Genomic DNA, 72,089 nt, shown 5'->3' with positions numbered 1-72,089 from the left:
GGCCATGTAGCTGGGGGTTTGTTTTAAAAAAAGTTGGATGAAATTTGGCACTAAAATTACTCAAGTTTTGCAAAGGAGTGTAGGCATCATTTCTCAAAATGGCGATGGGCTTCAGGACTACTTTTAGGGGTGATCAAAAATTGCTTTAGTTTTGCAATGAGTGTAGGCATCATTTTTCAAAATGGCGATGGGCTTCAGGACTTCTTTTAGGGGTGATCATCTTTGGATGGAAATAACGTCAACTTTAGTACCCCCAACAAAAAGTGAACAGAAAATGAAAGATGGTGAAACGAGCGTTCATTTGATGTGTCTTTCAAACACCGTGGAGAGTAATTGTGACTTTTTCCTGTTTTTTGGAAGTGACATATTTTATCACTGTTTCTATGGTAGTTTGTTAACTGGTCTGCAACCTTAGATTCGTCAGTAGAATAGAATCTGTAGTTATAAGGGAACCAGACTATTTCTCCAGCATCGAAGAAGGATGGCAATACTCCCCGTAATGCCGCATCGAAATAGAGAAGTGAGATCTAGAAAAAGTGTTTACGGACGGGTTTCATTTTATCGGCGGGGACCACTCACCGAACAAATTATTTGAAACTAAAGTCTTTGTTCAAAGAAGAAATGGTTTAAGTAAAAATAAAAAAATAAAAATTTAAACTGGCAACTTTTAATATAACAGAAAAGCGATTATGTCGACAGTTTAGTAACTGACGATTTTTTAATTGTTTATGGAATATTAATGTTCACGGCGTAAATTGAATAAAGTCACAATATGCGGTTATGAGACAGCCGGCGTCCCGATTTACTTGGCTATTTATACGGCCGCAGTAGCACATAGGAGGTGGAATCAGCCAACCAGTTTGTTTGCCCATTTCAGGAGCGGAAACACAATCCTTTCCCAATAGCGCAATTTGGGAAATAAATTGTCACCTCCCAACAAGAAGATCAGCCCACCCCGGCCAAAAAAACATGATTGGACAGGGGCGGATCCAGGAATTTTTGCAGGGGGGGGGGGGAGTCATCAGCAAATCATTGCTGAAATGCAGACAGGTTTTTTGTCCGGACACTTGGCCTCCGTAAAATCAATGGGGTGGGGGGGGGGGGGGGGCTCGTACCGTGGGGCGCTGTTGATTATTAACACTTTATTACAGAATAGTGTACAAATACCCCTCAACCAAGCTGGCTCTGTCCGTGTTTTGTGCACAGGCGGCGATTATTACCAGTATAATTTGTTTGGGTGTCAGAGCAGAGGGGTGGGGGACCGATTATTTTTAATGAATTTTATGTATTTTTTCTTTGACAGAGCTGGGGCTCCCAAACCCCCCCCCCCTCCCCGGATCCGCGCCTGTAGGAATATCATGAATGCCTACTTAATAGTAGGCAGATAGGTGATAGGACTGTGCCCTTAATAGCATGGCATTTGGCACATAGTCGAAGTATGTCACGAGAAAGATATTTGGCTATGGTGTCATTGCAGATTTGTTCATTAGGTACAATAACAAGCAATGGCAGCCGTTTTGAAAATTGCTTGACTTAATTCTACCTATATTTTTTCAAAGGACAAATCTACGGTGGCCCTAGAGCCAAATATCTGTCTTCATACATACTCTGCCTGTGTGCCAAATTCCTTGCTTGTATCCTCAAAGGCACAATTCCCCAAAATATTTTCCCTATCTGCCCCATTAGTGTGGTGGCGATCGATAGAGGACTAGTTTTAGCTGCGGAAAGCAGTTCAAGAAATAATCGTGTCTCTCCGTTGGTTAGTAACAAACTTAAGCAAATGCCTTTTTTGGCAATCAACCACCTTGTCTCTTAGGCCCTCGCAACAACACGTGCTTCATGTCTCCACTGACCAGCTATACCAATCGTGGAAAATTGGGTCACGAGGTCACTCATTTAGCATTGGGGCTAGCACTGTACTTCACACAAATTGGGTGTTCCACATGCTATAAAACGCTCCATGCACCAACTGACGTTCAACAAAATTATGGGAATCCTTTTCAAGTGATAGTCACGACCACGTGAGTATATGTGCATAATAAGAACAGACTTTTACATCATGTACAACAGGGTACAGTTGGGCCGCAGCTTCCCAGATCATTTCGAGCTTGTTTGCTGCGCGCTTAAGTTTACTTTTGAGAGCCAAAGTCCATCCACACGAGTCACCTGAGCTTGTTGAAATTTATGTAAACAATTGTGTAGATTAAAAAAGCCCTATATATCAGTCCCAGGGTTCACGGACCACCAGTTTAGCACCAGTTGGGCCCTAATCCGCCCCTTTTGACGGAAGACCACAGCAGAGACTTGGAAATGGCGAAAGAAATATGGCCAAGTGTTTGGAGAAATCTTCTCCTTTTTGGGATGATCGTTGGTCTGGCACCTCATCACACCAATGGACATATATGCATAATATCCCCTCACCAGCGGGGACCGCTCGATGTCTCGCACGTAAGTAATAGGTTTTAATAATTTAGCATTCAGTTTCAAACAAGTAGGTACGAGTTCGATCCATAGGCCCTACTTCATTTTTTTCCTTATGAATAATGTAGGCCCTAAGTGAGGAGGGAATTATATTTTTTACAACATGGTGGGGTTATGTTGTCACGCCAGTATAAGAATAAGAATTCATGTAGGGCCTAACTGACCAAACAAAAGAAGTGATGCCGAGCTAGATCCTGCAGGGGAAAAATCGCAGCCCGTATTCACCCTTTATTGGCAGGGGGGGGGGGGAGTTGTTGCAGAAAAGGGTTGGCTGAAATAGTGCTTTAGAGGGCGTGCATATGGCGTCAGCAGGCCAGTTCCCAATAAGCAATAAGCATGCACAACGCGTGTACCTATCATGGAAAATCAATTGACGGTCACGTGACGGCACTTCTTCAACAAACGTCATTTTAGTGACTCTGGACGTGTCGAATACCTTTGTTGAAGGAAAGCCGCCATAATTATTAGACTTTTGAGAAAGGTTCGTGGAACCTCGGTGCGATGCAAAACGTAAATGGTATGCTAGTACACAGCGCCCTCAACGTGGAGAGGTTCAATTGAATTCATTCGCTCGTACCCCCCGCCCTGCAAACAGGACGCCGGGAAGGGCTGATGAATTTAAGCTCTGATTGGATAGATTTTGCATCGGCCGTTAAGACTGAGTCACTATAACTCTTTTATTCCAATTCATAAATGCTTTTTTTTCGTTGAAAAGTGTAATTATGCAGGAAAATCTGTAAAACTTATGGAGGCTCCGTTTTGAATTAACGAAGGGTCAAATTGCATTATGCGACGCTTACAATTTGTCCACATGGTCCGCAATAAAAAAATCAAAATAAAAAAAAAATCACATCCGGTATGAAATGTGCACATTTCAATGGTAAAGTTTTCGTATTTCATTTGCGCGCATTGGCTAACTGCGGTCTTAAACTGCAGCCAGATGCTTTATACATAGGTCATGATAAATTACCCAGAATGCTATCCCCACTTTCTTCACAAGATTCTGTGAAGCTCATCAGCCCTTCCCAGCGCCCTGTTTGCAAGGCGGGGGGTACGAGCGAATTGAATTAATTGACAATGGGTGCGTTCGAGTAGCTCACCCAGATCAACTCGGGTAAATTGCAGACGGGTTAGCCTAGCCTTGGTCAAGGCGCTAGTTGTTCGGCCGTAACGCGGTAAACGATATCTTCGCTAGCGCTATGCATGCAGCCATATGTCTATGCATGCAGTGCATTAAAAATACAGCGCGAACAGCGACCTCACGCGGCCACTATTTTTATGCAAATCAGTTGGACCCAATCTAGCGCCTTGGTTCAATCGTGTATGTGAGGTTTTGAGGGTGGTGCTCATTATGTTAATATCCTTAGCTGACCTTAAATGTCGTTTTCTTATTGGTCGATCGTTGCGTGGAAACTTGCATAGTGAAACGTGGCACCGCATAATCCATACACGTACACGTTGTGTGTCTCTGCACACGGCACCAATGCACAAAAACTGTGGTTCCTGGCACGTCCGCAAAAGGCGAATAGCTGCAAATAATTTGATGACGTCCGGATTTACCAAGGTGTGATTGGACACTCCACATATATTAGCCCCGCCTCCACTTATCTATATTCGCATACGAGGTCGTGCGCTAGAAATCCAGCGCAAAATAAAGAAAAACATAAGCTTTTGCCGACGATTGAACCAAGGCGCTAGATTGGGTCCAACTGATTTGCATAGAAATGGTGGCCGCGTGAGGTCGCTATTCGCGCTGTATTTTTAATGCACCGCATGCATAGCGCTAGCGAGGATATCGTTTACCGCACTACGGCCGGGATGAATAACAACTAGCGCCTTGACCAAGGCTAGGGTTAGCCACGACAGCCGGACTAATCGAACGCTCAACCGCGGGTCATCACGATCCATGTCCGTAACCTTGGCCGTAGCCACTTTCAAACCGCCCATTTTGGACTGGGTCTTCGTTTGAGATTGACTGATTATCAGTTAATTGCAGACTCAAAAAGTTGGGCTGGAATTATAGCCTCTAAAGTCGCACAGAACATAAGTAATCAATACCTTTAGACTTCAAGTAAAGTTGATTTTTGGGTCCACTTGACATTTCCGCTGTCCGGCCGCCATTTTGTCCGTTTCTAGGGATGAACATCGCATGCGTGTGACGTATTTCCATCAATGACTCTACCCACGAGCAGGGTCTGTGGTAGCTGACCCAGGAGCCCCGAGAATGCCGTCAAAGATAATTGAACGGCCGGCACGGGCTGACCCGTGTCGACCCGCGGTGATCTAAACGAATGAACCCTAATGTGTGCTTCTGTGAATCACAGACGAACAGTACTTTTCTATTTAGAGGGCACTGTGTGCAAGCTCTCCGTTGGCACACGCAGGTGAACACTTTGCTTGCATTACATTTACAGTCTGGTAGTCACACCTGTACCCGACATGGCGCCCCTTGTGGGGGACAACCTCCGCAAGAACCGCAGGCCACGTACGCCGGAGGCAGCAGCATCTTTGTAACTTTCCAGCAAAATTACAATCACTATGAAGTGGGATATCCTGGTGAGCAGTACACTTTCAAAGCTTTTTCCCATAAGTTGTGGAAAAAAAAACGGCTTCACTTATTCCCAACGCTTTTATATCAATGGGCACTGCAGTAGACCATTATCATGTTGCGGCCATCATGATTTTTTTCCCATTCAAATCAACGTAACCACAGCGAGGCTGGAAGGAAAAATAGTCTGGTTCCTCTTAATTGCACACCAAAAACAACCACATTATCATTCAGTACTGTTATTTGAAAGAGGGAACATGACTAAAATGGTGGCAGCATGATAAAGGCAGGCTATTCCATTCACAAGATCGTTGTTCAGGAAACGAAGAACGCCAAGAGACTATGGGGTGGTCATGTTCTTAGTGGGCGCAGAACCGTGAATACAATTTCCGAAAATGTCATGTTTTGGGTTGTTTACTAATACTATTTTAAGGTCCAGTTGAAATGAAACTAACCTATAATGTTTTACCTTTCTCGAGAAGACGAAAAACGGCCCGGTTGTTTACATCCACGCGACGTACACACCTATTTCCTGGCGTTTCCTTCAATGTACTAAACACTTTGTGTGTCACATAAAATACGCAATACACAAATGTGGTTTCTTACACAAATGTGTTCGCCTTTTGCGGACGTGTAACAAACTGCATACGTACGTTCATATAATAGACACACACGAATGTGTACATGTACATGTATATCGTACATTGCTGAAAACGAATTCGTACTCCGTCGTGTCTGATGTAAACTGATGTGTTTTCTCGGGGACGATAACACATATAGGTTGGTTTCCGTTCAACCAGATGTTTGAACTAGGTAAACAATCCAAAATATGAATTTTTTCGGGGATTTCATGGGACCTCTCCCTTTTAATACTCGATCATTGGCCTTTCAGGTTACATGGACGTTGCGCTTGCCAACAACAGTAATCCCTACGCGCACTTTGACATCATGGGGGTCTTCGGCGACGTGAATGAGCATGCGCAGGACAACCAACAAAACTACAGCTTGCCTGTCGTGAGTGAACCTGCAAATCATTCATCATAAAATATTAAGTATTCAAACAACAACTAGAAAGCGCTCAGAGAGCGCCAAGGGTAAATAATTCCCCGCCATATTGTCAGTACACCATAGAAACTCGATTTGTACTTGTACCAAGGACAACCCCCAAAATAATTATCATGTAAATCCGTCCATAACTTGTTGAGTTATGTTGTTAACAAACAAACCAACTATCCAAGAAACAAACTAACCAAATCCGATGAAAACATAGCTTCCTGACACGACGATTTGTTGAGCTGCTGACCGCAGCTTAAAGTCGGGGTGTAATTCTCAAATAAACGTCAACCCGTTTTGAGATTTGATGGACACAATTGGAGGGCGCTCTGCCGATAACATGTATACCCTTTTGATATTTATCCAAATTTGCTCCGCCGTTTTGGGGGACCTCCTCCACTTATTGCTCAATCAAAGTTTCATACATGTACATGTACTGTTATTTTCTATGAAGTGAGTCAGTAGAAATAAATAATTGAACTGAACTGAACTGAACAAATATGTTTGCCAAAACAAAATACGGCAATTATTTTCATGCATTATATAGGTTCTCCCCGATATTGATTGTTCACACTGCGTGTTACGCGTCCGATACGTGGCTCACAAGCCTGGTGAAAAGATATTCTATCAATGCTCGGACATTATGATCAAGTCATCACGTACTATGGGGGACATCCAACAAGAACGGGACCAGAGGCACCGAGTGCAGGCCGCTCGACCGCCGAGGGATCGCGGTGTTCTTCGGCAGATGCCCAGCGGCGCTCAACCGGTGAAGCCCGACGGTGATGCGGCCATGCTCTACGGCTTTGCCTGGAACGAGGCGAAATCGGGCAGCGCCTTTGTAATGGTGGACACCGTGTCTGGGGCAAAGCAGAGCATATCCCCGATGTACTTCAGTCTTGGCTCAGGGATCCAGTACGGAACTCCGTCACCAACGTAAGTCTGTCTGTTACAGCACACTGAGAAATGTACACAATCAAAAGTCGGTGTATAGTCTGGTTCCTTGTCCCCATTGTCCTTCGGACTTCAAATACAGGGACAGGTAGCTAGCACTGAATCCTGAAACATTAGGAGGCTTTCCTCCTAATGTATGCAAATTATATGGATGACGTGCATAGGTCTGAATTTCGCCTGCCAATATGCATATAAAATCGCAGCGGTAATGTTTGCGCGCAACCAGCCTATTGCAAAATGGCAATAGGCCACGAATGTGCAGTTTCGGAGGTGATGAGCTTCGATTTTTGCTGAATTCGAAAGTGTCTCTGCAGCGAAAAGCAATAAAGAGAGGGATATTACTCTTCGGTATTTAAAACCTATGCAGTGGCAACGCTTCACATTGCCTTCATGGAAACACGTTTGGCGATTTCGCGTACGTTCTGTGGTGAGACAAAAGTTTTTTGATAACAATGTGTTCAAGTATCGTCCATGCTCAAAGCTGAATATCGATTTAAAAATAACCATGTTGCGCGCGCGCAGAGATGATCCAATCAGTGGATTTAAATGGGAGCTAGCGGCCGGTCCCCATATATTTAGGGGGTGGAAACAGTCTCTAAGGTGGGTGTGGTTTAGGCCAAATCCAGAACGTTCCATTGAAAAGCGGAGGAGCTCAACGAGGTCTACTTTGCTGATCAAAAGAAACCATAAACGTTGATTAAAGTCTTATACTTGCAGTGGAATTCCAAACTTGAATTAAAGGCACTACATGTCTACACCCCCACTAAAAACGGGGAGGGAAGTAAGCAGTCGTTGCGCAATGTCTTGGTCATTTTTCGTCAATTATCAGCTTCCGGAAAAAAGTTCCCATGATTAATTCCTCAAATTTGCTAACAATTGGGATAACCTTAAAGGTAGAGTCCATCATTTGCAGCCATCCGAAAAGTAACTGGCGTAATTATTGTTGAAAAACTAACTTGGTTGAAAGATAGTAAGGAGACTAAACTCCCTGTGAAATTATTCTTTCTGGGAAGCTGTCATTTTGAAGTAATCAACGAAAGAAGGCATTTCCAACGGTGATTCTTAAGAAGCACCGTAGGAAAATTTAAATTAGTAGTTCGTTTTGTTATTCAGCGCAGCGCGCACAAGTATTGGAACGACGCACACGCACGCGCGGTTGTTATAATTCGTCGGATCAGTGCGCGACGTCGCGTATAGTTGCAATTCAAAACAATTCAAAACATGATTCAGCAACTTTTGATTTGAAATTGAGATCTTAGAATGCTGTTTTTCTCGGAATGTACAGCTGAAGCTTAGCTGAAACTTCATCAGGTTAGTTGCTCAGTATCCTTCATTAGATTTTGAACTCTTTTGTTGCTTCAAACGAACAAAATGCACAAATTACAAATGATGGACTCTACCTTTAAACCAATTATAGGGTAAAGTGTAACATCGAGCAATTTTTCCCGCCACCGGATCCATGAGGTATCATGATAATGGTAATCTGTAAAGACATTGTTTAAACATTCTTAAACTACAATATCCAAAGTCGGTAGTTGGGGTTAAGAGGGGAGGGCAGTTGCAAAGTGGGGGAGCCATTTAGGGCACGCCCCCTTCCCCTATGGGAAAGAAATGAGCTGTGTAATTGTTAACCCAGTGAGTGCCACCATAGAAAATGCCCGCCCCCTTGTGTTACCTGTAAATAATTATTGTCCCCAAGTTACGACCCGTGGTGATAACTTTAACCCACTCAAACTCCTCCTGGCACCGCCAATGTTTAACAACAGTTTTTCTTCGTTGTACAGGGCTCAGTCTAACAAGTACGTCATGGACCAGATAGCCTGTTTCGACCGGGAGATGCCTTACCTGAACCTACTAGAACACCGCAATGGGGGTCTGGACGCCGCTTCGAATAAGATACTGTGGATTGACATGGTAACCAAGGAAATTGCGGGCGAATACGAGCTGGACACCCCGAAGCATCTTCCTATAGTCAGTCTGGTGCCCTATCTCAAGCAGGTGTACCTGACCGTTCAGATAGAAGAGACGTCTCCACAATCAGGTGCGTGCAACTTACAACCTGAACTGGTATTGGGTCATTCATCAACGGTCCATCACAATTAAAGACATCTAGAATAATTTGCTTTTCATGTATTTTGTTCGTTTCCAGTAACAACACCAGTCGCAAACGAGTGGCCAAAACCTAACGTTTTGAAGTTTCAGCTCAACTTTACACTTTTAGAGAAAACAGCAAAAAAGCATGTACAACTTTTGGATCACGAAACACAATATTGTCAGTGGCGTTCTTTATTTCCAAAAATCCGTCAATTGACTGATTTTTGCAAATCACCTGCATCTCATGATTCCTTGTAAATGACAGCAAGCCAGACGGATTTAATTTCACGAGGCGTTTAGTGCCAGTACAATCGTTTAAGCCAAATATCCTATATAGCGCCGTAAGATCTTTGCTTTAAGCTAAGTACACGTTGGCTTCGAAACGTTTTATATTCATTCAGTAGGTTATTTTGTGATAAATGCAAAATATCCTACATGTATATACATTTTCATAGGTCATCCCTTTGCAGTAGCAAGTCAGTCACCATATTCTTTGATTGCAACTCTGTGTATAGCCTAGGGACTAAAACTCCTAGGCTTAATTTTACTGAGCTACTGAACGGAAACTAATTGGTTGTCTAGTACTTTATCCCGCTGTATTCAAAATTCAGATGTGAAATTCTTTGTATCTAGTACTTTATTTCGTTTTATTCACTATCAGGGATCTTCTTCTTCGTGTATGGTACTTTGGATTACATGGGTCACTTCCAGCAGATCGTCAACACCAGTAGTAGCCCAAATACGGTGTTCGTGAACTACCAATGGGCGACGCTGAACTACCAGACCAAGACGCACTACATGCTGATCGGCAATGAGAACTCACCGGACAAACTCGCAGCGAAGATCTTCACACTGCAGGTGACAACAAAGTGAGTACGGTGGCTTATAGAAGTGATCCCAAGTCCGAAAATGTTGGTGTCTCAATACTGTGTATGAAAGTCCCAAAACTTCAGGTATTGAGAACATGCAATACTAGGAAATAGACTGGCACCTGAAACAACCAGTCCAACACTGCTTCGGTACTGCATCAACATGATCAATCAAATGTGCCAAAAGAAACATGTGGCATGAGTCGGGAACTACTCTATATTTATATACTGTACATGTATTTCTGCATAGTCAGGCATCAGACTAATGACACTTAATGAAGGGGTCAGTCTTTTCAAATAGTTGGACAGTGGTTTGACATGTGCCAGTCTAGTCTTTAGCCTTATTTTGAAACTACTTTACTTCCCTTCATGTGCAAAATATTGACGAAATGTCTCCTTTAAATTGAATTGAGTCTGCAACCTTGGCTGGTGAAATACTAAGGACCTTTTCCTTGCCCAATGGAATTTTTGGAGTCATTTGATGGCTAAAGAGTGAGTAAAGTTGGCCTGATTTAGTCATGCTCATCTCAATATCTAACACAGGGGGTATCTTGCATCCACCCCTTATTACCTTTTGGCGTCGGGTTTCATTTTCCTATTGGTTTGTCTAGGACTAAATTCCTATGGGAACGAGTAGATGGTGACAATGTTTTCAACGTGTTTTTTTCCCTTTTTTTCATATGATAGACAAGTGTCTGTTACGGACTTGGATGTGAGTCAATACACAATCACCGCTATACAAGTCTACGAGAAGACAGGTAAGAACTTGTCGTATTCCCTCCGATTTGAGTCGGCATTTTGAGTTTACCTTTAGGAAAGGAGAGTTATGCTTAAAAAAAATGATACTATGAACATCTTCATCCCTAAAATTCGTTAAAGAGCCATTTTCCCTTGATATTATAGTTAACTAAATTTTCACGGATTTTTCAACATGTTAAGCCAGATTAGGAGTCCGTGAAAACACCCTTAAGAAGGTCATTTGTTTACCCATGGAGATAGACCCGGTGTACCGTTATGTATAACCAATGATAATCCACAGTGGCCAGGGTCATTAAAAACCGTGAAAATACCCTAACAGGATTATTCCTATATAAAACCCGTATAAAAATGTACGTGAAACATCTCTTAAAGATTCTTTTCACGGAGAAATGGACCTTTAATGAATTTTAAGGGATGAAGATGTTCATAGTCGCCAACGGAGAAACGTCTTATTTTGAGAATGTTCTGGTCCAAACGATTTATTTGAACAATCAACGTGGAAATTTGATTGAATTATGTGTCCGCATCTCACAAAATCCTTAAAAAAGGGGGGGGGGGGGAAATATCTCTATACAAAATAGAGACATCTCAATTTTTCGATTAGATTTGATCTTTCATGCTATTTAATGTTAACCTTATACCTCATGTTTCTGTGATTGAATTTCAAGACGAACTGTTTGCTATGTCACCGGGTTTGTTCGGGAACCCCTTCCCAGCCTGGACTCTGGTCACGGTTGATCCTAAAACCGGTGCCATCAAGCAGAAATACCCAGTTGCACCTGCAGGTAAGTGATGTAATCTCAGATCAAGAGGGGGTTTGATGATAATTTCCCAAGCTGACGCCGGCCCTGAGCCAAGTCATCGGTAGCAGTGTAATAGTGACGATCTCGTGCTATAGCTCCCTCTGCTGGCGGTTTTGTGTTATGAAATGGCGTGCATGAGGGGAAAATATCTAAAATGCCTCTTGAATTAAGACTAGGTATGATGCAGTGACTGACATAATCGCCAAGCGACATGATGCATCTCAATACATGTATACGCCCTTTTGTCAGAGGAAACCAAATTAAACATACACAATTTTGCACGAGATACGCCCTGCTATCTTTGAAACGGATGTGGCCGGACTAGTGAGGGTTCGTAAAATGGAAACAGCGCCCCCTATTAACCCAAGAATGACTTTATCTCAAAAAGGCCAAAATTGAAGTTACACCCTTTTGCCGTGGGAGGGCTGTGTTGTGAAGGCTAGGCCAATACTTGTGTCCAAAAAAAGAACACTCCATTCCAATGTGGTCTTAGGCCTATATCATAGAATTGGATGTCCCTGCAATAAAATTATGAATCTGTATTGAGCGAACAAGATGCCTTGAAAATCTTCTGAAGCCAAACCTGACACGAAGCCACGTTTTTGAAAACCAGGTTTTTACCCCAGACACCTACAAAAACAAACGCTGATGTAAAGCACAGGCATGCACCAGACTTTTCCTCATTTGTATACGTATGCAAAATGATCCAATACATGGTGAGAGAGCGCAGGTAGGGTGGGAAATAACTGATCGACATCCTGGGAACGAGGTTGACTGCCTATAAGTGCTTTTGGAGAAAAAAAAACCTGTTAACTTTATCAGGAAAAAACTAAATAGAGCTACATCAATATAAATATTTTTACTTGTTTTTGCAGGAGTTTTCGGACAATACTATGGTGGCAATGTTATCAGCATTGATCAAGAGTCTGGCATCTTGTACTACGTACTGCACGTTGCTAACTCCCAAAATGACGTCATTGCGTCAATCTCCTTGGAGACTGGTAAAGTGACCTTCTCCCGACTCACTGACCTGCGCAACATCCACAACTTGGCTTTCTACAACAACTTAAAGTAAACCACTAAATGTCTGAAATTAAATCGAAGGAAACTGTGACTTATTATTCCCAGTTTAATAAAATCAAATCCAAATTCAAGTGAGGCAACGATTTATTTTACAATGGCCATGGCTTAAAGCTGTGATGCAAACATCATCGAAGTTAAACAAAATATAATTGTAACATGATAGGTCTTTCTCAAATTACGTCACTTCCTACGGATTACCACGTGCCGGTGTACCGTGAATACCCGACTCCATGAAACATGGACTCATTGGTAGTATTAATAATGCGTAAGTAAGATTATGCTATGTTCAGGATCATATATGGGAGAGTGACCTGTCACGTGCGAGGGATTAACCATTAATAGGGAAAAGCTAGAGTCAGATTTTCATGGTAGTATGATTTTCATATGACAGTTAAGAACAGTTTGCACACTGCGCGCCCACAGTCGTGAATTTCTTTACGCTCGAGGACAATGCTTTGTGTTTCCCTTTGTCCTTGTAATAACACTCTCCCATTGACTGAACACATAACCGTACGATGAAGGACCGTTTTCAACAAAGACCCAACGCTCGAGGACTGAACGGATCTTTTGTTCTCCCTTTGTGTGTCTGTCCTCGATCGTGAAGCCATATAAGAGCTCACGCACTGATGGTGTTGAACACGCAGTTGTCAGTTTCCTTCGAAGATGGCGTCATATGAAGGCGATCTATAAAGCTGATTGTAATTAGGTTCAATATCAAAATCTTATCAATTAAAGATATCACTCCGCTCTTTTCGTAATTGATACAATGAACAAAATCTACTGTAAGGTATCATAGAACATGACAATTAAAGACACTGTGAATTAATTATGATAAAGTGCTTTGCTTAAGAACGGTCGAATCGTGAAACTAGATTAACTTTATATTCAATCAAACGCGTATGTACTTACAAACTGATTAATATTACAGTATTACATGTACTTCCATTCACCTTAAAGAGAATACTTAACATTAAAAAAATATTATGAACTGTAATTAGGTGTCTGTTCTGTTATATATTGTTGAAATCATTTTATTCCGTTTTGGTAATACATGTACATGTATTAAATAGACAGATTCAGGAAAGCCACGCCCACTGTGCACTTGGGCAACAACGCGTGCGCCCATTCAATGTAACACTGCATATTCCAGCCACGCGCATCATACGCACGTACACGTGTGTCGGACTGTTATGCACGCATGCCAGACACTAATCTAGGCTGTGATTGGTCAACGCATATGGGGGCGGGACTTAGTTGATCGGTCTGTTCCAAAACAGAACTCCCCTAAAATTAGTGCTGAAACCCTTACTGGAGAAAAAAAAATCTGAAACTTTATCCATTTTATCCCAAATCTAAAAGATAGCACTTGATGTGTGCGCATTACAGACAACATCACAGGCAACTTCCAGGCCTATACATTACAATCGGCACAGCGTTTGGAAGTCACTGCTGTATCTGTTTATGCAAAACAGCAGCATCGAGTCGTGTGATTACAAGAAATTTATTATAAAACATGAAGTGTCATAAAAAATAACGAATGTAATTATGAAGATGAACATATGGTTTATAATGCATATGATTTTCTAGATGTAGCCCTATTTGAGTGGTCTTGCAATATTATCCAAAATTGGAACGGATGGGTTGAAATGAGTGTCCGATTTCCTCTGATAAATTAGGCCTACACTGATAATAATAACAGTAATTAACATTACCATAGATTGGACATTTGGGAGACATCCCCATATTCTTGTGCACAAAATTTTTCAAATTTAAATGTGCCCTTACCCAATATTCTCTTGTCCTTTTCCCACGAATTTCGGTGTGTTTACTAATTAGATCACGAGCAACAAATATAACCTAATTGCGACACCAAAATTGTGCCTCTAAAGGGGGGCTGTGACATTAGGGAGACATGAAAATGTCTCCCTAATGACCGATGTCTCCCATCGTGCGAAGAAATTACGATAACAAGTCTCGGGAATGGTATCTTGGGATAGGGTTGTGCACAAAATTTGTCCAACTTTAATGACCCCTAACCCCAATTTCTTTTATCCTACCCCACGAATTCTGGAATATTTACGTTTTGGACTATGAGCAATCGATCTACATGTAGCCTATTTGCGACAATCAAATTTTGCCTTTAAATAGGAGCTGTGACATTAGGGAGACATTGAAATGTCTCCTTAGTGTCCGGTGTCTTATGACGAAAAATGTGTCCTTATTAAGATACATTAACAAGAATTTTTCTGATAAGTGCGTACTTATTTGACAGGCTATTTTCCCTTCATACGTCACGTGAAATTTCGAAGAAACTGTTGAAAGTTGCGGCCCACAAAAAGACTGAACGGCAACCACAGTTTGATAACATTATTGAGATGGCACCATATCGCATAAATTTGCATAAATTTGCATGCTTAATTGCTTAGATATATCAGACGTTGGAACGGAGACAGAGGGCTCCGTTGGACGACGGGTAATATTCAGACTATCGAAAGCCATCAGCTACACATACCTTTTAGTGTTATCACAATGTGGACATAGCTGCACAATACTATTTACTTAATATCCCCTTCCCCTTTTTGAAAAAAGAAAATACTCGGGACCTTGCTCCTTTCCCCGCCGCAAATTTAGTTCTAGATCCGGCCTTGAGCTCAGTCTTCTAGATAAAGAGATTTGTCAGGTTTTTCCTATTGATCCTACATGGCTTCAACGTTGGATCCCAATTGGCGTTTCGGAATGCAGTACAGGACTTGTTGCCCCCGCGGTTTTTCGTTACCACGGCGGGTTTTTACCGTGTACACGAGCACTGGTTGGCCGCACTCAGCCGGCACCGACACGGCCAAGAAATCGTTATCAATGCACGCGTTGACTATCAGTCGTTGGTGTAACTCCACTTCCGTGGTGGCGTTGATAACCGTGCAATGACGAAACGAGTCACTGAGATCATCTGTGTGACAAGAACGCAAAGGATGTTTTTCGAAGTGAGGTTGGCATTTTAAGAAGTTGAGTTGTGATGAAAATAGCCATGCCGATGAATGCAAAGATTTGAAGCTAAGTAGTCATTGCGAGTCGATTTGAAAGAGAGCACATGCTGCATGGTCAGAACTTCGAATTTCAGGGCTTGAATGAATTATTTCTTGACAAGTTTGGAAATTAGCCACACAGCCGACACGTACAAGAGTCAATTTTCTTGCAGTTTCCAGCACAAATTTTGGGGAGTCACAATTTTAACTCTCAAAAAAGCAATCTTTTGATTGCTATTGCTAAATCTTCCTGTCGCCAGCTCGACCGTAACATAATGGAAAAATGTGATTCTGCTATGCACTTCTGCGAAATCGCCTATTATTACACGAAATACAGTAAACATTTTATACTCACATGCAGATAAAATGTCCTTAAACAAAACAAAAATAATCACATTTCTTTAACAAAAATTAGAAATTGCACCCGTATCTATCCTGCCTTGCAATGCTCTAAAGTAGTTTACCACCCTCAAATTGAAGCTTTTTCAAAACTAATCAGCTATGTTTTTTTCGAACCTGTCATCGTTTTCTGTCAAATTGCCAATGTTACTGAATTGTGCCAGAAATCTGCTAAAAACAATTCTGTCAAACTCATTTTCCCCCAAAACAAATCTGTCAAATTTAGCCGAAATAAAAAAGTCACCCTGATTGCCACGCAGTGTATTCTGCGGACGTGAGAGAAACAATATTGTCGCAGTGCTTTACAACATTATATTCTGCGGACGTGACAAAAACAACATTGTGCGCGCTGTGTGTATTATGTGACACACGAACGTCGGAACGTCATGCATGCCGCATGGACAGTACATTGAATGGAGGCGGCTGGAAGTGAACGCTATGCCACATGTCCGCCGCGTCTGATGTAAACAACAGGGCTTTTTCGGCTACTTTTCTCGGGAACGGTAAGAAATTAAGTAAACAATCCAAAACATAAAATTTTCAGGGATTTCAGGCCGTCAGTTAAAAAAAAATTTATTTTCTGACTGGCTTTTGGTACTTCAATTGGTGGCTGGCTGTACAAAATCCGTCCATCAATGAAATTAGAGGTTACCAGCGCCACGATGTGCACCAACGAAATACCACGTGGGACAATTTCATGCCCAACCTCTTACCTTGGATAAAGTACACCTCCCAATTCTGCTCCCCGCTGGTCACGGCAATGTGGAAACGAGGATTGTGGTACTTGGAGAGCTCGAATTCGTCTGGAAATAAACACCACCATCAGGCAAGGTAGGCGTTGTGATTTTAAAATGGCACTTGACATTTTGGAGGAAACATATGAGGTCAATATGATAGGTAGAGCTGCCAACCTCGTCCCCAGGATGTCGAGCAGTACGCGCCCACCACTACCTGCTCTCTCACCCTGGTATTGGACATTTGCATGTGTAATATTTTTGAACAGCAATTGAGGAATAGTCTGGTGCCTGCATGTACGTTACATTGACGTTTGTTTTTGTATGCGATGTCTGGGGTAAAAACAGCATCAATTCGTCGCATCGCGACTAGTTACGAAAACATGAAAATGAGCGGCTTTACATTTATTACGCGAATTATCGCGCAATTTTTTTAAAATCACATTTCTTCACACATACCGCGCGACATCACGTATGTGTAAATAGGCCTTGTAAACTGTTAAATGGGATGATGCCAGACTTTATGCATTCCAATCCTCACTTTCAATTTGTTTTAAATGTGGCTTAAAATATTAGGGTATGTTCAATACTAATCAATCTAAGTAATCATATTTTTAGGAGGGGCGGGAAACAGTCTACGAAAATTAACACTTACACAAATATGGCCGCCCGTACTTGTGGGCAGAGAAACAGCTCATACAACTGGTGTCAGCGTCGTTGCATGTCAAATTAATAACAAAAAATCCCTAAAAACAGAAACACAGAATGGGAGAGTAGTATATTTTTCTTTCATAATAATGATTTGTGCTGTAGGCCCCCTATTCTTCCTTGTCCAAATGATTGATTCTTACATTTTTTGTGTTTGTTCGAGAATGTTTCTTTCAATAAAGGATATTAAAAAAACCACACACATGTGTGTATTTGCCTGCAATCGGGGACCCCCTAGTGTCCCTCTTTTGTTTGTACTTTGACTTTTTAGGAAAACATCCCATATGTTTCGAACACGATCGCCTAATTTAAGATCTTTGAGAATTGGGACCCTATTGTTTGACGTCACCTATTGAATGCAGAAACAAAACTTATATACTCCTAGTCCCGAATTTCTATACGTTCGAGGACAATGCTTTGTGATTCCCTTTGTCCTTGTAGTATAACACTCTCCCATAGACTAAGCGCATAACCGTATACGATCGAGGACCGTTTCCAACAAAAGCCCAACTGACTGAAAAAAATCCTTTGCTCTCCCCTTGTGTGGCTATCGTCAATCGTAAAGTCATACAAGAGCACACCGTCCCACTTTGATTCACACTATAGTATTTAGACCAATGCGGGCCAGCTCTATCACTATTATACGGAGGCCCCCTTCAATGGCGAAAGTCCAGATAATTCTCACAGTGTAGCTTTGTCCAAGAGCTTGCATAATGGTTTCTCCATTAAAAGGGGCCTCGTTAATGTGCAGTGATAACGCGCCCGATGTTATTATAATGAAACCTTTGTGGATACATTTCTTGTTTTACCATGTCGGCCTTGTCGATGCCTTCGATCCCACTTTCCACATCACAATCTACTGCGGTGTACAGCATGAAACACAACATCGCTGTCCACAACATCTTGAAGTCGGTAAGTGATGTTCAAACAAAGTATATAGCATGCAGTGGCTAAAAACACCGTACTGCGCCGGCTGCCGTTGATGATACATGTATATGCTTTCACTTTTATAGGCCTATGTGTTCAAGTCAATGTAACGTAACCACTTGACGTAAAATATGCATCCGCGTATTTAATAGACTGCATTTTGAATTGTTAAGAAGGTGATCACATTAATTCGTATTCAGAAATTGGGCAATAAAGGCATATTTAATTTAATACAAAGATGGTTCATTAAAACAATCCATAGTTCTAGACAGTAAGACGACCTACATACAGCTGACTATACAAACGTTAAACAAAATATGTACAATCAATTTTCTTGAAAATTACATGTGTGTATACATTTTCAAGGTTTACAACAATAGAAAAGATTACGCAAACCCTATGTTGGGGTTCAGGGCCCGCTTAAGGCCCCCCCCCAAAAAAAATTGGATTCTAGATGCTCTGTGGTGCGATCTGAGGCAATTTATGACAACCTTAACCAAATTATTTTGAGGAAAAGATGTGTACGCAGTACCCTCCTTCATGGCTACGTCACTTAAAAAAAAAGGTTCGTTCGTTTGCGGGACCATGGCCCCTGTTGGCCCCCCGGATCCGCCCTTGATACGATTATTTCGGCATTATTTTAGACTGGTTCCCAGTTCCGCCATTGTCTTTCGGACTAATTCGAATGTAGGGACAGGTTGCTAGCAATGAATCATGTACATGTATACAGTAGAATGTACATGTATACAAATTATATGCTGCACTAGCCTAGGTCTGATTCGGTGATTCCCGCAACCTGAATACAACAATGCCAGCGGCGGCCGGCGGAACGGGTTTGAAACTGGGGGGGGGGGGGGGGGGGGATCACCAAAAAGGGGCACTTGCAAACCCGTGCTGAAATGTCGACACGTTTTTTTCACCGGACACTTGGCCTCCGTAAAATCAAATAGTGATTATAATTATGCTAAATATGCATTCTGTGCCCATTTTCAGGCCGTATCTATACCATTATTGGGATATGGTTAGTTCTAAGAAATAGTAAGATACTTTAAGGGCATTTGGGTTGTATCTTGAGGGGGCACTTTACTGTTCGAGGGGGCACATTTATGGCCGCAAAAGGGGCACTTGGGAAAATCTGGGGGGGGGGCAAATGCCCCCAAGCCCCCAAGCCCCCCCCCCCGGTTCCGCCGCCCCTGAACAATGCAACAATGATGTTAGCGCGGAACCAGCCTATTGCAAAATGGCAACAACGGCTACCAGTAATGTGAAATTTGTGTGTTGAAATGAGCTTCGATTTTCGCTGAATTACATATCTCATCTGGCAACTGTCAGTAAAGAATTGTATTTTCCAATTGAATAGAAGGAAGTACTCGGATAGGAATACTCTTTTTTATGCAGATGATGAAGTATTTTTCTTCAGTAGAGATGTGAAGCTACAAAGCATGCAGGCGTGGACGGTATTTCTGTCCCTTGGTAAAATTGTCCGGGGACAGAATGACGTACCTAGGTAAAAGTGTCCTCCCCGGCGTGTTATTTCTGTGTAATTCTGTCCCCTCCGGGTTTTTGTCCCCCTATTTTTACCACGCAGAAGGCCAGTTCCCTATGTTGTTTTGATGAATTCACTCCACACTGACAGGGTATATATATTTTTGACTTTTCTGCCCTTCATCATAAGATATCCAAATGAAAATATTAAACTTGGTCTCTTTCTTAGATTTGGAAACAATCGCGCTATGTTTCTTGCGCACGAATGGAAGCAATGCGTGTTCTGCAGCTGAGTTTGTTCATGCACGCGTATTCCTGGCGCGGCGATGGCCGCATTGATAAAACGTCTACTTTGTTTGGCCAATGTTCCCAACATCATAGCGCGTAACGAAATTTCCTATTGGATGACAATCCGTCTTGTAGCACAACTTTTCGGACTCCGTATAGGCTACACGACGAAGAACCGTGCTCCCCATGTGTATTAAACATGTCGTTTTGTTACAGCTAGGAATGACTAGCGCAATAGGAAACATTTCCGTTCGAGCTTGCGAATGAGGAAACAAAGGAGGACTACTTTTCAGCATTTTAAAACTTATGCAGTTGAAATGCTTGAAAGTAAATTGCCTACGTGGAGGCTCTCGTGACAGCGACTTTACCTACTGGTAAGACTCAGTTTATTGTGTTCAACTGTCATCCACGTGCAATGCATGTAATAATCATTTTTTTAAAAATGAACAATCATACTGCGCACGCGCAGAGGAAATCCAATCAATGACCTTAATGGGAACTAGCTGCCGGTGTCCATATATGTTTTTTTTGGGGGGGGGACCAGTCTAGGCATTACTGTAATATTTATTAGGCCATATTTTGTAAGTGAATGAGCACCAATGAATGGGTTAAATCTGTCACAAAGCAGACCACATGCGTTGCGTAAAAGACCTTCTGTTAATCATTCTACCTCCATGACTGAATAGACTTTTCGAATCAATTGAATATAATTTAACGAACTCTTGGACGTATCTCCTTTATTGTGCTTCCATTGTCTTGGTCAATGAATAAACTTGAACTGGCATCTTGGATCTTATATCCTGTAAATGTATTTATATGTGGCTCTTATGCAAGCTTGAGTTACCATATATCCAGCATCGGGTATCCATCTCTTATTGTCCATTTTCGTCCCTTGTCATGATGTATACAAGTATTTTGCTGTAAATCAATAAGATCCTTTCACAATGCGTCAACTAACAGCTGTCTGCACAACCCGCGATCAGCCTGAGTACTCGGGGTCTTACGGCAGCTAGCACGAACGCGCGGGAAAACCTAAATATAAGCTGCCTTCGGAATATGAAATCATAAACACAAAAGCGCGACATTGTTTACGCGGGCGGTTATACAAGAATTCATGGCGACCCTAGGAAGATTGCTAGCCCCACGCAGAGATTTTGGTTCGTTCGGAAACATACTGAATCGACCCGTACTATCATCGACTGGTGTTTGTTGTGTTTTTTATTTCGCAAATGGCTCGACTTCTGCAGTACGCGGCACGCACTGGCTCTAATCAGCCGATCAGTCTATTTTCATCGCGCGGATGACGTAGGGGAATTATCGGATGACGTCACTGCCACCCCACGGATGTCATTCGCAGTGTTGTCGGCCGGCTGTTTATCTCCGCGGGTTCCTGTTGTTGTTGACCCGGCGCAAATTATGCCGTTTGTTTCTCGTTCTCGTGTAGTTGGGTGATGAGTACCGCACGCGATCCAGCGCGCAGGGCTGGGATAATTCCCCGGCTGACCAGCCGAAATACTGGGTGTTGGCTTTGCGTCATTCGTCCGCCCGATGCCCGTGCATGACGACAGAAGGAGGAAAAAACTGACTGATGGAATCACGCCGCGATCAAAACAAGCAGATTTGCCACAAATGGCTGAAGCCTAATGCTTCCATAATCTGTCATTTGCAGTATCCGTAACATCATTAATCACTTAGTGGGTTCAAGGTATGGACTTGATTCCAGTCGGTTCAAGAGTGTGTGCTCTGGGATCCTAACAAAGTGCGGGCAGTTTTGCAAGAACGGTGGAAATTGCACTTGTATGTAAATAAAAACTTAATTACACTTGCATGGTATTCCACAAGTTGGGTTGAACAAATAAGTAGGTACGTGGTATATTATGGGATGTGAACACTCTCAACAGATTAAAATATTATTATCTGGTTCATTTTCAGATATTTTTTTCCGATTAAATGTTATTATTTTTCTTCGGAGCAACTCAGTCTGATATACAAGCTTTGGATGATTTTTTTTTTTATATAAAGAAAAGTCCGAGACGCATTTAGATGCCTGGACGCATGCGCGCAACGTTCAAATTCCGTAAAAATAGCTACAGCTAGCTTTGAAGTACACGATTGCAGTTAATTGTATTCGTGATTAAGAAGCGTATTGGCAACTTACAGCGGCGTAACTGGGGGGGGGGGGGGGGGGGCACACCCCCATAAAAAGTTGGCCCCCCAGTCGCCCCCCCCCCCCCCCCCGGAAATCTGGCATCCGGAAAAAAACCACAGCCGTATGAGTTACCATGATTAGCCGGACGAACATAAAATCCTTTTTCCTGCGATTTTGTGCGTATTTTTATGCCTAAATCCTTTTTCGCGAGTGGCTGTTTATTTTAACGTCCGTGGAAAGCAAGTAGCTGTATTTATTGTCTAACATTAACCATGATATAGGTTTTGAACAGTGCCCCACTGCGGAAGATGGTGTCCAGTCCCCCCCCCCCCCTCCTCCCCCCCCCCCTCCCCACTGTTTGATTTTACGGAGGTCGCCGGTAACAAACCTGTCTACCTTTCAGCAATTTTTGGGCGCTCCCCCCCCCCCACGCCCCCATAGAATGAGAACCCACTCTACGCCGCTGGCAACTCATGGTTGGCGGCAAATATTCGGTAAATTCGTGAGCCAATATATAGCAATCATGGCCACATTGTGACGTATTCATATTTATTGAAACAAAAAACTAACTTTACTAACGGCGCATGTCATTTAGCCTATTCAAACTGAATTGACAGCTGACCAAAAAAAACCCTATAGATTTCCAGCAATGCAAGTTTGGTGTGGTCTCCAAATTCATGACGTCAATGTTTAATTATGCATGGGGCAGACAAGCAAACATTAAGATTAACAACTCCTTTTATACTTGACGCAAGTGTACCCACGCAACTTTATACTTGTTGTGCACGTTTTCCTATACTCTATTGGGATTTTTTACCCGCTTGCCACAAAATGCCACGGAGTTCAAGACAACAGTGGCCAGAGTAATTAGTGAGCTGCGCAAGTTAACGAGCCAAACTCGCCGCAAAGTGCATCTATGCGTGATGATTTCAGACACGTACAGCCGCAAGCCAAAGACGCAAGGGTTTAATCTTAGCACAAAATGATAGGGAATCTGTCATTGACACTCCCAGCATATTTCTTTTAGCAAGTTCGGGCACGAACTACAGTGAATTGCATAGTTCAACTGACTTTGCTCGAACGAAGATGGTTGGACTACTGTTGTCGACTATTTGGAACCGAACCAAATTAGGTTGACCCCTACGTCATTGATCAACCTGACAATCGATTAACAGTGGCGTAAAGCCAAGGGGGTAGGGCCTGGGGGCACGTGCCCCCCCCCCCCCCCCAAAAAAAACACACACACAGAGACACACACCCACGTTTGTTTACGGTGTAAATCGAGGATTTTCTTTTGTTCCTCTTCCCTTTTCCTTTGTTTGTACTCGAACTTTTTCGCACAGTTCTCTCGTACGCGTTTTCCAACCGAGGAGTCCTCGATTTGGTTTTTGCATGACCTCGATTCACCAATGATGTTACACGTGTGTGTCCTCGATTCACACCATAAACAAACGCACGCACATTCCCAGTGCCCCCCCCCCTTAAGGTGCCCCTCCCCCCCAAAAAAAAAACCCTGAAATTTCCCGCTTGCCAAGGAAGTATCTTTTTAAAAGTATTTGTTTGAGATAGTAAAACGGAGAGGAATCCAGATGACTATTTTTGACTTCCCTGAACCACACAGCGTTGATTATTTGTTCAGACTATACGATCTTGCATTGATCCTGGCGACACGCTACCCACAATGCTTTGCGTAGTTTCCAACCAGAACAGGAGTTGTATCAGTAACCACAGAAGGTATTTTCCCGGTCTGATCGAGCCTTAATAATTGGCTATGGTAACGGAATCTGCGATCTCCATTGTTTTCATGCAATGAAAAAGAAGCTGAAACTATATTCGCACAGTCATCTGCTGCAACAGAAAACCTCTTTAGTCATTTATTATTTGCACTTCATCGGAAAAGACCCTTTGAGTATTGTTCGCGTACAAAGCCTATAGTTTCCATATCAAGCTGATGCAGACTGCACAGACAGCGCAAACAGTGCGCGGAACCGACCGTCGGCAAAGTGGGTTCAACTTGCCGATCGGAAATCGCCTGTGTCTCCATTAAACAACTTTCGAGCATTTCAACTCAACTGGAGTGCATATAGGTTGTAAATACTCCTCTCTTCATTTATATTTGCCAGAGACACTTTCGAATTCAGCAAAAATCGAACCAGAAACGGCACATTCGTGGTCTATTGCCATTCTGCAATATTGGCTGGTTGCGCGCGAACACTACCGTTATGATTTTGAATCCATATCAGGAGGCGGGAATCAGACCTACACGTCATGCATATAATTTGTATATATTAGGAGGAAAGCTTCCTAACGTATGCAGGATTCATTGCTAGCAACCTGTCCCCACATTTGGTATCCGTAAGCATTTAATGTAGCGCCCTCTATTTCGTTTTTTTTAGCATGGTGATATGGCTAATATTTTTTTTTTCAACATTTATTATTATCATAACCTTGCCTTAGTTTACTGGGGCATAAGTAATTATGTTTTGTTTCTTTTCTGTTGTATTTGTTTTCCTTTTTCCTTATTATAATCCTCAGAATAATTTATGATGTCGAGGAGAATAGTTTAATATTGGACCCGATGGGAAAAAGTGATTTGTAACTGTCGAGTGAAAAGCTGACGTAAAAACATGGACGTTTTTCCACCTCCATGAATGAACGAAAACTTGCTACAGAAAATAGACAAAAACGGTCATCAATATTTCAGGAAACAAGAGTTGACTTGGTCCTCACACTCAAAACACAAAATCTTACAGTAAAAGCAATTTTTTCAGCCTTGACTCAACTAATTAAAATCTCATTTGTATTTCAGTGCCTGTGTGTAATCTGTTTTTCTCACTCAGCTCAATTGCTTCTAATGGCATTCCATATATGGACAGCTGTAAAAAAAACACTATGGTGTGTTTTTATACATGTATATGACTTCTGAAAGCATGGATCAATTTCAGTAATTCTTTTTTCTTCTTCAGATGAATGGATGAACGTGCTCTTTTAAGAAATATTGGTGTATCAAATTTAATTGTTTGCTTTTTCAGGGAAAAAAAATCATTAATCCAGGTCACATTCTTTTTGAATCACCTAACGATGGCATAAATCCTTCACAGAATTGATATTGGCGCTTTCCTTCTATTTCTATTTAATTCTCTAACTTTTCCGGTCTACAATAAGGACAATTTCCTTTTCAAATTGTAGGTAGTAATTCTCTTCCTTTAAAGTAACGCTCATGATGAGCGAAAGGAAATGAAATACAATCGTCTAATTGGTGACCTTATTAAGGAAGGTTACAGTACCCAGCTTTACTGCATTGAAGTGGGTAGTCGTGGGCTGATTTCACCTGACAATGAAAAGCGTTTCAGTCCAGCAAAAGGCAAATTCAAAACTTAAAAGGAAGACCCTGCAGATTTCCCTCCTTTCTAGCTATACAATCTGGAATGCCCGACATCACGGCGTCTGGGCAAATTGCCAGGATTACCGTTTTAGCCGAATTTCGGCTAAATTTGACAGATTTTTTTCCGGGAAAAAGAAAACGAGCTTGACAGAAAACTTAGCAGAATGGATTTTTTTTAAAAGCAGATTTCTAGCAGAATTCTGTAAAATTGGTGATCTGACAGAAAAATATGGTAGATTTGCATAATATAGCTGACTAGTTTTGAAAAAGCTTAAATTTGAGCTTAAATTTGAGGTACCCTGACGTGTATTAGTACAAAGTAGGCCCAAAGTACTTTAGGTCATTGCAAGCCAGGCTAGACACGTGCAAGTTTTTTTTTAATTTTTTTTAATTTATTTTTTTCAAAGGAAATTTTTATGATTTTTGCTTTTGTTTAAGAAAATTTTATAACATGCATGTGAGTATAAGTATTTATAATGTATTTCGTCTAGTAATAGGTGATTTAGCAGATTTTGTTAAATCTAGTAGATTTTTGAAGTGCATCTAGCAGAATTTTGCCATTATCTTACGGTTACCCTGAAAATTGCCCCTATCTGTAAACCTAGATTAAGGTCCCTCTGTGAAGTGTCATTTCCTTACTCGTTTTTTTTTTCAAAGTTCACAAATTTTCTTCTGATTGCATTTTACCATTTTGCCATATTCACAATTTTTTCTACTGAACTGTCTGAGTTTGCTCTTGGCATTTTCATGAATTGTGCCATTTTATCGACAAAGTTTGTTTGTGACATTCATTTTGTAGTACTTTTGTATATTGTATATTACAAGTACATGTATGTTGTTTTTGTCTTTATCGTTGTGCGTCTATATACCTTGCATGTGTTTTGGCTTCCAAAACCGTGTCCTGGGTTTTGCGTGTACATTTTCTAATAAAATGAGGAATAATTTTATAATAGCATAGATCGTCGTGGATTTGGACAAGTTGTTTGGTCATATAAAAACTATTACTGAGAACTTAGATTTTACAACAAGAATAACGAAGGCCCTAGAGATTCGGCTTTTGAAGACCCTACCACAATCCAATAATAATGACTTTGGTTTAATAATAAATATGGTTTATTGCTTTACTTGTGGATTAGGAAACAAATTATGAAAGGGGTGGATGTTATTGAAATTAGAAACCTGTTCGAAATGATTATGTCGGAAGCTGCGGGCCAACGAATTCGTGTTCGTGCATGAGTGACGTGATGGTGCCATGTAATTTCTGGAAGGAATAATGTTTTAAGTACAAACATTAGGTTTTTAACCCTAGTGACCCCATGATGGCCTTTGACGGTCAGTGGAGACCCATTAAAGTTACCCAAAAATGGCAAGCGCCTCAGGGACGAGTCCTTTGACAGGGCCCGAGGAACGCGTTTATTATAGCCATGCAAGGCCGCACTGAACGTTAGTTACTAACTAACGGAGAAACACGACGATTTCTTGAGCTGCTGTCCGCAGCTAAACAATGATAAAAGGGGAATTGAAAGACGACAAAAAGCAAGACAGGCACGTGATGACACAAGGGCGCAAACCGTACATCAAAAGTGACCTTTTGTTGCGGTAACGAGGCGGTCTTGCGAAATAGGGAAAGGCCAAATGAAACGTGGTTAACTTCAAGTACATTTACGGTTTCGATCAGCTTCACCAGTTTGCATCCTTCTCACGCCTCACCGCACCCATCCTTATAACATCGCATCATCGTTGGAATCCCTCATTCTCCTGACTACGGGCAGAGCATACTGTTCGAGACGTTGAGTCCCTCCGGCTCTTTTCAGAACCACACATACTCACAAAAGAGATTTATTCACATGGTGCTACCGCAAACTTATCTTGTGTTTTAAGTACATTTGGAAGGGGAAAAGTTAGGGTTGAGTACACGGTCGTACAACTACGGGGATGATGATGATGAGAAAAATGTCCGCACGTTGAAAATTCCACCAGCGGGACGGAGGGAAGGTAGTCCGAGTATCACCCATTATCCACGGAGCCAATCCTGTAAAACGTCTGACATCTCCTGACATGCAAATTTACTGAAGCCGCGCCACCAGCCAATCGGAGTCGACTTTACTAAATCGTGACGTCATTTGATTCCCAAATCAGGACTAAATGGTTTGATTGATCAATTCGAATGCAGTGCTTTGTAATACAACAACAACCGGCCCCATATCGCGTAACATGATACAGAGCGCGTGACACGTTTTTTGAGTCCATTGTCTATGTGACGCACAACGGGTGAATGACCGAAGACTCGCTATAGAAAGCGCCCGCTGATTGGTCAAAATCTAGGAGGTCAAGGGGCGGGGTCTTGCCTAATTAATCAGCAAATCTGTTCACGCAAAATAGACCACAACATTCGCCGTGGTCTATTACGTAGACTAGAGGGAAGGCGGGTCGCAAATATTTCTTCTGCAGGCTAGTAAAGTAATTTAACTTAATACGCATTCGTGGAACATATCACGTGGTTGAATAAAATTTCATGTGATTTGAAATAGATTTCCCTATTTTTATGATATAAATTTCCCTATTTTTATGAATTTTTTTCAATATTAAATCTCAACATAAGTAAGTCGTTTTGAGCATCACATTAAAGAAACAAGACGAGGCTTTCCGTTACCTTTTGTTTCATCTCATTTGCTTTTGTCAATCCAGAGATATTAACTCCAGTTTACTGCGGAACACAAAAATCGAGTTTGTTTCTTTTGCCAAGTTGCAATCTTTTGTGAGCTTCAAGACAGCATGGCACAGTACTCGAAACAACTCTGCCCATGCATAAAAGTAGCACAAAATCGATTTTGGTGTATCGCACTAAATTGATTATATCTCTGAATTGACAAAAGCAAATAAGATCAAACAAACACTATTGGAAAGCCCAGTCTTTGTTCTTTAATATTATGCCAAGTAAGAAGGACTTATTTTGAAATTTCATATTTAACCAATTTTTTTTCTGATTGTACCATTTTTTTGAGACAGGCTGTATTACCACTGACAATACCTTGCATCACACAATTTAGCTATTTGCCGAATAGATTATAAACTGTGCATGCCTCCGCGTGATTGTCAATGTTACCCAATCCAACAAAATGAGGCTCAAATTGCCTGAGCTTAACTAGAGTCATGGACTTTTAACAGAATCTTACACAATGGAAATCGATAGGAACAGTCACCATTTTACCCACATACTGTCTGCATACAGTAAAGTGTCAAAGCGAATGATTCATTAAAAGAAAAGCGTGTTCTTTCCAATGCAAATGAAAAGTAAATGAGATATGCCGTTAAGACTCATTTTGTAGTATCAGGTCACATGAATTGTATAGCCATGTATGATGTATGACTAGGCTATCTGCTGTCAGAAAAAAATCAATGATTTACGTAATCTAAACACAACAGTATCGTCGGTGTAAAGGGATACTTTGATTTAATAAGCTAAATCTCAGCTGATTGTCGGCACCGGCAATTCGTCAATGGGGAGAAGAAACCTCTTTTTCAGTGGGTAAAATACCAGCTGAATAAAGTCACTGAATTTTCAATTTGTTATAATGATTGTGAAAATTCAAGTTCACTCGTATTTATGTAAACCTTAATTTTAAACACGTGCTGAGATGAGGCCCATGAGTGGCTTTTTGTTAACAATGCACGGTAAATAGAAGCTGAAAGCTAAAGGGAAAACATGCCTGCACAATGAAACAAATACTGTTAAAAACCCAAATGTTTAAATAATTTGAACAAAAAAAATAATTCAGAAGGATTGAAACATTGACAGGCCATGCATGACAATAATTCGCAACACGTTACGTTAGTGCAGTGTTTTAATCACATGTTTATGTATATATTTTTTTAAATTTTCTATCATATGTTAAGTTTTATATTTTCTATCATAGGTTAATTACATTTTTGCTGTGATTTTTTTCCCAGTTCAGCGCTAGGAGTGTTATGTCAACATCGGCAGACAAAATAATTATTATGCTTTGTCATGACAGGCATACATTACGTATACCCAGTAACACGCGTGAATGCTGGTGAATTAGCGATACGAGTCGGCGGTGCCATATGATATTTAAACTCTTATGAAATGATGTCGTTTCCTCAATGATGCCTTACACGTGACCTGTCACTTTAATAATGTTCACTCAAAAAACACATGCGCAATACAACCAAGAGTCTGTATTTCATAGGGTCCAAAAATTCACACAACACCAGGCACTCGTAAAAAAAAAAAAAATTGCGTACCTCGGACCAGCGATTTGCGTCACGGCCTGGGTGGTTACCATGGCAACTAATAGGGAGTCTCGAGGCGCTGCCGCGCCCCCCTCGAAGCCTGGAATGACGTCACAAATTGACGTCCGCGAAAAAACTCCCGCGACGTTTTGCGTGTGCATGTGTGATAGCAATGGTATGCGTACGGACGTGTGTCATAGTATAGTGTACGTTGATGTATGGGATAAATGATAGAAACACCATTGTACGTAATCGTATGGGGGATGCCACTGCACTGGTGATGTGGGGTGATTTGGAGGTGGTTTTGATCGTTACCGATCCCCCAGCAAAAGGCCTCTTTTGGCAGGACGAAGACTCCCCTGAACGGTGAGGGATTTTGTGGGAGCCGGCTCTCTAGGAAGACCACGATTTGACGCACAGGAAAAAGCACCACACGACACCGGCTTTTTGTTGTTGTGAGCGTACATCCACGAGAATCCCGGCCGTGGAAATGACTCAGGAGCCGGTAGTGGTTCGCTCGTGTTGCACCGGTCCACCGCAGACAGCTCGACAGCTGGCCTTTAATTGATGGCGCGTCCGGCAGCCACTGACAAAACCCAGCTTTTCGTCATTTTGCACGGAAGGAATCGCTGACGTGGAAACTGCGCTAGGAATGGGGAAAATGTCAGTTATATCCCCTCATCACATCAGTCACGGACATGACGGTTTGTGTCGAAAAGGATTGTAATTTGTAATGTGATCGCCCATTCATTCATTCAACATAGCATCGCTCGGTATGGTTCTGATCAAACAACTGAACAACACTGGGTCATTATCGTCAAATCTTATTTATTTTTCTAAATCTCATATCAGATACCCCCTGCAGAGTTTCAAAACAACTGGTGCTTTATTCTCATTTGGATGTTTTACATTTTAAGGGGAGGATTCTCCATACTCAAGTGCTGTTGTTTATGCATTTTCTACACTAGTCTCAAAATCAACTTTTGGTTTTGAGATCCCATGTTGGTTGGATCGAAACAGAGGGATTAACGCTTCATCCTAACGGCGAGACAAGAGACGGAAAATGGTCGTTATGGCAACGGAGACACAGGGCAAGCCTCGTCGGGTCCACATCCGGGTCGGATTCTACGACATCGACAAGACCATCGGAAAAGGCAACTTTGCCGTGGTCAAGTTGGCCAAACATCGCATCACGAAATCTCAGGTGAGCTGTGCTGATCGAATCCCGTCAATACCTGCGCACTAGCGTCCATAGAACTTTTCATGGATGACGCCATCTTTGTGGTCAGATGGTAATTTCGGGGGGGGGGGGGGGGGGGAGGATAATATTATTGAATTACTGGACCAAGTCTGCTAAAAATCCATCAATCACACTGCTTCCAATGCATGCTTTGCTTTTAGCCTCCAGGTCCAAGTCCATCATACTCCATCAAATCAGGCCTGCAGGACCAAGTCCCCCAAAATCCACCAAAATGGGGGATGGATTTTGATGGAGTTGGGGAGGCCTGGAGGTTAGAAGTTTCGTTTACATGTACAGTGTATGTTGCAGTGCATTGTGGGACAGTTTGTGCTGCTGAAAATCCGAACTTGGATAGCATGCAAACTATCCCATAATGCAATGCAGCAAATTCCTTTACCTGCACAGACACTCAGATCCGTCCAAATATGGATACTGCCAGCACCTGACACCATAGAGAACGCGTACACTCCATACGTCAAAACTCTCGGTCGGGCCTTCACCCGCTTTCAGTGTTATCAGAAATGACCAGCTTTAAGGTCAAAAGGTTACATAAAAGTGTCTAGTTTAAAAATAAAGTAAAACCTGGTCAAAACGCCCTGAGTATTAGTGGTGGATAATTTCTATAATTAACGCTTTCAGACCTCAGTTCCTAAAAAAAATTAATTTGTTCAGTGACTTGCCATTTGGTCCAGTGATACTTTGACCTTTGTAAGTTTACCAGAAATAGTTCTCTGAGTTTAGCATTCGGGCACTTCTTTGCTTTTGGACGCCATAGCAAAAATTGTTTCTTCAATTTATAGGCCTGCATCCTAAAGTTACATTCATGCATCTTTGAAGTAAAAAAACACCAAGAAATGCAAAATATATTTTATGTATTTATCCTGCAAAGGTGGCTGCAATGCAAAGGATAAAAAGATTTAGAGAAAGATTAATGTTTCCCTTCAGTGACTAATCAGCCATCAGAAAGTGATCATTATGTCCTAAAAAGTTTAATTTAGCAGGGAAAATATTGAAGTAGGCCTATTTACTGAGAAAACACTTAGAAATTTTCAGACCAGTCTCATGGGGTTTGTGCACAGGATTTAAATTTTTGATGGCCAGATATATGGGAATCTTTCCAGATTGAGGCTTAATTAAATAAAATCCATTTCTGTTAAAAAAATGTTGACTTCCACAAACCCGGTCCCAATTTCCTGGCTCTGTTAACCACAGAATTCCGTGCTAATACATGTAAGATCACCATTTTGTGCTAAACCTAAGGCCAAAAAATAAGTTGGTCTCTGGTCAGCGCGCGCGTCGATTTTAAGCATGCGCGTCGATCTTTTTTTTCTCCAAAATGTTCCGCGGTAGCTCCAACAGCGCCCTCTATTTCCGCACCTCCTAAATTTTTTTTACCAAAGGGCACCAAGGAATGGGAAATTGCACCAAGTCAAATGATCGAAAGCACCAAGGCAAATTATGGAGGACACCAATGTACATGAGGACACCAAAAAAGCAAAATAGTACCCCACCTTGTCTGTACAATCCAAGCTTGACGAAAAAAGAAAAAAAAGCAAAATAAAAAAAAAAAGCCGCGTGGCCGCGTCAATTCCGGAACTTTGGTCTGACCAGAGACCGAATATATATATTTTTTTGGCCTAACCGCACTAGCAGAAAAAATTCTGTGCTAACCCTGTAAGCACAGAATCCTATGGGATGTAGGCTACACATGCGCAGAAGCCAAAATTCCTCGCTTACCAGTGAAATGAGCTTACCGTAAGCATGGACTTTTCTGCACAATAAGCAGGGATTTTTCGCTAACGGTAAGCAGAGCCATGAAATTGGGCCCTGGGCCCAATTTCATAGCACTGCTTAACAGTAAGCAGAAAAGTTGTGCTTACTACCGGTATATAGCACAAAATCATGCTGCTGCTTAAGCACTATTTCATGCTAACGGTTGCGCGCGCATGGAGATTTCTATTGTTACGTCACTGATTTAAGCAAAGTTTCTTCTGGGGTTAAGCGTGCTTTTGCTGTGCTAACTGCTTAACGGTCCCTATGAAATAGATGGACGCTCGGTAAGCACAAAGTCGGCTGTTAAGCAGCGCTATGAAATTGGGCCCTGGTCATTCAGACAAAACAAGCTTAGTAGAGCTGGTCCCAGAGTACACAAAGTCTATTCAGTAATTCAGAAACGCTTGAGGTGCAGTGGTAATGTGGTGGTAACGAAAAATCCACTTTTGCTGTGCGCATGGCGACTTGACTTATTGCCTGTAATGACAAATCTGGCGGCAGCCTTTTCTGCAGCGGCACCAGGCTGGAGCGAGTCGCGCTCAGGCAGTATAAACACACTCTGTGCTCCTTCGACCAAGAAATACCAAAATGGGCTTTTTGCGCCTCGTCTTTTAATAGTGTGTTGTTATAAAAGTTAGAAAATTAGACGTTGAGGCAAGTTAAGGCAGATTAAGGCACTGTAGTTTAGAAAGTTCTGCATTGTACATGATTAGGCCTAATTCATGTAAAAACATGTCCCTATTACGTAGCTCTCTTATTAATTTTTACTATTCCCACCCTTGATCTACAACTGTATGCTGTATACGACAGAAGAAGAAGATTATTCCTACATGTACAATGCAGAACTTTCTAAAACAGTGCTTTTTTTTCCCTGAACGTTATAATTTTGATGATTAGGCCTACTGTTTGAGATCATTGAATATTCTTGCTTTTCTCAACTCTTCGCCTGCCGCTGCACAAGTTTACAACACCACACTGTTTAATTGAATCTGGCTCAACAGTGTCATGAGTGGAATTCAGCCATGTGCCATTCTGTAGTCCGAATCTCAGTCCCAAGAATTTACCGCCACAAAAGACCGGTTTCTGTACATTAAACCCTCCTCTTCCCTAGAAGGGTGATCGCAAGAGGCTGCCAGCCACCAGGAATTCCAACAATCTGACTAGTTTCCTCCTTTGTTTTTGGCACTCACATCCTAAAGCTTCTGACGTGTTGCCCAGGAAGTACCGGCATCTGATTTAAACTAGGGCAGTGCGTGTGACCTTGTGGAAACCGTGTACATGTACAATGTAGTTCACTGACATATTGGCTGGGCTGGTATGCAGCCAGGGTATGCGTCACACCAAATTGTGTCATCAAGGTCCTTGATTTTTATAAGGGGAAGGAGGTGCCCAGGGGCGTTAAAGGTGCAAGACACAAACTTTACACTGGAACAGATTTTGTGACGAAAATGTGCACTCTCCTGAAAATGTATGAAAACTATAGGCATCCCGTTTTCGGTCAAATTGTTTGTAAAGCGAACTTCATAAATTGAAAATGTTCCGTGCTTTTCCTGACAATCGAGGGCGCTGTTGCTCAGTGATGTCATTTCTAATTGAAGTCTAAGCAAAACTGCCCAAAGCGTCGATTGTGCTTGACATTAAAAATGTCTACGGGACTTCATTTATATTGTTTTGTTACTTTTTTTCCCAAAAAGCTGAATTCTGTTACATGTACGTTGTAATTCTGAAAACCAGTGGCCCTATTAGGCCAAATAAAACAAATTACCGGTTGATCGTCATCATCGTCCAAGTTTTTTTCAAAAAGAGGAGGACAAGGGGCTTATTATTTCTTTTTCAAGATGGCCGCCATGGATTTCAATTAAAAAGGGCCACCAACCTTCTAAGTTCAAAACAACCTCCAATTTTTATTAGCTATCCTACTACTACTAGTCAGTGAAGTCAAAATATTTATGTTAAACAGTGTTCTATGTATTTTGCCCAATTTATGCATGTTTTTAATATACATGAAACTAGCTTTTTGAGGTGAGAAAAAAAGAATTTAGTAAAAAAAGCTTGCGGCTTCAAAAAGGATGCGGACGGGGACGATCAACTGGAATTTGTTTTTACTTTGTCTTACATGTACCTGCCCTACTTGGAAAAGGACTGTATGTTCTTGACTACAACACAAACCAACGGTGACTTCAATCCCAACCTCCACCAACCCCCACTCAGCTCCACCAATCCCCACCCAGCCCCCCCCCCCCCCCAGCCCCCCTCCTCGGTCACCACCGATGAAGTCACACTTATACTGCCCTTCATTCCCTGGATCAACAGCAAATACTGAGTCACCCGCATGGAGTGCACAGCTCCCCATTTCCCTTCTGTGTACGTCGTACATGTACACACGTATGACATCACCGCACTTAAGCAGTGCGGCTGTTTACGCACATTGATTACTTCCAAGCTGGCGTACTCGACTATGAATCACGGGGCCGAAAACATATGGCATACCGATGACGTGATACCGTACGTGGATGTGCGTGTGCAATGTGTTTGCTGTGGCTGGGCTAAAGAATAACTTGCAAGGCCCAGAGAGCTAAATTGAGCAGTGCTGAAACATAAAATTTGTAGATTTTTTTTATGGATAAATTCTTGAAATTGGTTCCAACTGTATTATTTTTTACCCATGGATACATACATGTACGTGCATGGACTTTTTGACTTTGTGAAAACTGACATCACCAGTTCTATTCTACTCTTAAATAATGCATTTATTGGCCTTACTTTTTGATGACGTTGGTCAAAATTTGTGCACAGTGTGAAATGCAGTTGGCTTGTTTGTTTGTTTTGGGTTTTTTTTTATGAAAGAGCCGATAACTTAAAAGTTAAAGGTAGAGTACATGTGCATGTATATCATCTGCAACTGTCCTAAAAGTAAAAGACAAAATTATCTTTGAAAGGCTTACGTGTATTTGGATTGAGGATAGTAATGGCAATAAACTCCCTCTGAAATTGTTCTTTCTAGCATGCTGTCATTTTGAAAAAAAAACAACTATATAACAGAAGGCCTTTTCCAAAGATGTGTCTAGTGAGCATTTTTGGAAATTTCTGTTAGCAGCTTGTTTGTTATTCAGTGAATCCGTGTATGGGTGCGCGCAAGCATTGACACAGCACACACGCGCGTGCTCGCTTTCATTTGTCAGTTCAGTGCGTGACATCCCGTAGCTGCAATCGGCTAAATGAGAACGGGTCCCGGATGCTGATTTCAGGCGCGATTCAAAACATGACACTGCAACTTTTGAATTGAAACTGAGAGAATATTGGTTGCTCAGAATATACAGCAAACTTCATCAGGTTGGTTGTTTAGTACATGTCTTTTTATTTTTAGCACTTTTGTTGCTTCAAACGAAAAACAATGCACAAATGACAAATACATTTTGTACATTTAAGTACCGTACCCTACCTTTAAATTTGTCAATAATGTCACTATTGAAATGCCATGCTACATGTGTGCACACATGTACGTAAAGTCACTGTTGCATATAATGTGCACTTGTTATTCACAAGCCAGTCTCGTATCCATTCCTGTTTACTGACTACATGCAGATCAATTTACAAACAGGAAATTGGAAACATAATTAATACTAATAGTCTCAGGTAAATACATTAACATGAAAATAAATTGGACGTCAGTATTGAAAAGGTTGTCGACCTCCAGAGAACATCTGCTTCGTTGTTTTGGTTATATTGGAAGCTAAAGGCATTTTAAAATTTAAAAAAAGTAGAAATACTTCTTGCGTGAAATAAATAAGAAAAGATGTTTTGTGTGCTGCTTTTTTTCATGTCCCATCAACAGGTTCGCTTGTTCAATTTTTCGAAAGGCCTTGATGAGGGCAGCATTTTTAAATGCAACAAAACGCTGGTTCTGGTTCCGTGGTTTTGACTTTTATTTGTATTGGCTACTTTTATTCAGTAACACTATTGAGTTCTTGGAAACCCAATTCTGGTTATAGGCATACATTATTGTCAGAAATATTGAAGTTAAATAGCCTGAATGAACTGACAACTGGTTTTTGTTTTGTTTTGTCATACATTTTCCCCACACTTTGGGGCACTAAAGGAGACTAAAGTTTCTGAAGAATTAGGTTTTATTCATTTGTCGCCACATAAAATTGTAAGCAAGGTAGAATCTTTCTTTTCGGAACTTGCGAATAGAAATACAGAAAGCAATAAAACAAAATTTAAAGCTAATGACAAGTCTGCTCTGATGAATAATTAAACATTTGCGATTAAACATACCCTAATCTTTTAAGCCAACATTAAAAAAAAAAATTGAAAGTAAGGCTTGGAGAGCATAATTAGTCTGCCACCATCCAATTCAACAGTTTACAATTTATACAATATGTTCAGGTAACACGATAAAAAATAGTTTCCTTGTGGATAAGGTCATCTATAAAAAACTGAATCACTTGATTTGAGTTTGAGTTTAAGTCGCAAGTCACTCGATTTGAGTCTTACATGTAGTTTGAGTCTCAAGTCACTTGATTTGAGTCTTAGTTTAAGTGTCATCTATATCACTTACAGTAACACAAACAGTTAAAATCAGTGAAATCTTGATAAGTCAAACCTCGATGGAACAGGTTCAAAATTTGACTTAAGCAGAGTTTTGAGTTAAGCAGGGTTGTATGGTACATGTTGTTAAATACTACTGAAGGCAATGGATTCTTTGTTTGACTTTTAAACAGTTGTTTTGAGTTATCAGAGTTTGACTTATAATCAAGATTTCACTGTGTGTTTTCGAGGTCAAAAATCGTCTCAATTGAAAACATGTTATTTGTGAAATTTGTTGGCAGTACATGTACATGTACCAGTAGGCCTACATGTTTTTTGTGTGTTCATTTTGTGTTTGTTTTGTATTGACGTCACTTGTCAAGAATTGTTTACCATATTTTTGTGTAAAGGTAAAACTCCCCTGGACAGGCCTTGGGAACCATACACAAAATCATATAAAATGTAGGCCTATAAATCAGGATGTATTTTTATCCCTTTATTTTAATGCAGTATTCTGTTCAATTTGTTAAAGGTTTATTTCAAATCTTCAGTATTGACAGTTTTAAGGTTTTGAGGGCCTTTATAATTACATGTAGATTGTATTCTAATCGACTGGCACTTCATAGAGTTTCAGTCATCCAACTTTGCTCTTGACCATTGCACTTTGTTTAGTATCAGCTTTTGTGTTGTTATTTACATTTAACAAGTACTTGTGGCCGATAAAGCAGGGATTGCATCAGAATATTGGAGATTATTCGGAAATAAAAATAGAACACACGTAACATTGTTTGACAACAACTTGCACCCTCAAAATTGCCTACATGTACATGTACATGTACCGGTAGGTGCAGTATTTCAAACGTGAGGCGGCCCACCTCGCTACTTTCAGTGACCACCTCGCTCAATTTTTTTGCCAATATCACCACCTCGCTGTGAAGATTTGCAATAAAGGAAATTCTAATTGAAAATTTTTCATTCTGTGTAATTTATGAGCATTTTCCTTGACCTCTATGTATCAAGAACTCGTGTGTAAATGGAAATTATGGAATCATATCTCAAATATTTGTAAGGGCAGCATCCTTTTGAGTTTGCAAACTGCATCAATTTTGTTTCAATCATCAATTTGAATTTTTACCTCCCCGCTCATTTCATTAGCCAGGGGAAACACTGTGTAGGTGGTCAGGTACCAACTAGTTTCTCCCCTCCCAACCCCAATGCATGAAAGCTTAAAGCCTTTACAAAATTAAACGTGGGTTTTCAGTTCTCGGCCTGAATCATGCAGGATGAAAAACAATATACGACCAATCAATAATCTTAAAGTACACGGGGCAACGCGGCAGAAGAAATTCCGAGAATTCCCGCACTTAGCACACCTGGCTAAGGACCTTGTGATTGATTTGTGCGTCCTTGCGCATTGCGGCATCATCCCAGCTCTGTCAGGCAAGACTCTGACTGATCGGAGGGACCTGTATTCTGTATTGCGCGCTTGTCTCCTTGTTCGATAGTATCTTGTGACCTCTGAGTATAAAGTGTGTTTAAGTGTTGTGACCAGTCATAAATGTAGGGCATTTGGGGGGGGGGGGGGGGAGGGGGAGGGGGTTGACATCTAGGGTGTTGAATATGTACACGTATGTTGAATCTTATGCTTGAAGTGTTGTAGCCTATAATAAATGTAGAGCATTTAGGGGGAGGGGGTGGGGATGGCTTAGGGACTCTAGCTCCCCCACCCCCATCGCTTTGGCCCCTTTCGCACTCTCCAACCCCGCCCCCACACTAACAAACAGCGCCAACTAGTGTCAGATGTTATCCAATCGTGTCTACATAGAACATGCTCCAGGCAACTCGCACACAAGCATTACATTGCACATGTACATGGTACTTGTTGTGTACATGTCCATGTACATTTTTGCTGGTCCCAGAGGGCAAGCGTAGTGTCATCTTTGTCAAACACAGACCAGGAAACAGAGCTGGGCAGTGCTATTGTATAGAGTTACCCCATAACGCTAAAGAATCTGCTGAATTCATCCGTCCCACTGTGCAGTCCAGATGCCTGAAAAGACTTCCAGTGAATAGCCATTCTGATTCAACTGAATACAGTTTTGTGCACGCTAGGACCAGCTTTACTAGGCTTGCCCAGTCTTGTTTAAATATCGAATTCGCTGTACAGTCCAGTTTGGAGTATTAACACTCCTGCTGTTTGAACAGTCACAGACAGTAAAAAAAAATCAATCCCCTCCCCTGCCGTACATTTTACACAGGCTAGTCACCAACAGTCAGATCATATTTCAAGCGAGCGCTGTGACTAGTCAAATTCCGTCAACAGACAAAAGCAGGCAAGTGGTGGGCACAGCTGGCTTATCAATCATATACACTCGAAGCATAGTGTATCAAGTTACATAAACAGTCACAGCCAGTCAATCCTGCTTTATGTAGGCTGGGAGCTCTTAACTGTGAGAAACAGTCACTTGATTGATTTTGACTGAAAGGACAACTTTGCACGGAATTAATCATCATTAGCTGAGAACAGTTGGAATAATTTAAGACTTACTCTGTTTTGTTTTTCCTACAGGTTGCAATCAAAATAATAGACAAGTCGCGATTAGACGAGGCAAACCTACAGAAGGTGTATCGGGAGGTGGCCATTATGAAAATGCTGCATAACCCACACATTATCAAACTCTATCAGGTGAGGGACTGATAGGCTAGTCTAATTAGCCTTATTTTTTTTTGCAATTTCAATCCTAAACTATTTTACATGTAAGTACATGTGGACATTTTTCATTTCAACCAATTACTACCAGTGGGTTGCACGTGTAAATTGGACACGAAATGGTGTCCCCAATACGCAATTATGCGTAGTCTATTTTCACACTAAATATTGGATGTGTTATCCTGGGTGAGACAAAAAATACATTTTGAAATAAAACATGCATGATTTATCACAAAAATAGCAGAAAATTAATTTGGTGTCCCCTTTACACGTGAAACCGTGAATGGGTTTTGCCATGGCATTTTGGCATTTCTGGAGTAATGTCTGATTTTGGTTACAATTAATGATAAAAGTAGTTATACTGAAGATTATTGATGAATCCCCTAGCTGTCAATCAATTTTTCCATTTTGGGTCAAAATGTCGCAAGTTGGTACCCTAATTTACGGAAATAGCTGTGTTGCTCAAATTCCACGTTTACATTTTAAAATCTTACAAACATGTACTTGCAAAACACTGTGCTCTTAAAAAGTTGATTTTTTTGCCTCCTAACAAATTTTCAATATGTTTTTTTAGTTTTAATGAAAAAAAAAATGTTATTCTAATTTTGGGCATCTGTAACAATATGAAAAATGGCTTTCATTTTGTGCACCAATGAAACCGCAGTTTCAGAGCCGAAGTATTGCAGCCAATGATTCAAATTGTGTGAGGAAATAATTCAATAGCTAAACATCGGTGGATGTTTTCGTTAGATCTCATTCATAAACTGAATAACTTCCATATTGCTAGGAAAATAGCAGTTTAAAAAAAAAATCTTTTTTGGGGGAGAAACTCAAAAATAGCACGGATTTATTATATTTAAAATTGAAGTCCATGATGTAAAGTAACCTGTTTCAATATATTCGGGATGTTTAAATAGGCCTATTGGGTTTTTTTTACCCAGAAAATATCATCTTTGCATTAAAATGTAGTCTAAAACACAGGAAAGGCTGGTTTCTTCATCTGTGATTTTCACAAATTTTTGCTTTCTGATTTCTTGGAATTTCGTGGAATTTTGTTTACCGTGTTGTTTTTATTTCTTTGTTTACAACAGGTCATGGAAACAAAGAGTATGTTGTACCTTGTTTCTGAGTACGCCAGTAACGGCGAAATGTTTGGTGAGTACATTTCATTGAAACTTGTCAGAAACATTGTCTTATTTTGCACAGGTTTGTAGTAATACAAAATGTCTATATACATGTACATTGTATTGTGTACAGGGAGGTCAAACAAAAAAGTAGAACAAAGAACTTTTTTTTTGTTGAGGAAACTAAATCATGTTTTTGGGCACAAAATTTGCCATTAGATGATAGAGTGTTTCTTTACCCTTGACAGGATTTTTGTTCTGTGTGATATGAACCTTTTGTTTAAAAGTTTGGCAAAGCTTATACAGACTGTCAAAATTTGTTTTGGCCATTTTCTTCACCTTCTTGGTATGTGAATGCCTTTTGTTAGATACCAAGTGGCCCAACTTGGAATTCAAGTCATTTCATTTAATGAGCTGTATCTCTGGACTGGGGTGTCCAAATGAGACGGGATAAAGACCATTATGTAGAGTATTTACCAGGGTTCGACCTTAATTATTTTTTTTGTTCACTAGCCAGCCGGGCTACTGAAACAAACTCTTAACTAGCCCGCGGGCATTTTCACTAGCCCGCATTTTTTTTCTTATCTCAAACACAAAATGGCGTATTTTCAGGCTAAATTCTGCGGCAATTTTGTCAGGGTTTTTTATTAACAGACTATCTAATAATTTAACCCTTTAAAACAGTTGATAAAATTAGACACAAATTGCTGGGGTTTTCTTTCTGAATTTAATGATTTATTTCTTCCTGTACGTTCATCTTTGCCGTATCCCAATAATTTTTCACTTGCCAGCCGGGCTAGTTAAGGAGTAGTTTGACTAGCCTGCCGCTGTTTTGACTAGCATTTGGCTAGCGGGCCACCGCTTATTTCGAACCCTGGTGTTTACTACACATTCAGACTTAATAGATAAGTTTTGCAAAAAAAACCCTAGTATTTGTAATATTTATGGATTGACTGGTAATCGTTTTGAAAACATTCTGTACACGTGTACACATTATGAAAGGAAGTGTTGTGTCTGTGACAGAGCCAATTAATCATGCTATCTGATTAATGATTCAGAGAACTTGTCCAGAACTCCTAGTCTGTAATCTCCTTGACCATAGTGATGGGTGTAAAAGATTTGAAAAGAAATTATACATTTTCAAGTTTTATTCACTGAGCTCTTAAACCTCTGTCACAGACATTATACACAGTGCAGGAATTCGCCGCGTGAAGAAAATTTGTTTGTTAAACGAATATGTTTAAATCAAGCGAAAAATCGTTTTCATTTTAAATCGTGTTCATTAAACAAGAGATGAATTCAATCATTTCATTGGCAAAACAATCAATTTGGAATAATATTTGAACGATTTGCTACGTGAAGAATTTAAATTTTGTATGCATGTACAAATGTACATGGGCTGATCAGAATACTTGTACAGATTTTGTTCTCGGACGTCATTGTACATATAAATGACCCAAGCAAACAGATTGAGAGAGTCTGGCAGCCAACGCTTCTTCACACAAATAATAACGCGGTGGTCAGGTTGCGGACCCCTCTGTGGCACGCCGCGAACCAGCCCTAGAATACTTCAAATGTCTATGGCAGATGAAATACTAGCACTTTTGCGTCATCGACTTGCAAGGTTGCGAAGCCAGGCGGACTATCCCGTTCCGTGACTCTACACTATAGTTCTGGCAAGAATGTTAAACATTTTTTTTAGGGGGCCAGATATGGTGAGGCTTTCTATCAGCGTTGTCCATGTTCTGGGGGGGGGGGGGGGAGGGGGGGGGGGCGGGAGAGGGGGGTGCAGCCAAAAAGCCAGGATGTACAATACACAAGGGCATCGCAGCATGACTGGCATCTGCAGAATAATTTGACAGGAATCTCAAAAATGGATTTTTCAGGGTTGGCCTGTTCAATGCATTAAACGAAAGTGCAGCTGAGTTTTATTTATGTTACGAGTTCTTCATCAAAGAAAAACATGCGTCCTGCCTAAATGGATATACCAAGGAATTATCTGTTAAAGACATGTGTAGACAGCTAGAACATCATTTCAATTAACTATGCAGAATGTATGTGACATGGACATGTATTTAAAGAAAACATTGTTCATTTGCAGAATACTTCACGTACCGTAGTATTTGCCTTACCGTGAACATCTGTAAATGTAGTTATGTACTTGTTGTACATGGAATGTAAAATAATTAGAGGATATTTTCTTATGCATTTGTAATAAAAACATTGGTAGTCATTTTGTTACACACTGACAAACAAGCCAATTTGGCTTAACATACATTTGCACATGTTTGCTCTATCTTTGTGTGATCGCAGGACCACATGAAAGGTTCAGTGCTGTCAAATAGTGGATTTTTGCAATGAAGATATCGTGACCATCCATAGTGTACTTGTACATGTACATCTGTACAATGTACTGAATGATTGATAGACATAATTGGACATGCAGATAAAAAAAAATGAACGCGGAACATGCAGCTACATGTATATAGGAAGATTTCCGAAATACAAATTTCAAATTGTTTGAAAAAAAAATGGAGCCAAAAATTGTCAAAAATCAAGGGGTCCAATTTTTCAATCTACAAAATCTTTCTCAAACACAGAACAAGCAACTAGTACTAAACTCACCTGTCAAAATAATTTGAAAAAAATAAATGAAATGGAAAAATTGAAAAATCCCTTCAATTAAAACATTCCGGAGATGACTTGAACCTTTTGGCTTGAGTCCAGATGTGTCAGTTCCGATTGCTATAGTACCGGTACATTGACACACTGCAGTCATGTGTGTACATAATGTACAAGATAAATCCCAATGCCTGATGTACCGGTAACTTGATGATCGCCATAACAGAATACTCCTCTAGACCTTCCAGAATACTTTTTTTCTTCTCGTTTGGCTACATGTTTTAAACCTTTTCAGACAACGCCTGAATAAATTGCTGTCATTGGATTGATGGGTCATTGATTATGGAGGGGGAAGCACCATCTGAAAAAGTCTTCATTTTCATTTAACGACGTTGTCTTTGATTAACTTGAGATTTTAAACCCGAATAACCAACAAAAATTGATTAACAGAATAATCAAGAGTGGCCGTCCATTTTTGTTTTTAGGTTTGTTTGTTTGTTTAAATGCTTTCCTTTGTTCTCATGGCAACAGATTATCTTGCCAACCATGGCCGCATGACGGAGAAAGAAGCAAGGAAGAAATTCTGGCAGATCATCAACGCTGTGCAGTACTGTCACCAGAGGAGGGTGGTTCACAGAGACTTGAAGGTGAGTAGGATTCAGTAGAAGAGTTGTGGTTGTTGGCGAAGAAGATGTAATGTTGGCGAAGAAGATGTAGTGTTGGCGAAGAAGATGTAGTGTTGGCATGTACTTTTATTATTATTATTATTATATTTCTGGTAATGAAACCAAGGAATCCTCAAAAGCGCCCTAGGCACTGTAAGCTCGCAAGCTTGAAAAAACCTGTAGCAGAAGATACATAGTTCTAAGAAATTTTAGAGATGGGAGGAAATAACTCCAGAAGAATATTTTTGGGGAAAACCTACAGAATCTAGAAGGGACTGAAAACCCATCCACATATTGGCCCAGGCGGGATTCGACCCTGGGTCACAGCGGTGGAAGGCCTGAATGAGAATGTGTCCCGGACGCTGATTTCGGATGCAATTCAATGTCATGACGGGGCAACTTTTGAATTGAAATCGAGATCCTAGAATATTGTTTTCTGAAAATATGTACAGCATTCACTGAGCTAAAACTTCATCAGGTTAGTTAAGCACCCTTCTTTAGATTTTGGACCCTTTTGTTGCTTAAAAAAACCGAAACAAGTGCACAAATGACAAATGATATACTCTACTTTTACTTAGTAGACATCTTTTGCGTTCACTGTTATTGAATTAGAATAACAAAACACACCTCAGATGGAGATGGCCGCTGTACAGTGCCCTTTAATAGTCCTTGGGTTTTGTTTTTTTGGAGGAGGGATTGAAAATCATTCGTATCGTCTCTAATCTCCTCAATTATTAAAGAGTTTTTCACATTTTTTGCTAGTGATGTTTTCTGCCAATTTGCAGTGTCAACATCATTAGGCAACATAAAGCTGTCAAGTTCAGTCTCGTGGGGACAGTCTAACATTGCCCAGCGAGCACCAAACGTTTTTTTTTTTCAATTTAATCTGAGTAGGAGTTCTCGGAAGCTGCCGCAGCACAAATAAAATCTGTTTGACGTCAGTGTGTTAAAAATAAGCCAGCTGTGTGTGACCTCAACACATGCCCCTTGCCATGCTGGAATGCGGTTGGGGGATTCCTAGGCTCGTGTGTGCGGCATTTTTTTTTTTTTTTTTCAAACTGCGATCATCCCTGCTCCTGGAAGAATTTCCAGCTGCAGGCTTTTGGTGGCAGTCGTTAAAATACCATTATCTTCGGAGGAATGCAAATGTATAAATTTGGAAAGAAACAAGGATTAAAGGGAATATACATCATTTGCTTTTGCTGTAATTTTCAGATATGGATGGAATTGGGGGGTTAGAAATGTAAAGCAAATATAGTTACACTGACTTTTTGGAGGTTTTGGGTTCGAAAATGCTATAAAAACCAAGAAAAACATCATTTTCCTGTAGTCTGGTTCCCTGACTCCATATAAGAAGAAACAGAGCAGTTAACATACATTGGGGAATTGTAAGGTCAGGGAACCAGTCTAGCTGGCTCGTACCCGTTCATGGGTTTGTAATCGATTGCAAACAAGTGCAATGGTCAATTGGGGCCAGTATTTGAAAAAAAGCCAGTTGTTTCCAACGCTGATCGGCCGATCAGCGTTGGAAATTGATACAAAAATACCACTTTTCTTGAAAATGACAGTACATGTATACCAGGTGCCATAATTTTACAGGATGCTTTAGACTGTCATTTACCAACATCCTATTAAGGTATTTCGCAAAAACTTGGTAGTTTTATTTTTCGATGTTTGCAAATGTTGTATATTCCCTTTAACTCATGAGTGTCATCTCTGCCCATGCATTCTCAATTCTCAGATACATTTGTAATTTACTGTGTGTGATAATTTTCAGTGCTTTTAAGAATCTTATCTTACAGGAATTTCTACGATTTTATGATGAAATTGAGATAAAACTATCTAAAGATGTTTTCCTTTTATTATCAGTACATTTGGAAGGGAAATTTACGAAAATGATTCAAATTAGTTTTATCCTTTTTTCCCAATTGATCCGTCAGTTGAATAAATTACTGAAACATTAATTGAAACAGAAATTTCAAATGATACATCAAATTACCCTGTGACAAGTGCATAGTGCTGTTTTATTATTTGAGTGGGAAAAAGTAGGTTTTGTTTGAAAGGGTACGTTTTGTCCTTCATACTTTATGGGCCTGACGAGCAGGGGTAATAGTAATGTACTCAGCTTGAGTGTCTACACATGTTTGTTTATGGTGTAAGTCGAAGACACACACGTGCAACATCATCGGTGAATCGAGGACAGGAACCTAATCGAGGACGCCCTCGATTAGAAAACATGTACAAAACCAATGCGAGCTGATGGGGAAAAGTTTAGTACAAACAGAGGAAAAGGGAAGCTCAGAAGAAATGAAAATCCTCGATTTACACCATAAACAAACGTGCTAGTACATGTACATGTAGATTTTTGTGAATACCAATTATCTACATGTATCATCAACCAAATATTGGAATAGCTTTTTGCTGGTTGGAATATTCAGGGAAAAAATTATGCACGGAATGTGTATATATTTGTAAACACACGACTGTGATGTTATTTTAATTGTAAAATTGCGGCGCTTTATTGTCAGATGCCGCTTTTTTGTCAACAGTAACTCTTTTTGTCAAGGATGATTCGTTGTTCCCATCCTTCAGGTTAAAGCCCTTGACCATGTAGACAGTTATAACACTCCTGCGGCCCATAACAACGCAGCACACAAAGTTGTGAACTTTGCGTACAACTTTGATTGGCGCAGCACACTGTCACAGCTCTGGTAAAACTTGAACAGCGAGTTTCAAACATTTGAATATTCGTTCAAATGCAGTTACAAATAATCGAATACTAATTGATTCGGAAATGGACAGCCCTAATGCCAATAGAACAATTTTGGGAATGCACATGATTTTTGTTATGAATGTTTTCTTTTAACTTACAAATTTTCCCATTAAGGCCGAGAACCTACTCCTTGACGCCAACATGAACATCAAGATTGCCGACTTTGGCTTCAGCAACTTCTTCACGCCAGGGGACCAGCTAGCCACGTGGTGCGGCAGTCCGCCCTACGCAGCGCCCGAGGTCTTTGAAGGGCAGCGATATAGCGGCCCACAGCTCGATATCTGGGTAAGTCCATACCTCCAATTAAGCAGCGGTGCATTTCACGTGAACAATCGAACGTCTGCCAAGCCAGCATCGGTAACGTGCAAGTAGGACCAACTTTTTGCCACCAGCGTTGGCGAACATTGGCAACTAAAGTGAACAGTCTTCCTGAATTCAATATTGGATTTTGCCCTTCATATCTTTATAAGCAATTTGCCCTTCACTCTCGAGTGACTGTGAGAAAAACTTCACAAAAACTACCCGGGAGGGACTTGAACCCACGACCTCCTGCTTACTAGTGCAGATGTCTTTCCACTCGACCACCGAATTTGCTTGGGTTTGTGAATTCGTTTCTCACAATCACTTGGGACAACACTGAGTATACAGTGTTTATAAAGATATGTCGGTGAAGGGCAAAACCCAATGTTGAATTTACATCACCCTGGCACAAAAATCTTATGAACAGTCTTCCTGAATCGTTATGTTTTCCAAAAAGGCCGACACGCACAATGAATGCAATGATCCTGTCTGGGCTGATATGAAAGTTGCAGATCAGTAAATAAACTGCCATAGACCTCAGTGATAATTACGCCCACTTCAAAAAATTTAGAAAAATACTCACAACTCTCTAAGGTGTTTGAGACACACATCAAATGAAAGCTTATTTCATCGTCTGTCATTTTCTCTTCAATTTTTGAGGGTTAACCAGTGACTTTTGGGAGAAAATTCCATCCAAAGATGATCACCCCTAAAAGTAGTCCTAAAGCCCATCGCCATTTTGTAAAAGGATGCATACGCTCCATTGCAAATAGAGCAGATTTAGGGCCCAATTTCATCCGAACTTCACAGAAATACAAGCTCGCAGTCCTCTTCACGGCTTCCACCCTTCTTTTTTACAAACTGTCAAGTTCATGGCCAACAAAAGACTCTAATCCTCAGGCATGCAACTTTTCCATGAATGCCATTACAAATTGAAAAACACTGTACTACGTCTTGTGTGGTTAGCAGTTTCCTCATTTTTCTAAATTCCCAGTTGCATGCCTGTTACCTGGAAAATTAAGGGCAAATCATGAATTGGCCGGCGTAGGCAATTTTGGGCCTATTTACTGGCCTGCACCCTGAAAGTTTCCATTTTCTATCCTAAGTAAGTTCATACATATTCATAAATGGATAAATTTCAATGCCATTCACAATTGAAAATCAAGTATTTTAAAATATGCTATCCAAACAGTGACACTTGTACATGAAAGATGGGTGTACAGGGCGCTGCCATTTTTGGCAGTTTTTCGAGGACGTCATCGTTCCATTTGGGTGTTCGCATGTTCGCAGGGCTTAGCTTTTAACCGACGTAAACATGTTTGCGTGACCGGATACACACCCCAGGTGTACATGTGACACGTGTACCTTGCAGATCTCTTGCATCACAGCCTCCTTTGTGCGAACGTTCATTCCCCAGGGATACGCATGAGAGTAGACCTCTTACATGAATTTATTGTTTATACTTCAGTAAGAAAGAAAAAAGAAACACTTAAAAAATGGCAGTTGCATAACAGGGTTTTTTTCCCCCTTGCAAAAATAGAATTTCGTCTCACTTATAAATTCACAGACCATCTGTGGTAAAATGTAGACAGGATTTTCCCAGCCATCCGCCATCCCTAAAATCAAAAAGTGTGTGTGGGTGAGTATGTAAACGCCGGCAATCGTGAACCTAGGACAAAAGGCTTATACCAGGGTGCAAACAATATGTCCATGATTGACCGAACGTCAACGATTGAAATTCGTGTACAAAACCAATGTGAGCTGTCGCTAAAAAGTTGGGTACAAAGGAATGAGGATTAGGGACAATAGGGGTCCGTGATTGCCGGTGTTTACGAAGATGGATGTGTGTGTGTGAGTATGTAAACACCGGCAATCGTGGACGTAGGACATGTAGGACAAAAGAATTGGGGCGCAACGTCTACGACCGAACGTCTACGATCTCAAATCGTGTACAAAACCAATGTGAGCTGTTGCTAAAAAGTTGGGTACAAAGGAATGAGGATTAGGGACAATAGGGGTCTGTGATTGCCGGTGTTTACAAAGATGGATGTGTGTGTGTGAGTATGTAAACACCGGCAATCGTGGACGTAGGACATGTAGGACAAAAGAATTGGGGCGCAACGTCTACGACCGAACGTCTACGATCTCAAATCGTGTACAAAACCAATGAGAGCTGTCGCTAAAAAGTTAGAGTACAAACAAAGGAAAGAGGATTAGGGACAATGGGGCGTCCACGATTGTCGGCATTTACACACGTGTGTGGGGGGGGGGGGTATACGCGTACTATCTTCTGATAGGGGGCACTGTTAGATAAAGTGGACAATCATGGACACTCGGACAATAGGTGGCGCTCTTCATCCCTGGAAATTTACCGACGGACACACACTTTTTTGTACTTGCTAATTTCGCTGTCCTGATTTTGTTCTACATGTATCAGTGTCCTGATTTAGCTTTCAAAATCTCATGTACATATTTACAACAAATGTGATTTGTATACATGGAAAGTTTTTATGCTGATGTCCATTAATTACAGAATAATGCTTACAGCACAAAAAGTAATTGCTTAGTACGTGTAAAAACAAATTGCCAATTATCATATTTTAGATGTACATTGTACATGTTCATGTACATTGCTATTGACAGGTTCTCTACTAATTTTTGCTCTGGACCAAAAAAAATGGCTTTGTGATTTTTAGCCCCGGCAATATATTTGATACAGCTACGTGCACAGAATAATGTCAAGCCAAGAAAAAAAAAAGGAAAGAAAAGCCTAGATACATGTAGGGCTGCACACACCCAAAATTAAAATAGAAGCATACCGGTACAAATTGAAAATTTGTCGAGAGAAAATAATGGAATTTGTTGAAGACCGTGCACATGTTCGGTTTATACATGTACCAGCATCTCATATTGCTATCCACATACAACAGATGCAGTAATGAATTTTTACAAGAATAACATTTCAGGGGAAAAAAATATCAATAGAGTTGAGCATTTTTCCGCAATGAACACCATGTTTGTCGCATTCATAAGCGAGCAGGTTTGGTTGGCTAGGCAAACAGTGTATACCCAGATGTGCCCAAAATGTCAACCCTGCATGAGATATTGAGACTATTGATCGTATACGCGTGCCCAGTCTACACAGCGTCGTCACCCGATGCTGAGTGTGATTGTCAGTATTGTCAATGATATTGATGGCGATATACGATACATGCATTGATAGTCTAACCCAAAGAGTAATTACTTTAATTGTTAAATGTGAATGAAAGGCTTGTGTTTCACTACATGTACTTACGTACAATGCCGAATGTATTGCACATGCATGGATGAACTTCGCTGTGGTATTTCGTGAACAAAACATATCTTGCATTATTTGCAAAATGCACGGCATTATATCATTTAAAAAAGACTTGGAGCCAGACAACCCGGGCGGGTGTAATATCGGTAGTTTTTGGTAAATATGGATTAATAAAAGTTAGCGGTACGTAGCATACATTGTCCACAATATTTCTTAATCATTCAATTCAATTCAATTCAATTCAACATGGTTTATTAACAAATCACGAATAGCAGCCACAGCTGAATTGCACGTGATTTACATTAAAAAAAAATACATTTTAAAAAAGTTAAAGGCCTACCAAGTTAAAAACAAAATATGACATTAAATACTAATATTAGAAAAGGTTTAAACATTGTGCATACAGATCTGACTAAAGAAAATTATAGAGAAATACATATTATTGTTACAGATTGTGTTGCAATCAATTTATCTTACTTTAAAAAGGGGGCATTCAAATTGTGTTAAAACTTATGAAAGACATTCAAAAAGGTTGCAGGTAAACATTTTTATAGTTTATTCATTCATTTCGTACCAATTATGCAATGCAAAAGCTTTCAAAAGCTCCACATTAAGAAAAAAAAATAATACCCCCCCCCCAAAAAAAAACCTCCATTAAAAAGACAAAACAAATAACCAAACCAAAATTGTACCGGTACAGATGTATATTTTCTAGCAAAAACATTTTTTACACATACACGTGTACTACATGTACAATGTACATGTATGCATACACATTGTACAGTCAACTTGTAATCAACACAGATACATGTACATTGTGTAATTAACACAGAATGTGCTCAGCAGGCATGCAACTTTTTGTTTTTCATTTCACACAATTGCCATTAAAAATTGAAAAACACTGTCTTGAAAAGCGTGGAATTTCCCCTTTTCCCCCCTACTTCCCAGTTGCATGCCTCCATTCAGTCTACACGTAGCTTTACTAAATTAACAGTTCTAGCTGTTCAAATCACTGTATTTTTAGATTGTGTGTGGTTGAAATGACAGGACAATAACCAGCCAATAATAGACTGTATAGTTTGCTTATCTGCCTGAATTTAAAAGAACACTTGAAAAAGTAGAGTGACACTCACTTTTTGCTACGTACGTAACTGCAAACTGACGTAATTGTTAACCACCAGTTTTGTTGTTTGAAGATAAAAAATTGATAATATGGTACAAAGTCGGTACATTTTACGCAGCACTTGCGTGCAGTGCTGCTATTAAAACTGCACATGTAGGAGTACCGGTAGGTACATGGAGACGTACATTGTAAGATATAATGTGTACCCAGATGAACTGTTGACATTTTGTCGTGTGTTGATGGAGACACGCGTTGGGACATCGCGAGAGAAGCGTGTGAGAGCGGTAAAGGTTTAAGGTGCCTTTAGGAACTGGCTTGCCATTTCTGGCCAATGAGGTGGCTCAGGGTATATGGCAAACAAGGAGCAGAAATGTGTGGGTGGATAGGAGTGGGTTGGTGTTTGCCAGGGAGAGATACATGTAGTGTGATTAAAAACAAATAAGTGAGAAAAAGCTGACTGTGCTTTTCTTTTTCTTCGTCTTTTTTTTTGTGGTGTGGGAATTAGGGGAATATTTATTGTTACAGTGTAAAGAAAAAGGAAAAGATGATTAGTTTCACGTAAACAGACAAAAGAGGTGCACGTACACGCCATCTTGTTCACGAAGAACAAGAACACATGTTGCTAGATGCGAACGCATATTGGAATGAATGCACGATGACTTACCGAAGCGCCAAATTAAGTTTTGGATTGACGTGCGTACTCAGCAACGCTTGTTCTTTTTGCCCCATGAACAATTAAGATGGCGCATATTACCGTGAAAGTGCTTATTTAAATTTTACTAAAATTTTAAGTTTATGCACCATGTGTCTCGATTTATACAGTTTTGTGAACTCAAATAACAGATTCAGGAGTTATTAAAAAATGTGTTTGATTTGGGTTGCATTTGTTTTTCCAATAAATGTACAGTATGCTAGTATGTTTACTAATTACTGGTAAGTACTTAAAACATTTTTTGGAGTACGCAAATCATAAAAATAAAACAAACAAATAAATCATAAAAATATAACACACAAACAAACCATAAAAATAAAACAAACAAACAAATCATAAACATAAAATAAACAGAATAACAAAAAACAACAGACAAACAAACAAATAATTATTTGAACAAAAACTAAGGCAAGATAATTGGAATCAGTGTCACTCAGTGTTTTTTCCTGAAAGGGATTTTTTTTTTTCAAGAAGGATCAATTACCGGCACACAATTAAATGCCAGATTATTTTCTTTTGGAAAGACAAAGAGAGAAACGAACAAATGCAACTTGTCTTACATTCACCATGGTTAAATATTTTAGCTTCATTTTTAATACTACATTTTTGCATTATACCCGTACTGTACAAACGTCAAATGATTTTTTTGTGTACTTAATTTGGGAAGCCTTTTGCTATCAATTTGTAAAATGATATTGTATAATTGAAGGGAATTACATGTACATACATGACCGGTATCAATTTGCAAAATATGCCTTTCATTCTGTGTGTAAATGTCAATCGTTTACGATACATGTACATGTACATGTACATGTACTGTATTCATTGTACTCAATTACAGGTACAGTAGTTAGTAGGGCCATGGTCCACACAATATGTGAACATGAACATTAATACCACTCGAACTATCAGGCATTTCAAAATTTCTACAGTCTCAAATGGATTTCTGTGCATGCACCCTCGAAATGTACATCAACAACTGTTACAGATTGCCAGTAAATCATACATTATTATGCAATGTAAAGCCTACCGGCCCGCTCTACCCCAGCTAATAATGGAATTGCCCACAGGGCCTTCGCCACCCATTGACGTCATCACCCATTGTTATTGGCTGGCTAAAAAAAACATGGCTGTCTCTGCCTAGCAACCGGATCCCAATTTATGTGTTCGTTGGTCATATCCTTGGTCTGCAGTCATCCAGGCACACTGGAATTCTCTCCCCAATTTTATTCTCCTTTTTTTGTGTGGAACTGATCAACATCCTTTGCCGTAGTTAAGGTTACCACGGCAACTAACTGGGAGCCTCTCAAAAATGATGCAGCAGATTGCAAAATCACAAGAGCGAGCCAAAAAACCCATCTTTCCAGGGACCCTGATTTTTTTTCCCCTCCGAATGTCGGTTGGTTTATGGTTGCTCAGCGGTGTAATTTTTAACAAAATTTACTATGCAGGATATGTGGACATGTACATGGTGTTATTGCATACGCATTCCTCTATTATAGATTCTTGTTTTGAATTGAAGTGTTTGTTGCTTACAAAAAAAAAAGTAGGTTGAACAAAAATTGTGTGTTTACAATAACACCCTACAATTTATCCGGGTCAGTAGGTAGGAAAATAATTTTATTTTGTAACTTAAGTGTAGTTTATGTTTCTCTGTAGCTTATGTACATGAAACACGTACTTTGTTTACTAAATTGATTAATTAAGGTACCTGAATATTATTCTGTTTTGTTGTTTCATATATCATGAGGAATATTTTCTAATTTTTCAAAATTATACCACTGTAAATTTGTGGCCAAATGTTTCAATAAAAAAGTTTGAGGTTAGCCATTTGGATTAAAAAATCCAGATACACTGTCAGGTTTCCATAAACACAATTTTTTGCCCTTAATACCGGTAGCTTTTGTGATTATAATGTTAATTTGACATTTTGTGACTGCACGCAGTACTGTTTATTCTTTTACATGTACTTTGGTTAGTTGTAAAATACATGTACAATTTGCCCATTAAAAAGGCCCTTTAGAAGTGCTTGGCAATAAAATATATTTGTAATCGTCTAGGGACAATAAATTGCCAAAAGTTTGTTGCAATTTTTTTTAGCCATGAATCATAATACTCTTGTACATGTAGGTTAAAAACATGCCAAATAATGCACATTTATGTGACTGTATATTATAAATTACAATCATAAAGAGTTTATAAATAAAAAGTAAAAGAAAAAGTAAATTGGTTCGTTTTGGGGACAAACCTCCATGACAAAATTAAACGCAAAGACACATCCTAATGCTAGGGTCACACATTCCCAACTTATTGCCACGAATACCCCGATTTATCCCGAATAAAAATTCTTGATGGCATCGGAAGAAATTAGCCCGGTTTCGCTGTTTGGAATGAAACAGAACTAGAGTACGAATTGGAAGCCGAATCAGATCGAACCAAGCGGAATGATGAAGATTTAGTGCAGAATAAAACCGAATTGTGGCAATTTTGTCAGGATTAACATACAAATAACTCAAGAATAATCCAGAATGACCGAGAATTATGTCGATTTAGTGTATTCGTAAGTTATTCTTATATTTGTACATTTCCTAATACATTCAGCATGATTCTGGACTGTTCATCGGCAAAATTATCTCTACGAAACTTGTAACAATGCTTTAAGAATATCCAGAATGCTGTAAGAATATCCAGAATTAGTTATTCATGAATAAAACAAGAATTGAAATTGGTTCCCGAATAACCCCAACAATTTTGAACATGTCGAAAATTGTCGGGGCGCTTAAACGATCTTTCACCCAACTAACAGAATCATCCTGAGGCAGCCAAAGAACCTTTGCCCAATTTACTCAAGAATGGCTATTCGCGGCGGTTCTACATTGTAGAAAGCAAGTAGTTTGGAATGTTCTGCTAAAAAGCCCATCTTTCCTACACTCCCTCAGTAAAATACATCCACCATTAGGTCTTAAAAACAGATGACTCAAAGTGAAAGAAATAATTTGATGAAATGAGGAAGTAGACAAATTCTTTCAAACGTTGACGCAGCTTGTCTATCAGTGTCTATTTTGACAAACTTCATTTACGCATTCTCAGCAAACATCACTGGCTACTAATGGAAGCCTTCAATTCTACACTAGGGCAAAGTTTTCTCCAAAAGTTTATCTAAAAGTTCTCTGTAAACAGAATAGAAATGAAAACAAAAACACACATGCTTGCGGCCCCTCGTTCAGAAGACAAGAGACAGTTTATCTGTCTTTATTATTGCCCTCAAGGCAAATGAATTGCCGGCGTTTACGGACGTCAGCAGTTAAGTAATTTCCATACCGATCAAACTGAAAAACAAATGTTTGACAAACAAAATGAAAGAGAAGGAAAAAAAAAATATGAGAAAATGAAAACACAAATTGCATTTGTCTGACAAATAAGACGTCATTGTGGCAACAGTGTAAGTACATGTACATGTACATTGCTTCTCGGGGCTTGCGGTGTGTCTACGGTTTCAGAGCCGCACAATAAACAGGAAGACGGACACTTGAAGTAATCGCTGGCAGGACACGTGTTTTGCACTGAATCGGCCGAGTTTGAAACGTGGCTGAGCCGAGGCTGATGACATCATCGTTGCCCCGGCAACGCATATCTTACGCCGACTGGTATAATTGCAAGATTACCCAGAGCTTTGACACAATTAAGTGTGTGCTGCTGCGTAGGTTCAACTGTAAATTACTGGTATCTACTGACTTGGACAGCATTTTGCTTACGTACATGTTCATGTAATGTTAAAAAAACCCACAACCACATCATTGAAACTGAAAAAAATCATGCAATGCATTTGATTGTTACAACTTACAAGCGAAATATCGGTTCAAAACACATCTGGCATGCAGAAATAAAAAAAAAAAACTGTGAAACTGCGTACATGTAGATGAACTAAACTACATGTATAAAGCGGGAAAGTAAAAAACAAATTTGATATAATTATTGAGTCCAATACACGTACTTCATTTTTGCATGGATACAAAGAAATGTTGGTATCAGTTTAATAATAAACTTACATTAACACTTACATGTACATATAAATGTAATGTGTGTACAGTATTTTTATGTAAAATAACAACTATCTCAGAAATTATTTTCATCTTGGAAAAAAAGTGTTTGCCATTTCATCAAGGCTCATTTACACTATTATGAACAATCAGAGAAAAAACCCTGATTAATCAGTTATTTTTCTGAGACGTAACATTTGTTTTCAATTAAGTTGAAATGATTACGAATTGCAAAATTAAGTCGGTTTCCCTATACTTGAAATATTTTATTTACAATTTAAACAGTCCAAAACCTTAGAGAAATACCACAGGAATGGACATTCACACCAAAAGTAAATAAATAAGATATCACTGACAATTCTTGGGGCTTTTTAATGGGTTAATATTTGTCAATGCCTTTGTGACGATTCAGGTGTGGATTTCTCCGAGACCACAATTAGGGTTGCTTTGACAAAAGAGCACTAGGGATAATAACACAGCCTTTATAATTGAGCACCTCCCACGCGCACATCCCACAAAGGGATAAAAGCGCAGAGTATTTTGGTTAACTAGACCCGCGGATGAATTATTGCCCCATCGTAACATTTAAAGTTCAGTGATATTTTGTTTCTGTGGAATGAAGAGATAGTATGACTAGGTTGCGTGCGGGGTATGGGGTTGAGTGTCAGCACAATCACGCAGGGCTTGCCATATGATGCGGGTGGGGAGAAAGGTCGATGAGGATAGAGACCTGGGATGGAACAAGAGCGTGGGAGACTTGTGGGCAAACAGGGTGACAAACGGGTTGTCAAATGGGTGATTAGAAAGGTTGAGATGGTGGGGAGAACAGTCAGTGGGGCTAGAAACTTGGGAAGGAACAAAAATATGGGAGACATGGTGGGGCAAATAGGGTGAAAAACGGGTTGTCAGATAGGTGATGAGATGGTGGGGAGAAAGGTCGATGAGGATAGAGACCTGGGAAGGAACAAGAGCGTGGGAGACTTGTGGGCAAACAGGGTGACAAACGGGTTGTCAAATGGGTGATTAGAAAGGTTGAGATGGTGGGGAGAACAGTCAATGGGACTAGAAACTTGGGAAGGAACAAAAATGTGGGAGACATGGTGGGGCAAATAGGGTGGAAAAACAGGTTGTCGGATAGGTGATTAGAAAGGTTTAGATGGTGGGGAGAAAGTTCGATGAGGATAGAAACCTGGGAAGGAGCAAAAGCATGGGAGACGTACATGTAGTGGGCTAACAGGGTGACAAACGGGTTGCCGAATAGGTGATTAGAAAGGTTGAGATGGTGGGGAGAAAGGTCGCTGGGAATGGAAACCTGGGAAGGAACAAGAGTGTGGTAGACTTAATGGGCAAACAGCGTGAAAAACGGGTTGCCAAATAGGAGGTGAGATGGTGGGGAGAAAGGTCGATGGGGATAGAGATTTAGGAAGGAACAAGAGCATTGGAGACTTGGTGGGGCAAACAGGGTGACAAACGGGTTGTTAAATAGGTGATTAGAAAGGTTGAGATGGTGGAGAGAAAGTTCGGTGGGGATAGAGACTTGGGAATAGGAACAAAAATGTGGGAGACATGGTGGGGCAAACGGGCTGCCAAATAGGTGATTATTGAGATAGGAGAAAGTTCGATGAGGATAGAGACCTACATGTAGGAAGGAACAAGAGCGTGGGAGACTTTGTGGCAAAACAGGGTGAAAAACGGGTTGTCAAAAAGGTAGTGAGATGGTGGGGAGAAAGGTCAATGGGGATAGAGACGTGGGAAGGAACAGGAGTGTGGGAGACTTAGTGGGCAAACCGGGTGACAAACGGGCTGCCAAATAGGTGGTGAGATGGTGGGGAGGAAGATCGATGGGGATAGAGACTTGGGAAGGAACAAATATGTGGGAGACATGATGGGGCAAATAGGGTGAAAAACGGGTTGTCGGATAGGTGATTAGAAAGGTTGAGATGGTGGGGAGAAAGGTCAATGGGGATAGAGACCTGGGAAGGAACGAGAGTGTGGGAGACATGGTGAGGCAAATACCGTAGAGTGACAAACGGGTTGCAAAATGGTGATTTGAAAGGTTGAGATACAGCAAGCTGGATAGATGTACAGTTAATTCTCGGACCGTGCTTCTGATAATTTATTGGTTGCTATGCGTCGGTGCTGTTCAACCTCCCATAGTTTGATTGGCCTATACTTCATGTACTTCTGCTTGCTCATTCATCACACTTAATAACACAGCACCCTATTGGCAGGCACGTAGATTTTTAAATTTGGTTCGTCGGTTGACCCCTATGTCATACTGACAATTGACGCGCTAGCCTGTGTCAGACTTTAAACGGCCTTCCATTTTGAGTCTGCGTTTAGACGAGACTGTTCTGCACTGTTTGTTACTATAGTTCGTTTTAGTTTTGTCCATTTTCAAGTCAATTCAAAGTCCCTCGTGTTGCCCTTGGAAAGTCACTTTATACTTGTCATTTACATACATGTCCAAATGAATTGTTTTGAGTACGCTGATAAATACATCAAAATGTATTGAAATAGACAAATATTAATTGAAGAGAATTTTTTTGAAAATGGCTTTAGAGTTGAATTTGAAAAGTCTTGATTGAATTTATTAAATCTGACACAGTCACCCAAGGTATTGCTTCATGTAACTAAGAAGCACCATTACTAAAAAGACCTTCTCTTAGACCGTAACATTTTCCATTTACCAAAAATCATAATGTACCGGTACATGTGCAGAGGTGTATACATGTACTTTAAATGTATTAGCTTTCGCTTGTGCATGCACTAACATGTACATGAACTGATAAGCATCCATTCCATGGACACTTACAAGAAAATCAATTAGGCTCCTTGTTATCACGGCCTGCCATCACTGTTAATTATCCCAGCCACGTACATTGTACATGTACCGTATGACCATAGAGCTAGGAACCAATGGCTGCAGAAACGTCGCGCATTATCTCTTTCCAAATCTCTTCAATCTAGCGCAGTTTTCCCCACATTAATTTGGCTTTTTTACTACATTTTGAATGTTTTCCAAGACTGTAATTTACAGTATTTCTATAGTTTTCTTATGTGGTGTACATGTACCGTATGTTACTCACTTTAAAATGTTTTATTTGTTACATTTGTTTTGTTGTTTTAAGTTTCCTATTTGCATTAAATAGATTAATTTAGTAAGTCATGTAAGGAATTTGGCATAAAATTAAAAAAAAGAACATACAAAACGAGAATAAAGTAATAAAATAATTTTTTTGAGATGTTAATTGCTATCATTGGATAGTGTAAAAAAAAAGATTAAGAAGATCTGCATTGTGCCAAAGTAACTATAAGTGTGTTCATTTATTGTAGCACTTTTGATGCTTTTACTTTGTTTTAGCCAATTTCTTATTTTTGAATTGAAAGCACTACAATGTAGCACATCATAACCTGTGCCACCACCCAACCAAACCTCCCCAAACTTTCCCATTTGGTCCCCTCCTCCTAAAAGCTGGATAAACCATGCTGCCTGTTTTGTTTTTGTTTTTGTTTGAATAAAAAAATCAATGTTGATTTCTTATTTATTGATAATAATAAAAATAATATTAAGAATAATAATAATAATAAAACAGCATTTATATAGTGCAATATGAATCAAAGATTCCTCAAAGCGCTTAACAATAGAACAAGAAACAGTTATCAAAATCAAACTAATCCCAATTTAAAATCCTAACTTGGTTAGAAACTTCGGCTGGACCAGCTGTTGATCTATTAATTGTTTATTCAAAGTTTTATTACTGACAACTAGCTTCCTTTCCCTCTATAGGATTTAATTTTAATGAAAAAAAGACCCTGCTGTTCAACATTGATCTAATATTTGTTCATTTTTATCGCTGTTGACTGCAGCACTTTTCCTTGCGGCATGTGTGGCTGGCGCCCTGTCCCATTGGGCACAAACAGCAGTTAACCCAAATACCAACCAGCCGACATTTACCCTTTCAAGCAATCCCTCAGAGCCGGCCAAATTTTTCTGAGATAGTTATTAGGAGAGATTTATTCGCTTAAAATACAGCAGACAAAAGTGCCAGTATCTTTGTTCTTGCTTGTTTTAATCTTATTACAATGAACAGGTTTACTTAAATGCGTATCCGGTAAAAAATACAGACTCATTGCCATTATTAAATGGTAGGGTACCGGTAGATCATATTCTCATTTGTGAATTTTTTTCTTCATTTGAAGCAACAAAAGTGCTCAAAATCTAAAGAAGGGTGCTTAACAACTAACCTGATGAAGTTTTAGCTCAGTGAATGCTGTAGGCCCTATATTCCGAGAAAACAATATTTTAGGATCTCGTGATGTTTTGAATTGCGTCGCAATCAGCGTCTGGGACACATTCTCATTCAGCCGAATGCAGCTACGCAATGTCATGCGCTGAATTGATGAATTACATGTACATACAGCAACGCGTGCATGTGCGTTGTGTCAATGGTTGCACACACCCATTCACGGCATCAACAAATAGTGGAAATTTCCAAAAATGCGTCTTTAAAGCGCATTTTTGGAAATTTCCACCATAGACGCATTCTTTAGACGCATTTTTAGAAATGGCCTTCTTTCGTTGTTTTTTCAAAATGACAGCTTGCCAGAAAGAGTTATTTCACAGGGAGTTTAGTCCCATTACTATCTGTAAACCAAGTGTGCTTTTCAGCAATAATTTTGTCAGTTACTTTTTGGATAGCTGCAAATGATACACTCTACATTTAAACTCTGCCTTAAAGCACATGTAGGCCCTATAGGATCATTTATTGCTTTTCAAGCAACTTGTTTGTTTTCTTATAATAACACAATTCAAAGAAAAATGTTCAAAACCTAACATGTTGAATCCGCTCAATGGCATCACACTTTTTGTGAAAACGGTGAAAAGCCATGCACAACCTTTTGATCACGAAACACGATGTTGCTTAGTTATAGTAGGCCTACTCTTTATTTCCAAAAATCAGTCAATTGACTGATCATTGGAATACATTTCTTGTAAATGATAGTAAGCCAGACGGAATAATATATACGGGGTGTTTACTACCAGTACGATCTTTAATCCAAGTAAGCTTTTTGATAATAATTCGGTACAGGTACAAATGTAGGTTACTTTTGAGATAAATTCAAATGATCCTATATGCCTTGAAATTGGTGTTGGACCTAATTCATAGAACTACATGTAATAACCAAGAATTCAGCAAGAATCGGCAGAGAACCATGCGGGCACATCAATGTCAATGGCCATGCATGCAACTTTTCCTCGGATCAGCTGATTTCCTCTTCTTTGACCTCCCATGGGTATCACTGAAAAAAAGAAAAACACTGTACAAAGTCTTGGAAAGATTTTAATTTCCTCTTTTTTGTGACTTTCCAGTTGCATGCCTGCAATGGCATGACATTAAGTAAAGCAAACAGTCTCTGCTCTTAGTAAATTTCTGTGTTCAGCGCGGAATACGCCTCCGGAGATCCAGGGACGAGGGAATGAGAAAATTGACAACAATGTCAAAAATCCTGGAGAGTATTGTCTGTCATGTAGCTTTGCAGTGAAATGCATTGATCGCCAAGGGTGTAATTTAAATGACAGCGGCACCATGATTTCAAAATGCACTACCACGTATTGAACGGGAGGCAGCCAGGGCCATAGAACATGCAGGGCGCAAGTTTTGTCAGACGGGAAAATATGTCATGTCATTCATGTTCACAATGTTGTGATCGCTCTGAACAGCTGCATTGTAAACTGGAGTGATACTGACCTACATTTACCGGTACATCTGCACGTGAATGTACACACAGTCGTGTTTTACCACACTCTCGAGGACAATGCTCTGTGTTTCCCTTTGTCCCTATAATATAATACTCTCCCATAGACTAAGCACACACACTCAAGATTGAGGACTGTTTTCAACAAAAGATGAATGCTCGAGGACAACAAGGAATCTGTTGTTCTCCCTTTGTCTGTCTGTCTGTCCTCAGGGTGTACGTACTTCATGTAAATTGATCTACATCGTATTGCTGTGTTATGTGAGAAGGGAACATTAGAATGTACAATGCACATAGACACTTTCCAAGGCAGCCATCTTGAAGGTGCAGTGCTATGGTTTGCAGGGATAATGCACTTTAAATCATGTCAACAGTTTAAACGTAATATCAGACCTACATGTACATGTACGTGGACTTCATGTATTTGAATTCCCTAAGGAACACTTACATATTTGTACATGATCCTTCTACTTTTTTTTTAGCTTATACTTGCTTCTGTTTTGCAGTTGTTCATTGCAAATACATGTAGTTGGTCCCACACTCAAAATCTGTCTGTAGATTGTCGTTTTGAGTCAAGCCATAACTTACGCGGTAATCTAAGGTCACATTAGTCATGTCGTAGCGACTAAAAATTGACTATTTTACAGAGAAATTGTGATAATTGTGGAACCTTGATGAGGTGGAGCCTTGTCAAAGTTGAAATTAGAAACTCAAAGCTAACGAACTGCTATTTTGCCCGTGCCAGGATTTTTAGTGTTGCTGCACCTCTTCGAAGAAAGTCCGACAAATCTACATGTGTATTTTCAAAATGGTGGGCGGATGTGTTTGGTGACCGAACAGAAATTACACACACAAACGGCCATTATATTATCCTCATCCAAAATATTCAAATTTTTAAAAACGTTGCTCATCAGCTACACCAAGTTGTGAAATGTGAAACTCGAAAGTTAGCTTATTGTGTAGCTGAGTACCAATATGTCCCATAATCCCATGCGTTGCATAGGTTACGCATTGTTTTGTGAAATCGGCTGCTGAACTTTTCTCAACTTTTCTCAACTCTTACCCTTCTTTCTACAGAGTCTGGGTGTTGTCCTGTACGTGCTTGTGTGCGGCGCTCTGCCATTTGACGCTAACACGCTGCCCCAGCTGAAGGAGAGAGTTTTGGCGGGAAGATTTAGAATACCGTTCTTCATGTCAACAGGTCAGGAAAAACCAACATTTATCGTGTCAGTATCGAGTGATATTTTGTAATGCTTATACAGCGCTTTCCATCGCATCAATAATGTCAAAGGGCTTTACAATTACATGTACATGTATTCCCTTGATCCGGCCAAGAAACCACATGGCAGCTGATATCTGCGCACTGTCAGTCCTCTACCCTCACAGGTGCCCATTTGTACTCCTGGGTGGAGAGAGACAATTGTAGTTAAGTGTCTTGCCCAAGGGCACAAACACCGTGTTCCCGGCAGGGTTCGAACTGATTTGACTGTGTCTTGTGATTTGCTCTAGTTTGTTTCTGCTTCTCAATTATTCCAAAGCCAGGCTTTGAAAAACCCTATCTTTATCTCGAACATTGGGTTTCAGAATGCGAGCAGCTGATCCGTAAGATGCTGGTCATTGATCCGGCAAAGCGCTACACCATCGAGCAGATCAAGAACCACAAATGGATGCAGATGGAGGGCGGGGAGCCGTCGCCAGTCACAAGCCCAGTCTCAGATATCCCAAAACCCGTCGGGGAATTCAATGAACAAGCACTGCGGCTCATGCAAAGCCTGGGCATCGACCAGCAACGGACAATAGAGGTAATAGCCAATGGGCTCCGTGCATAAACCACAGAGGGGGCTATGTAACCTGGGACAATTAGCTGGTTCTCGTGCTCCAACCCTTTATACAGGGTGGCCCCAAAAAAACCAGAATGGCATACTTCCACTACCTTGAAACTCAAACCAGACTCAAACCAATGGATGGAGAAGCTTTTTAGAAGAAATATGATACCAAGATCTCCTGATTCGGTTCAGTAGTTTTTGCTGCAGAGCCTATTATGTGGAGCACACCTCTTTCATCTTTCATAACAATTAATCCCTCTTAGGTTTAGTAATTCATCTGGACAAAATGACTCCCGACTTGTTGCACAAAATAGGCTCTACAACAAAAAATACTGGACCGAATCGGGCGATCGTGTTATCAGTTTTCTTTTAACAGAATTCCCCATGTATTGGTATAGATTGTTTGAGTCTCGGGGTAGCGGGAATATGCCGTTCTGGTTTTTGGGCTGCCCTGTATAATCTCTGCACAGCAGCATGTGCACGTATGTGGCAAGATGGCCCTCGAATGATCCTCCACTATAGATAGTTTGCATTGCAGCCATATTTGAGGTGTGTGCTTTTGTTCAACAGGGATACGCATGAGTAGACCTCTTGTGCATTCATTGTTAATAAAATAACATAACAAAACACTCCTCCAAGATGGCTGCTGAATGCAATCAGTCTATTGGCACTCCATGTCAGTGCACTGTTGAAGGGGTTTCTTGTGCTCAAAAAATGCTTCATTATTTTTTGATCTTGTTTTGTTTTGTTTTTTCAGTCATTGCGAAGAGATGCGTATGATCACTACACTGCTATCTACTACCTCCTGGTGGAGAGACTCAAACTCCATCGATGCAGCTTTCCCGTCGAGGGTCGAGTGGACAGCCGGTCCCGGCGACCCAGTTCCATTTCTGACCACGCCATTCTGCGGACTCAGGTCATTGGAACGGGGTCCCACATGCCGCACGTTGTGCCCGGGTCGCAACAGAGCCGGAGTCCAATCAGGCAGCATTCGTTAGGGAGTCACCCTACGCAGCAGCAGCAGCAGCAGCAGATCCTGGGCTTTAGACCGGTTCAGCCAGCACCGCAGCCGACTGGAGTGAAACCTGAAGCCGCACACGCCGCGCTTCAACGGAAACGCAAGGAACCTATCATGCAGCAGTCGCCGTGTATATTCAACGAGGGGGATGTGGTTAGCGTGCCGCAAGTCGTCAGCGGCACTCTGTTAGAACCTCTGCCTCGTATGACTTTTAGAAAGGTGAGGTCCATGTCCCCGAACCACATGGTTGTGACGTCCATTGACGAGGGCGTTGAAGTCGACATGCCAGAGAGCGAAGGCGAGATGGACAAAACGCCAACTGAGCAGCTGATGGCCCAGCGCAGGCACACACTGGGTGAGACGTTTGAGCTCCCACCCAGCATGGAGCCGACACTCTCGGACTTTGGCATCGAGCCTCAGGACCTCTCAGCCTCGTTTGATTCTCAGGAAGAGATGGAAATTGCGCAAATATCGCAGGGTTTTGCTCAGGGTTTGGGACAGGGGATGTTCCAGCTGGGTTCAGGAAGCCAGTGCAATTCGCCTGACTTGTCTCCGACGGTACAAGAGCAGCATGTGATCGGGGGCCAGCCTGTTAATCAAGGAATGACGGAGACGCTATTACGGACTGGCAGTCAATCCCCAACGAGCTTCAGGGAAGGCCGCCGCGCCTCGGACGGTCTCCTTCTACAGGAATCCTTCAACCGCCAGCACAAGAATTTGCCGCGCACCCAAGGCATGAGTGAGCTACATGCTAGGTTAGATCAGCAGCAAGGCAGCGATTTCACAGACTGCAAGATAATTGCAGAGCATGCCAAACAGCAGCAAATGCAGCAGCATCATCAGCAGCAACAGACTCGCCTGCTGCAGCACATGGACTCGGTGCAGTCGACAGACAGCGGTTCGTATTCGCAGTGTCAGGTGGGGCAACAGCCTGTCACATGGCGCCGGTTCCCAGCACAGGTCCAACAGAACCAGCGGCAGAACCACTTCCAGGCCATGAAACAAACCATGCACACGGAGCCAGCGCAGGGCACCGGTTGCAGCTTTGATGAGCTATCCCGAGGTGTCACGCCAGCCCGCAGCCTACAGCACCACCTCATGCAGCAACGACTCATGCAGAAGCGACAGCAGCTACACAAGCAGTCTCAACTCAGTCAGCAGTTCCAGCAGCTGCATCTTGAACGCCAGCCAAGTTTTGACGGCCGGCCACCACCTCCGAATCGGGCCGATTCCTACAAACAAGCGCAGCAACACCCTGTACTTCCACAATTCTCCATGAAAGAGGAGCCCATTCGCAGTGTCACTCCACCTGGGACGTTCTCCCAAGAGTCCAGTCACCATAGCAACCGGGATGCCTCCAAACTTCATTTTGGTCTGCCAATGACGCATCATAGCTTTGACAACTCACAGTTTGAGTGTATGGATACTTCCGAAGGACCCACTAACCAATCAGGTTTTTCATACACACCATGCTAATTTGCCATAGCAACCAACAAACAAAACTTGCCAAATGTTTCTAAAAAAATGCATCTCTCTGTAAAATCTCATGCTAAAGTATCCATTTTGAAACGGATATATCACTTTTATGACGTAATTTAGTGATGGAGTTTTGAAACAAATTTGTACTAACAAACAATAAACGATGGGGAAAAAAGGCAAAAAAACATGTAGATTTGGGTCGATTTGTTTTTATACAGGTGTGTATTCACAAAAAGCTTGCAAAATAAAAATTGTTCATGGTTTGGTTGCGTTTCTGCTCAAAATTAGCTTCCACAAGTGTACATTGATAACACTTCAACATGTGTGAGACCTTTAACAAGGAATGTCAAAAAATTTGCAGCAACGTATTCAGTGCTGAGAGTCGATTGTGTGTGCCCATCTGGGTCAAAATTTGTGTCATTTGAAAGTACATGGAAGAAACAACAGCTGTGTAATCTATAGACCAATTCACACACAGTTGAAATGGCTGTTCAGTTGTAGGATAAATTCACAGTATTTTCACTAAAATATTTTCAGTATTCTTAGGCAAATGTCGATTGCACCAACTGATTTAGCTGTGATGATACATGTAAGTCTGAGTAAAAGGACAAGCCTAAACAATTTTTGTAACATTCAGGAAAACAGCTGTGAATTGTATGAAGTTTGCTGATCTTTCTTGACTTATTACCTACACAGCATTGTCTTGCTACAGATGAGCGCACAATAAAGGCGCAGCCATTTTGCATAGCAGTTCACCACTAGGTATGGTAGCATTTAGCAAAGTGTTTGGATGAAAGTGTCAACGTGCTTGCACACTGAAGCAGACTTCCCATCATGCACTGCTTCTTTCCGCGAAACGTGTTAATACCTGTGAAAGACAATGTGGTGGACGTCATATGCCTTAAATTGACCTTTTATTGATTTTTTTTCAAAGCACTTGTGTGACCATCATTTTTCCGATGGCAAATTGTACAAGTATGTTGTCATAGAAACACGCCAACAGTGTGAATGTGTAGACATCCGTGAAGTGGTGTATATTTTAACATGCCACAAATTGACACATTGTTTTTTTTTATTTGCAAATGTTACCAGTGCCGTACTGAGTTTTGTAACATTGTTTTAACCAATCACAGTGTGTGTGAAAATAGGTACATTTACCAATTTTTTACGATTGGATTTTCGTAATGAAATTGTCTTTTGAAGAGAATGATTGGTACGTAAACCTGTCAATCATTCATTACGCTTCTTCCTCAGCACGTATCAATCCTGCACTGGTACCGGTATCTGCCATCCCAAGCAGGCACTGTATGTAGGATAATCTTGGACGTCTTGGACGCCGTTGTCATAGAGAGCATATGTTTTAGCTGGTTCCCCATGCAGGCGAGCGAAGTATGTTGCAGATGTACGCCGTGCACATATATGTAGACCCCTTTAACCAGTTCGCGTCGGATGACGTGTATACATGCAAAGGTTTTGCGGTATTCAGAACGGATGACAGATAAACATGCAATGAGTGAGGCCCAAAATATCTGTCAGTGACCCGCTCGCAGCGAGCGAGGCCGGAAAAATCAGGGTGTGCTACTCACAGATGACATCCATGACAGCCTGAACCCGTCTGGGATCGAGGTTCGTGAAAAACAATCCCGCGCCTGGGTCCGATCACTGTCAAAATATTCCCGGCGTGAACTGGTTAACCCTTAGTCACTGTATGTAGCACCTGAAACAGTCCTGCGCATTAATCGCTGTAGCGTCTGAAACTGCCTCAACACTCTGGTTTTATTGATTTTTCAGTGAAGAAATACATTGTAATACAGTGAAGTCCAGGTGCTAATGGATATAGGTTACAAAGGGAGAGTTGGGGGAGACCGCTGGGAGGGTGCTTTCCAATGCATTGCTGAAGACACTTCACGCCGACACGAAAATGCCACCGGTTTAAGCACGTTCAGAATATTTTTAGTTGTGCATACTTTAGTCATGGTTTGCCCTTCCCATGAGGCTTTCAGAAGAGGCCACAAAGCACCCTCTATTGTGTGTGCACGGAGTCCATACATTACAGCTAGTTGGAGACATGTAATCTCATGCTTTGTACATTTCGAGTCGCGGTAGGTTGGCTTTATTTCATCAGTATACAAATAATGAATGTTGATGAGTGCAATGGTAAGAATAATCTCATGAGGTAACATTGCACGAATATGAAACATTCATTATTTGTTTTATGAAACGCCTGAATATATCCTCATAAGTAAACTGATTGGTAACTTTGACAGTGGTACTACTAATGTACAGCAGAGCTGTGTGAAAGCACAGCCAATAGTGTGACTGTGCAATTGAAGTTCTATTTACCATAGAATGGAACTTCTATTTTTGCCGTGCAGCTGCGCCGTGGGAATAATTCAATGACACGTGATCAACAACCCACCAATCAGACGATTGGGGTTTTTTCAGGCGTTGTATAATTTTGAAGAACTCATGTCCAGAGGATAAAGACAGGTTCATACCGAAGTCTTCACGGGAATGTGCACGCAAAGGGAATGTGAATGCAATTCACATGTTGTTGCACAAAATACTGGTAGCAAAATCTACCAGAGCTGAATTTATTCAACTTAAGTGAGTTTGTGAAATCGATATTTTCACATTTGCTTCTGCACTGAGTTCCATCCATTCTTTGGTTTAGAATTCAGTTCAGTAAAGCTGTATGTTTAGTTAGGTTAAGTTATGTTAAGTTCAATTTTAATTCAAATTTGACACAACTCTTACATGTTACGGTATTGTACATGTTTTATTCTTACTTGTTGCTTTTACGTATTATCGACACAATCATTGCAACTCACAGGGGCTTGCAAATACTGAACAGAAAGTGAAATTTTAACAACTGTATAATTCTTATGAAAGAAGCTACAATGTAATATTGGGAATAGGTTTAACCAGTTCGCGCCGGGATTATTTTTACAGGAACGGAACGAGGCGCGGGATTTTTTTTTCACTTGACCTCAAACCAGGCGGGTTGCAGCCATCACCCTCAGGCAGCACACTCATATTTCCGGCCTCGCCCGCTGCGAGCGGGTCGCTGACAGACATTTTTGGCCTCGCTCCCTGCATGTTTATCCGTCATCCGTTCCGAATACCGCAAAACCTTCACGTGTATACACGTCATCCGGCACGAACTGGTTAAGTTATTGACCGATCCACCAAGCCCAGCCTCTGCCCACATGGGCAACGTATACGTGTCTTCCTGTTAAACGTGTAACTCTGCATATGCAGGTGTTCACGTTTTTATGTATGTGCAGGCATGTCGGACTTGTGCACGCGTGTCAAATATTATGCACCACTGGTCAAAATATCATGGCTGAGCTTTAGTGGATCGTTCTTATTGCCAGTTATTGTTGAGCACATGATACCATTCTCACTTGGCACGCAAAACAATGTCTCCTGCTTGGACTGCTACCATGCATCAACACATTATGTAGATACCAATGCAAACAATAGAAACAACCGTCCTTCAAGTTGTTGGCAATTTGGCAGCAAGCCAGGTGACCTTTCGGTGACCTCTGACCTTTCAGTGTGACCGTTTGGTGTGAACTGTAAGCGTAAACTGAGGCATGCTTCAAACGCAGGAAATTGGTCTATTTTTTTTATTCTGAGTATTTGTACTAAAATAAGTTAGTCGCAGAGAGTGCAGTTCATTTGAAAATAAAATGACTGAAGTTTGACAAAATTTTGATGAAAAGCAACTCAATTTTAAAACAAAGAAAAGTAATAAAGATGTATACATGTAATTTTTAAATTGCACCTACGTTGCCGAGAGTGACGTAATATATTTATTTCCAGTGTAGCTTAATAGCACATTGCCATGGAAAATTCTTCCAATTGTTGGAAAAAATACGGGCACATGTATTATAATCTTGTACTGTGAATGTGATGAAAAAACTTGTATATTTTTGCAAAAAAAAAAGAAGACAAACCAAGTTTGATTGATTAAAATTATGCATATTGATTTTAAATGTCTGACAATTGTATGTGATGCCCATGGTTAAATTATTTATGATTGAATCAATTTGATGAAAAAAAGAAATAGTTTTTCAGTAAAGCGGTCAAAGTGGTTGAAAACGTCAACCTTTTCCCCAGTGTTTATAATGAGTTTTTATGATTGACAGGTGGTTCAACCTCTATCCTTTGGATTCGCTTTTATTTCTTTGAAACTGTTTTTCAAATAGTCCTTGTTTTATGTAATTTCCCTCCGAATCCAATTTGATTACATATCAAATTTCCTTTAAAAAAAGGAAAATGCGTTGGGCCTCATTTTGTTACTAATTCTGTACTGAATACTTTTCAATTTTAAATTCTGTACAACTCCGACATCTTTTTAAAACTTGCAATAATCCAGTATCATAAGAAAAGTACATGTGTAATACTCGATCCAAATTTTGAAACTCTAAATTGAAATGATTGAAAAAGTTACAGCTCAATTGAACATAATTGTGATAGAAATCATTTCCAGGAACAAGGTTGGTGAGGTTGATGCAGTTGTTATGAGAAAACTGGGAAAGAGGTTGATGTTTGCAGATGTTATGAGACAACACGCCATTGGATAACCATCAGCCAATCAGGCTCCTTGGTGCATGTTCCTCCAAGAGGCTAAGGGTGAAAGGTCACATTAATTTTGTTCAGGCTGGTTTCATACATTACCAAATGTTAATTCAATGCCATTTTGACGTCATTAAACGTCTGCAGTGAAATTTGCCAGGATAAATCTGTGTTCACAAATTTACACTTTGTCCATTTTTTGTTGGACGGCAAAAATGGGGAAATCACAAATGATCTTTCTTTTGTACAAATGCGGCTTTTTTGGCCAGGAATTTTGGGCGACTGTGTCTGGAATTTTTGCAGAGTTAGTTTGTGGGCTTTTCCCTGGGAAAGAAATCCGATTGGTTTATCGTCCATACTGTGAGAATTATAGTTGATATATTTTTATAATGTAAATTAACGGACATTAAAACACTGCGTTGAATTTTGCCTAGCCAAGCATGTGTTACTGTGACAAATGTAATGATGGTTGGTGCTTTGAGGAACGTGGCTGAAAAAAAAACTAGTAGGTAACTT

At 40.5% G+C, this 72,089-nt stretch overlaps 3 protein-coding genes across 3 annotated transcripts; 2 read left to right on the top strand and 1 right to left on the bottom strand.

The window, feature by feature from the left end:
• Positions 1–2,202: 2,202 nt before the first annotated feature.
• Positions 2,203–13,638, top strand: LOC119733409. The gene is made up of 9 exons (XM_038206991.1): positions 2,203–2,448; positions 4,896–5,037; positions 5,922–6,043; positions 6,630–7,018; positions 8,821–9,077; positions 9,792–9,999; positions 10,687–10,757; positions 11,427–11,543; positions 12,437–13,638. The coding sequence occupies exons 1-9, from the start codon at positions 2,311–2,313 to the stop codon at positions 12,634–12,636; spliced, it is 1,644 nt and encodes a 547-aa protein (XP_038062919.1). The 5' UTR covers positions 2,203–2,310; the 3' UTR covers positions 12,637–13,638.
• Positions 13,639–15,270: 1,632 nt separating this feature from the next.
• On the bottom strand, positions 15,271–18,463 carry LOC119733459. The gene is made up of 4 exons (XM_038207019.1): positions 18,318–18,463; positions 17,456–17,546; positions 16,780–16,869; positions 15,271–15,591 (listed from the first exon to the last, which is right to left on the bottom strand). Exons 1-4 carry the CDS (start codon positions 18,408–18,410, stop codon positions 15,341–15,343), a joined length of 525 nt encoding a protein of 174 aa, XP_038062947.1. The 5' UTR covers positions 18,411–18,463; the 3' UTR covers positions 15,271–15,340.
• Positions 18,464–30,550: 12,087 nt separating this feature from the next.
• On the top strand, positions 30,551–68,181 carry LOC119732904 (serine/threonine-protein kinase SIK2-like). The gene is made up of 8 exons (XM_038206490.1): positions 30,551–31,200; positions 40,109–40,225; positions 41,341–41,404; positions 44,527–44,642; positions 47,548–47,718; positions 63,744–63,867; positions 64,251–64,468; positions 65,250–68,181. Exons 1-8 carry the CDS (start codon positions 31,060–31,062, stop codon positions 66,984–66,986), a joined length of 2,688 nt encoding a protein of 895 aa, XP_038062418.1. The 5' UTR covers positions 30,551–31,059; the 3' UTR covers positions 66,987–68,181.
• The last annotated feature ends 3,908 nt before the right edge of the window (positions 68,182–72,089 follow it).

This window comes from Patiria miniata, unplaced genomic scaffold (genome assembly GCF_015706575.1).
Source record: "Patiria miniata isolate m_02_andy unplaced genomic scaffold, ASM1570657v1 HiC_scaffold_25, whole genome shotgun sequence".
Taxonomy (NCBI): Eukaryota; Metazoa; Echinodermata; class Asteroidea; order Valvatida; family Asterinidae; genus Patiria; species Patiria miniata.
The sequence above is the reverse complement of the archived record's forward strand: the minus strand, read 5'-3'. Positions and strand labels throughout refer to the sequence as shown.

Excerpts from the sequence above, each read along its gene's own strand:
- LOC119733409 (XM_038206991.1), top strand. The coding sequence starts at position 2,311 with ATGGCGAAAGAAATATGGCCAAGTGTTTGGAGAAATCTTCTCCTTTTT. Across the intron at positions 2,449-4,895 it reads GACCGCTCGATGTCTCGCAC|TCTGGTAGTCACACCTGTAC; the intron begins GTAAGTAATAGG and ends TTACATTTACAG. Across the intron at positions 5,038-5,921 it reads CTATGAAGTGGGATATCCTG|GTTACATGGACGTTGCGCTT; the intron begins GTGAGCAGTACA and ends TTGGCCTTTCAG.
- LOC119733459 (XM_038207019.1), bottom strand. The coding sequence starts at position 18,410 with ATGTTGTGGACAGCGATGTTGTGTTTCATGCTGTACACCGCAGTAGAT. Across the intron at positions 17,547-18,317 it reads GCATCGACAAGGCCGACATG|GGATTTTTTGTTATTAATTT; the intron begins GTAAAACAAGAA and ends TTCTGTTTTTAG. Across the intron at positions 16,870-17,455 it reads GTACGGGCGGCCATATTTGT|ACGAATTCGAGCTCTCCAAG; the intron begins GTAAGTGTTAAT and ends GTTTATTTCCAG.
- LOC119732904 (XM_038206490.1), top strand. The coding sequence starts at position 31,060 with ATGGTCGTTATGGCAACGGAGACACAGGGCAAGCCTCGTCGGGTCCAC. Across the intron at positions 41,405-44,526 it reads CAGTAACGGCGAAATGTTTG|ATTATCTTGCCAACCATGGC; the intron begins GTGAGTACATTT and ends TCATGGCAACAG. Across the intron at positions 63,868-64,250 it reads ACCGTTCTTCATGTCAACAG|AATGCGAGCAGCTGATCCGT; the intron begins GTCAGGAAAAAC and ends ATTGGGTTTCAG.